This window comes from Hypanus sabinus, chromosome 27, assembly GCF_030144855.1.
Source record: "Hypanus sabinus isolate sHypSab1 chromosome 27, sHypSab1.hap1, whole genome shotgun sequence".
Classification (NCBI taxonomy): domain Eukaryota; kingdom Metazoa; phylum Chordata; class Chondrichthyes; order Myliobatiformes; family Dasyatidae; genus Hypanus; species Hypanus sabinus.
The window spans coordinates 43,134,069-43,195,016 of NC_082732.1; the positions used below are offsets into that span (position 1 = coordinate 43,134,069).

At 42.4% G+C, this 60,948-nt stretch overlaps 2 protein-coding genes across 9 annotated transcripts in view; one reads left to right on the forward strand and one right to left on the reverse strand.

Annotated features, from left to right (window-relative positions):
* ubxn10 (UBX domain protein 10) overlaps positions 1 to 12,105 on the forward strand; it is a 46,458-nt gene extending 34,353 nt beyond the window's left edge. For 4 of the 5 annotated variants that reach the window (XM_059952339.1, XM_059952336.1, XM_059952341.1 and 1 more), the window contains exon 2: positions 7,512 to 11,493. In XM_059952339.1, the coding sequence (XP_059808322.1) occupies positions 7,527 to 8,309 (783 nt within the window). In that variant the 5' untranslated portion in view covers positions 7,512 to 7,526 and the 3' untranslated portion in view covers positions 8,310 to 11,493. Of the gene's footprint in view, positions 1 to 7,511 lie in introns of all 5 variants that reach the window. The other variant, XM_059952338.1, reaches the window with a different exon arrangement.
* Positions 12,106 to 17,214: 5,109 nt separating this feature from the next.
* Positions 17,215 to 60,238, reverse strand: ddx19a (DEAD-box helicase 19a). Of its 4 annotated transcripts, none has more exons than XM_059952332.1 (12): positions 60,126 to 60,238; positions 56,964 to 57,015; positions 49,148 to 49,246; positions 46,928 to 47,063; positions 35,563 to 35,655; positions 34,902 to 35,004; positions 31,690 to 31,804; positions 29,679 to 29,856; positions 26,128 to 26,365; positions 25,333 to 25,495; positions 23,297 to 23,488; positions 17,215 to 19,221 (listed from the first exon to the last, which is right to left on the reverse strand). In XM_059952332.1, exons 1-12 carry the CDS (start codon positions 60,180 to 60,182, stop codon positions 19,160 to 19,162), a joined length of 1,488 nt encoding a protein of 495 aa, XP_059808315.1. In that variant the 5' UTR covers positions 60,183 to 60,238; the 3' UTR covers positions 17,215 to 19,159. The 4 variants fall into 4 exon arrangements, with proteins under 4 accessions (XP_059808315.1, XP_059808316.1, XP_059808317.1 ...); XM_059952333.1 differs by having other exon boundaries at positions 49,148 to 49,243; positions 60,126 to 60,237; XM_059952334.1 differs by lacking the exon at positions 60,126 to 60,238 and adding an exon at positions 60,007 to 60,110.
* Between the last annotated feature and the right edge of the window lie 710 nt (positions 60,239 to 60,948).

Consider the following 60,948-nt stretch of genomic DNA (forward strand, 5'->3'; position numbering starts at 1 on the left):
CCATCATATTTGATCTACCAAAATGAACTACCTCACATTTATCTGGGTTGAATTCCATCTGTCACTTCTCAGCTCTGTTTTGCATCCTATCGATGTCCCGCTGTAACCTCTGACAGCCCTCCACACTATCCTCAGGGATTCTACAGATATGTTAAGATTGAAAGGATTGCAAGGACAAAATTGGTCCTCTGGAAGATCAAAATGGAAATCCATCCATGGAGTCAAAAGACGTGGGGAGATCTCAAATTAATTTTTTGCATCTGTACTTAGGAGAGTCGCAGGTTCTATAGAAGTGAGGCAAAGTGGCTTCAACTTTATGGACCCTGTGCAGATTACAGAGGAGGAGGTGCTTGCTGTCTTCCTGCAAATTAGGGTGGATAAGTCCCCAGGGCTTGACAAGGTGTTCGCTCAGACCTTGTGGGAGGCAAGTGTAGAAACTGTCAGGACCCTAGAAGTGATATTTAAATCATCCCTAGCGAGTCATCCAGATGATTGGAGAATAGCCAATGTTATTTCACTGTTTAAGAAAGGACCCAAAAATAAACAGGCAATGAAAAAGCCAGGAAGCCTGACATCAGTTGTGGGAAAGTTATTGCAAAGTAATCTAAGGGACTGGATAGAAATAGAATTATTAGGGATAGTCAGCATGGCTTCATGGGTGCTAGGTTGTTTCTAACTAATCTTATAAAGTTTTTCGAGGAAGTTACCAGGAAAGTTGATGGAGGCAAAGCAGTGGATGTTGTATACATGGAATTTAGCAAGGTGCTTGACAAGGTTCTGCATGGGAGGTTGGTCAGAAAGTTGGAGCTTCAGGTACTCAGCATTCAAGGTGAAGTGGTAAATTGGATTAGATACTTGCTTTGTGGTAGTAGGTGGTTTCTCCTCTGACTGGAGGCCTGTGACTAGTGGAGTGCTGCAGGAATTGGTGCTGGATCCATTGTCATTTGTCATCTATATCAATGATCTGGATGCTAATGTATTTAATTATATCAGCAAATTTGCAGATGACACCAAGATTTCGGGTGGAGTGCACAGCGAGGAAGACCATCAGAGCTTGCAGTGGGATCTGGACCAGCTGGAAAAATAGGCTGAAAAATGGCAGATGGAATTTAATGAAGACAAGTGTGAGAAGTTGCACTTTGGTTGGGCCTATCAGAGTAGATCTTACATAGTGAATGGTGGGGAAATGAGGAGTGATGAAGATGAAAGGGATCTGGGAATACAATAGACAATAGGTGCAGAAGTAGACCATTCGGCCCTTCGAGCCTGCACCGCCATTTTGAGATCATGGCTGATCATCTACTATCAATACCCGGTTCCTGCCTTGTCCCCATATCCCTTGATTCCCCTATCCATAAGATACCTATCTAGCTCCTTCTTGAAAGCATCCAGAGAATTGGCCTCCACTACCTTCCGAGGCAGTGCATTCCAGACCCCCACAACTCTCTGGGAGAAGAAGTTTTTCCTTAACTCTGTTCTAAATGACCTACCCCTTATTCTCAAACCATGCCCTCTGGTACTGGACTCTCCCAGCATCTGGAACATATTTCCTGCATCTTGTCCAATCCCTTAATAATCTTATATGTTGCAATCAGATCCCCTCTCAATCTCCCTAATTCCAGCGTGTACAAGCCCAGTCTCTCTAACCTCTCTGCATAAAACAGTCCAGACATACCAGGAATTAACCTCGTGAATCTACGCTGCACTTCCTCTACAGCCAGGATGAACTTCCTTAACCCTGGAGACCAAAACTGTACACAATACTCCAGGTGTGGTCTCACCAGGGCTCTGTACAAATGCAAGAGGATTTCCTTGCTCTTGTACTCAATTCCCTTTGTAATAAAGGCCAACATTCCATTAGTCTTCTTCACTGCCTGCTGCACTTGCTCATTCACCTTCAGTGACTGATGAACAAGGACTCCTAGATCTCTTTGTGTTTTCTCCCTTACCTAACTACACCGTTCAGATAATAATCTGCCTTCCTGTTCTTACTCCCAAAGTGGATAACCTCACACTTATTCACATTAAACGTCATCTGTCCACTCACCCAGCCTATCCAAGTCACCCTGAATTCTCCTAACATCCTCATCACATGTCACACTGCCACCCAGCTTAGTATCATCAGTAAATTTGCTGATGTTATTCTCAATGCCTTCATCTAAATCGTTGATGTAAATCGTAAACAGCTGTGGTCTCAATACCGAGGCCTGTGGCACCCCACAAGTCACCATCTGCCATTCCGAGAAACACCCATTCACCGTTACCCTTGCTTCTATCTGCCAACCAGTTCTCTATTCATGTCAATGTCCTCCCCCCAATGCCATGAGCTTTGATTTTACCCACCAATCTCGTATGTGGGACCTTATCAAATGCCTTCTGAAAATCGAGGTACACTACATCCACTGGATCTCCCCCATCTAACTTGCTGGTTACATCCTCGAAAAACTCCAACAGATTAGACAAGCATGATCTACCCTTGGTAAATCCATGCTGGCTCGGCCCAATCCTATCACTGCTATCCAGATATGCCACTATTTCATCTTTAATAATGGACTCTTGCATCTTCCCCACCACCGATGTCAGGCTGACAGGTCGACAGTTCTCTGTTTTCTCCCTCCCTCCTTTCTTAAAAAGTGGGATAACATTAGCCATTCTCCAATCCTCAGGAACTGATCCTGAATCTAAGGAACATTGGAAAATGATTACCAATGCATCCGCAATTTCCAGAGCCACCTCCTTTAGTACCCTAGGATGCAGACCATCTGGACCTGGGGATTTGTCAGCCTTCAGTACCATCAGTCTACCATCACCGTTTCCCTCCTAATGTCAATCTGTTTCATTTCCTTTGTTACCCTATGTCCTTGGCCCATCCATACATCTGGGAGATTGTCTGTGTCTTCCTTAGTGAAGACAGATCTAAAGTACTTAATAAATTCTTCTGCCATTTCTCTGTTTCCCATAACAATTTCACCCAATTCATTCTTCAAGGGCCCAACATTGTTCTTAACTATCATCTTTCTCTTCACATACCTAAAAAAGCTTTTGCTATCCTCCTTTATATTCCTGGCTAGCTTGCGTTCGTACCTCATTTTTTCTCCCCATATTGCCTTTTTAGTTAAGTTCTGTTGTTCCTTAAAAACTTCCCAATCATCTGTCCTCCCACTCACCTTAGCTCTGTCATACTTCCTTTTTTTTAATGCTATGCAATCTCTGACTTCCATTGTCAACCACTGTGGCCCCTTTCCCCCCTTTGAATCCTTCCTTCTCCAGGGGATGAACTGATTTTGCACCTTGTGCATTATTCCCAAGAATACCTGCCATTGCTGTTCCACTGTCTTTACTGCTAGGCTATCCGTCCAGTCAATTTTGGCCAGCTCCTCCCTCATGGCTCCATAGTTTCCCCTGTTCAATTGCAACACTGACACCTCTGAGCTGCCCTTATCCTTCTCAAATTGCAGATAAAAACATCATATTATGATCACTACCTCCTAATGGCTCCTTTACTTCAAGATCGCTTATCAAATCCTGTTCATTACATAACACTAAATCCAGAATAGCCTTGTCCCTGGTTGGCTGTCGTACAAGCTGTTCCAAGAATGCATCCCGTAGGCACTACAAACTCCCTATCCTGGGGTCCAGCACCAACCTGATTCCTGATTCTCCCAGTTCACCTGCATGTTGAAATCCCCCATAACTATTGTGATATACCTTTGCCGCATGCCAATGTTAACTCCCTATTCAACTTGCACCCAATATCCATGTTACTGTTTGGTGGCCTGTAGACAACGCCCGTTAGGGTCCTTTTGCCCTTACTGTTCCTCAGTTCTATCCACACAGACTCTACTTCTCCTGACCCTATGTTCCCCCTTGCAAAGGACTGAATCTCATTCCTCACCACCAGGGCCACCAGGAATACAGGTGCATAATTCATTAAGAATGGCATCACTGGTAAATAAGGTCATAAAGAAAACTTTTACGACATTGCCTTTCATAAATCAAAGTATTGAGTACAGGAGATGGGATGTTATGTTGAGGTTGTATAAGACATTGGTGAGGCCCAATTTGGACTATTGTGTGTAGTTTTGGTCACTTATTTACAGGAAAGATGTGAAAAAAGGTTGTAAGAGTACAGATGAAATTTACAAGGATATTGCCAGGTCTGGCGGACCTGAATTATAAGGAAAGATTGAATAGGTTAGGACTTTATTCCTTGGAACGTAGAGAATTGAGGTGAGACTTGATAGAGGAATACAAAATTATGAGGGCTATAGATAGGGTAAATTCAGGCTTTTTCACTGAGGTTGGGAGGGACTACAACTAGAGGTTATGGGTTAAGGGTGAAAAGTTTAAGGGAAACATGAGGGGAAACTTGTTCGGTCAGGGTGGTGAGAGTGTGGAATATGAGTTGGATTTCAATGTTTAGGAGAAGTTTGGATAGGTACATGGATGGTAGGGGTATGGAAGGCTTTGGTTCCAGTACAGGTGGATGGGAGTAGGCAGTTTAAATGGTTTGACATGGACTAGATGGGCCAAATAGCCTATTTCTGTGCTGTACTTTTCTGTGACTCATTCTTCAGGTGTATTCTCTATTCTTTACTCTCGAGTGCTTTTTGTCCTTTTGTGTTAAATTATTGCTCTTAAGACTTGCACGTATATGCTGACTGCTGCCTTATCAGATCCGCTTCGCCTGTAATCTGCATCCATGGTTCAGCTCACAAAGATTGGTGCAGGGCCAAGATTTTGTTTTGTTGGAGCTAATTTGCCCTAACGCTTCAGCAGCACATCAAAAATATTTAACAAATGCCAATTAGAAGCCATCTGCAGAAACATTTTGGGTGTAATCCTTCATCTCGCCTCCCCCACAAGCAGTGCTGGAATGTTCTTTTGAAATGTTTATTTTACAGCAGGGGTGACACTGTCCATCATTGTTTAACACCGCAGGAACATTTTGCAGTGGAACAGCTCAATTGATTGCATTCTTAATATGTGTAGCAAATGTACTGTATCTGACATGTAGCAGAGGTAGTGTAGCAGTTAGCATAACTCTTTACAGCACCAACTGGGGTTCAATTCCTGCTGCTGGCTGTAAGGTTTGACCACACTTGTGATCAGCTCTGGTTGTCTCATTATGGGAAGGATGTAGAAGCTTTACAGGGAGATATTTACCAGGATGTTGCCTAGATGAGAGTGTGTGTCTTATGAGGAAAGGTTGAGAGAGCTCGGGCTTTTCTCTTTGGGGCAAAGAAGGAGTGAAGTGATAGCTTAATAGAGGTGTACAAGATATGAGGCATAGATAGTGCAATCACCCAGTGTCTTTGGCTATGACAGAAGTGGCTAATATGAGGGGAAGTAATTGTAAGATGATTGGAAGTAAGTATGGGGAGGCGTCAGAAATAGTTTTTTTACAGAGAGCAGTGAGTACGTGCAACACCCTGCCATGGCTGGGGGTAGAGGCAGATACATTAGGGATGTTTAAGAGACTAAGATAGGCACATGGATGACAGAAAAATGGAGGGTTCTGTGGGAGGAAAGGGTTAGATTGATCTTAGAGTAGGTTAAAGGGTCAGCACAACATTGTGGGCTGAAGGGCCTGTACTGTGCTGTAGTGTTCTATGTTCTAAAAGAATATTAACACTGGAAGGGTAGAACAATTAGAATGAGAACACAAAAGGATGTGTTCCTTTAGAACACAAGTTTCAAAGTATATATGCAGTATACATACCACACCCCCCACGCACATAAACAAATTGCGCAAATGGTGACAAGAACATCAAGTCCCCCCCCCCATGCAAAAAAAAATAGTGCGAACAGTGGCAAGGAAGAACGAGCAAAAACACAGAATATAAAAAGAATTGAAAGTCCAAGTGAACTACAGTCCAATCCATAAACCGCTGACCCCCAACTTTGGTACCATCCTCATCCTCTGACAGCATCGAGGGGGAGAGAGACCTTTCAAATGCAGTGGTTTTCCTTCAGGAGTAGCGAGTGAGAGGCTGGTAGACAGTGCTGAATGATCACCTTGCACATTTCAATCTTCCTCAATGCTTTAATCAGCAAGATGGACAAGAAATGGGAGCAACTGTTCTGCATTGTAAAGAAATATTAACATTGTGAAGTGAGGACAGTAGAGAATGAAAACAGAAAGGAATGTAAAGGGTGTTAAATGAAGGGCTGAAAGACATGGCGAAGCTGGTCAGATCCTGTTAAAGAGAGAGAAAGGCTGAGCCAATATCAAAGATGGACTGACTTCCAGTAACCTAGCAACTGGATGACCTAATTTAACATTTTATTTCCATGGTGATCCTGTCACTGTGTTATCAGAATTATTTTCCTGGACTGATCCATCCCTCATCCTCCTTCCCTGCCAGTTAAAACCAATCTGTTTTCCCCCATTCCCAATCTGATATCTGTCTTTCCCCAAATGTTGCCTTGCCCACCTAGAGCTTCCAGAATTTTCTGCTTTAAATTGAGTTTGGTGAGGATACGTTGGTGGAGGGGAGATGTTGTGGAGGTCAGAGCTTGGGTGTATGGGTAAGCAGGGAACCATTACTGCATTCTGACGATGTCAGCTTAACTTGGCTCCAGACCAATAATACTGTTGTCTCTCAATCCTCCTCCTGGGGCATAACCTGCCTTGTACACAAGTGCAACTTAACCTCTAGGTCATGCCCAATATCTAAGATCCCCTGTGGTTTATTAACCTTGTTAACCTGTCCTGCCATCTTTGAAATATTGTGTACCAATGTGCAATTTTGATAGGAATTCAAGCTTCAAGATAGGTTATTGTCATTTTTTAATGTAAAGGAGAATGAAATGATTGTTACTCTGGATCTGATGCAGCATAAAGAAAACACTATAAGAATAAAAAATGCAATAAATAAAAATATGATAAACAATGTAAAAGTTTTTGCAGACCTTTTAAAATTACTTCAATTAAAGCACATTACAGGGAGGTAGCTTTTGTATGCAGATGGTCTCTGGATTGACCTGCCAGAGGAAGTGATCCAGGCGGGTACAGTTGCAACACGTCAGAGACGTTGGATAGCTACGTAGAGAGACTTGGAGGCCTGTGGGGTGAAGATTGGCAACTGGGACTAGCAGGGAGGATGCTGTGGTCAGCATAGACCGGTTGGCCCCAAGGGCCTGTTTACGTGATGAGTGACTCTATGATATACTCCTCTTCCTGCAAGTTACTATCTCAGTTTGATTCGCTATGTCTTTTTGGAGAAGAAGCTCTGTAACAGCCAATCAAGCCCACACTGCCCATTTACACCCATCTGATCAATTAATCTATTAACCCCTACTTCTTTGGAAAGTGGGAAGAAACCAGAGCACCCGAAGTCCATGCAGTCACAGGCAGAACGTGCAGCCTCCTTACAGACAGCAGTGGGAATTGAACCTGGGTCGTTGGTGCTGTAATAGTATCACGCTAACTGCTATGCTATTAAGCTGCCCCCAAAGTTGCAGGTGTTGACGGAGTAGAATTAATTGAGTTTTCTGATTCTCTTTAGGTATGAAAGAGTGAAATGACTGCTACGGAGCCAACCAGCAGACCATCCTCTGGGTCCAAAAGCACTTCCTTTGATCTGCCTGTACACTCCATCACAGATCCCAACACCAACATCATGAATGTTCCAAGGCCTAAGTCTGCCAAAGGTCGGAGTCGCTCTAACTCAGCGTACGTTCACGGCACAGAGAATTGTTCCTATCCTGTTCCGATTCCAACTACCTTCAGTGATCGAAGCAGCTGTCCCTCATCCTCGCCCCCTGTCTTATATCCACACAGCAGGATCACTCGCATGACCAAAGAGGAAGTCCCAGAACTTCTCCATCCTGTACCTTCTCGGCCATCGTCATCCTTAAATCGGTACAGAGTTCTACCCTCCATTGGGACCAGCGTCATCAGAACAAAGACTCCAGACCATAACGTGGACTTAAGCATTGACATTGAAGAAAAATTAAGCTTACACGGGGAAAAGGAGCCATCACACTTTAAATCCAAAAATCTAACTTCCAAAGCACATTCCCTTGTCTTCCCACTGGACGAACCTTCAGAATCTGAGCCGAAATTGCGACTTGCTGTGAGGTACCCATCGGGCCAGAGATTTGAGCGTTGCTTCAGGCCTACAGATACACTACAGACTATCCTGTCTGTGGCGGATTGGAGGAGTGATGGTGACTATAAGAATTTTGTCGTTGAAACGATGGATGTGCCTAGGAAGAGCTTCAATGATTTGTCGAAGACACTGGAGGAATGTGGAATTCAGAATAAATCAGTTCTTTGTATCTTACATGATGATGATGATTAATGCATGTGTTAGTGACTTGTGTATCACTTTTCCTATTGAAAATTGTAAGAATGTCAAACCTACAGATTTTTCAAATTTGTTAATACTTCTTACCATAAATCCACATCAATGAGACAAACAGCATAACTTCAGTGGCAAACACAAGAGATTCTGCAGATGCTGGAAATCCAGAGCAATGTGCACAAAATGCTGGAGGAATTCGGCAGGTCATCTCTGGAGAGGAATAAGCAGTCAAAGATTCAGTCTGAGTCTCGTCATCAGGACTGGAAAGGAAGGGGGAAGATGTTAAAGTAACAAGGCGGGGGTGGAAAAGGAGTGTGACATTTAAATGGCATTTTCTTACATTCTAAAGCATAACTAACAGTGGAAAGGTGGACAAGTGAGGCAGTGATCTACATTTTCCATGGTCAAGTTAGGTGTTGTGGTGTGCAGTAGTTATATTTCTCTTCAGACCAGTGAAGAGATCCCAAACAGAAGAACTTGTGGATAATTTACAAATGCAAAAGTTGATCTAGAAAATAAAAGGGAAGTTTAGTATGCACTCAGTGGTCACTTTATTAGGTACACCTGTACATTAATGCAAATATTTAGTCAGCCAATGATGAGGCAACAACTCAAAACATGCAGATATGGTCAAGAGGTTCAGTTGTTCAGACTAAACATCAGATTGTGGAAGAAATGTGATCACAGTGACTTTGACTGTGGAGTGATTGTTCGTGGTAGACAATGGTTTTAGTATCTCTGAAATTGCTGATCTCTTTGGATTTTCATGTTAAACGGTCTCTGGAGTTTACAGAGAATAGTGCAAAAAAGAAAAAAAAACCCATCTAGTTCTGTGTGCGAAATGCCTTGTTAATGAGAGAGGTCTGCGGAGAATGGCCAGACTGGTTCAAGCTGACAAGAAGGCTACAATAATTCAAAGCAACATGCAAAATGCTGGAGGAGCTCAGCAAGCCAGGTAACATCTATGGAAATGAATAAACAGTCGATGTTTCAGCCCAAGACCCTTCACCAGGACTGGAAAGGAAGGGGGAGCAAGTCAGACTAAGAAGTGAGGTTGTAGGTGACAGGTGAAACTGGGAGGCTAAATTAACTGAGAATAAATTGAGAAGGTGGTATACATAGTGTGTTGTAGTCATCAGTAATCTGTAGCAACTTTGCGTACAGAGTTTGCATAAGTAGATACACAACTTGGATATGACATAGGAGCCATCCCAACCTGAATCATAGCAAAGCCAGATCTTCAAAGTCTTCCTAGCATAAAATAAGCCTTTTTGCTGTGGAGCCAGTGGTCAGTGAGGACGTGTGGTCCCAGTCCCAGTCCCTGTCACTCATGTGCATTCTTTCTGTCCCCAAAGTAGACCCACCAATTGCAAAGGCATTTCCCACCGAGAGTCACCACCAGTGGTGAGAAATCCCACTAAAAAGTCAAATTTATCATCAATTCCTTGCAGGCATTTACAGAAAGTTAAAGAAATACAATAAAATTTATGAAAACTATGAAGTCTGACAAACAAGCAATGTGCAGAAGAAGACAAATTATGTAAATAAATAATACTGAGGACATGAGTTATACAGTCCTTGAAAATGAATCTGTAGGTTGTGGAATCTGTTCAGAGTTGAGGTGAGTGAAGTTCTGCACTGGTTCAAGAGCCTGATCATTGTAGGATAATAATTGCTCCTAAACCTAGTGATGTGTGACCTGAGGCTCCTGTTTCTCTTTCCTGATGGTGGTAGTGAGAAGAGAGCGTGTCCTGGATGGTGGGGTCCTTGATGATGGGTGCAGCTTTCTTGTGGCTGCATTCCTTGTAGATGTGCTCAGTGGTGGGGAGGGTTTTGCATGTGATGGGCTGGACTGTTATCTGTTACTTTCTGAAGACTTTTCCATTCTGGCCTATCTATTGAACATCTTCTGTGCAATAGAATGTAGAGCTGGGACTCACGATCCCAGCACATGCAGTGCATTGCATATTGGTCTCGCATAGCTCTAATAGAAGCCCCTTGCAGCATTATTTCAGCTCATTGTTTTACTTACACAACAGATTCTAACCAATTTCTTCTGTTGATGCACCTGCTGGATATTTCAAATTCTTTTGAACAAAACAGAAGGTTGTATTAGCAGCAGCAGCAGCAATTTAAACCAGAAATTCTGGGCATGCAACTTCTAAAAGAAATTGGTTTTGGCCCAGATTTAAATGACAAAAGATCTTCCCTTGAGTGTGGTGCTGCCTGATCACATCATTGGTGAAACTGTGTACAGAATAAGTACAAGGTGTAATAAAACTCTGTGATCTTGTTGAAAACAATCAAATGTTGGAAGGTTGAGATATAGTGGATGTGTCTAGGACCAGAGGGCACAGTTTCAGAACAGAGGGACATCCATTTAGAACTGAGATGAAGAGGAATTTCTTTAGTCAGAGGTTGAATCAGTGGAATTCATTGCCACTGATAGCTGGGGTGGCAAAGTGTTTGGGTATATTTAAAGTGGAGGTTGATACACTCTTGATTAGTCAGGGTGTCAAAGGTTACAGGGAGAAGGCTGGAGAAAGGAGTTGAGAAGGATAATAAATCAGCAATGATTGAATGGCAGAGCAGACTCGATAACCTCAATGGCCTTATTCTGTCCCCTTATGAAAGGGGAAAGGGGCCATTTGATCTGTAAGACAGACTAACTTTTCCTGCATTTCAACCTCCTTACAGGAAAAGCAAAGGATAAACAGGGAAAGAGTTAAATGTGCGGAGCACCGTGGTTCCTAGTTTTAAGTTTCCTTTGACATTGCCCATGGACAAGTGAGCATTTCATGCTTTTAATCTACATTTAGGAGTGACTTTAATTTTTTTAATGATTTTTATGAAATTTTAATATATTTTGTTTAAAATGTTATGACATTTCTGATCTACTTGTTGTTTAATACCAACCTTCTTATACAATGACATTTTCTCTGTTGTCTTCTGTTTACATTACTGGTTACCAAGCACAGAATACATCAAATAACCTGAACAACCCTGATATGAACATTATGTTGATTCACTGGAGTTTCTGTTCAACCCCATGACAGGTTTTTAAATCCTTCACAAGATATTTGCTTTTCAAATGGAATTTTAATATTCATTTCAAGTGGAAAGAGCCAAACTGTAATAAATATTGAATGTCTTTCGGCTGAATTCACTCTATTGTCACTTTTGTGAAGCCATTTCTGCATTTTTTTCTACAGGAAAAATAGCACAGAGGTAGCAATCCGCATTGGTTCTGTGTTTTATTAATGTCGCAACAAGGTGCTGAGTAATAGAAGCACAGAAGAAGATGCTGCAAGGTAAACTCCTATAATGCAGTGACCAGAACGACTCCAAAAGGGAGGCCGCGGTAGCGTAGTGGTTTAATGACACTGTTACAGCTCGCAACATTCCAGAGTTAAGAGTTCAATTCCAGCATCCTCTGCAAGCACATTTGTTCATTTCTTCTCATGACTGTGTAGGTTATCTCCGGGAACTGCAGTTTCCTCCCACAGTCCAAAGATGTACCTGTTAGTAGGTTAATTGGTCATTGTAAACTGTCTTGTGATCAGGCAGGGGTTAAATAGGAGTGTTACTGGTGGCATGACATGAAGTACCTATTCTGCACCGAATCGCTAAATAAAGATGTTTTTCTCAGCCCATTGAATCTCCACTAGCTCTGAGCAATCTAGCCAGTTAGTCATAGCACTGCATAATTGAATTGAATTGACTTTGTAATTGACTTACATCCTTCACATACATGTAAAAATCTTTACGTTACATCTCCATCTGAATGTGCAATCATAGTAATTTATAATAAATATAACGGTCATTGTCATATAGAGTACACCAAGTCAGAGTGAGTTCATTAGTCTGATGGCCTGGTGGAAGAAGCTGTCCCGGAGCCTGTTGGTCCTGGCTTTTATGCTGCAGTACCGCTTCCCAGATGGTAGCAGCTGGAATAGATTGTGGTTGGTATGACTTAAGTCCCCCTGATCCTGCAGGCCCTTTTTACACACTTGTCCTTGTAAAGGTCCTGAATCATGGGAAGTTCACAACTACAGATGCGCTGGGCTGTCCGCACCACTCTGCAGAGTCCTGCAATCGAGGGAAGTACAATTCCCATAGCAGGCAGTGATGCAGCCAGTTAGGACGTTCTCAATTGCACCCCTGTAGAAAGTTCTTAGGATTTGGGGACCCATTCCAAACTTCCTCAACTGTCTGAGGTTAAAGAGGCCCTTCAGCCCATCTAGTCCATGCCAATTCCATTTAAACAGCCTATTCCTATCGACCTGCACTGGAACCAAAACCTTCTATACCCAACCACCAATGTACCTATCCAGACTTTGGTTAGATGTTGAAATTGAGCTCACATGCACCACTTGTGCTGGCAGCTCCCACAACCTTCTGAGTGAATAAGTTTCCTCCTATATTCCCCCTAAACTTTTCACCTTTAACCCATGACCTCGGGTTGTAGTCCCACCCAATCTCAATGAAAGAAAGCCTGCTTGCATATATTCTTTCTAAACCTCTCATAATTTTGTATACCTCTATCAAATCAGCTCTCAATTTAATATACTTTAAGGAATAAAGTCCTAACCTATTCAATCTTTCCTTTTAACTCAGATCCTCCAGACCCGGCAACATCCTTGTAAATTTTCTCTGTACTCTTAGAACCTTGTTTACATCTTTCCTTCAGGTAGGTGACCAAAACTGCACACAATACTCCAAATTAGGCCTCACCAGCAGATGGATTTTCACCATCTGCAGAACCTTGAGTTTAGCTCTGCTCTCTGAAATACAAGAGATTCTGCAGATGCTGGAAATTCAGAGCACCACACATAAAATGCTGGAGGAATTCAGCAGGGCAGGCAGCATCTATGGAAATGAATTTAAGCCAGAACTGTTCCGTCAGATCCTGATGAAGGGTCTCAGCCCAAAATGTCAACTGTTTATTCCCCTCCAGGAAAGGTACAGTTAGGTCCAGACATCAAGGGAGCAGAGGTTTGAGAGGAATTGATTGAATGTAGGATATACACAAGAGATTTGGCATCTATGGAGGGGAACAGACAATTGACATTTCAGGTTGAAACCTTTCATCTGAAAGTTTAAACGTACTAATCCTAGTTGCCAACTCCAGTAAAATTCACCCCATAGTAACTTCAACAATGGTACTGTGAAATTGATACCTTCAAAACAGAATAAATAAACTGAATCACTAGAAGTATCAAGTGCAAAATAGAAACATAGAAAATAGGTGCAGGAGTAGGCCATTCGGCCCTTCAAGCCTGCACCGCCATTCAGTATGATCATAGCTCATCATCCAACTCAGAACCTTGTACCTTCTTTCTCTCCATACCCCCGATCCCTTTAGCCACAAGGGCCAAATCTAACTTCCTCTTAAATACAGCCAATGAACCGGCCTCAACTGTTTCCTGTGGCAGAGAATTCCACAGATCCAAGTTTTTCCTCATCTCAGTCCTAAAAGGCTTCCCCTTTATCCTTAAACTGTGACCCCTCGTTCTGGACTTCCCCAACATCAGAAACAATCTTCCTGCATCTAGCTTGTCCAATCCCTGTAGAATTTTATACACTTCAATAAGATCCCCCCTCAATCTTCTAAATTCCAGAGTATAAGCCTAGTTGATCCAGTCTTTCTTCATATGAAAGTCCTGCCATCCCAGGAATCAATCTGGTGAACCTTCTCTGTACTCCCTCTATGGCAAGGATGTCTTTCCTCAGATTAGGGGACCAAAACTGCACACAATATTCTAGGTGTGGTCTCACCAAGGCCTTGTACAACTGCAGTAGAACCTCCCTGCTCCTGTACTCAAATCCTTTTGCTATGAATGCCAACATAGCATTTGCCTTTTTCACCGCCTTCTGTACCTGCATGCCCACCTTCAATGACTGGTGTACAATGACACCCAGGTCTCGTTGCATCTCCCCTTTTCCTAATCGACCACCGTTCAGATAATAATCTGTTTTCCTGTTCTTGCAACCAAAGTGGATAACCTCACATTTATCCACATTAAATTGCATCTGCCATGAATTTGCCCACTCACCTAACCTATCAAGTCACCCTGCATTCTCTTCGCATCCTCCTCACAGACAACACCGCCGCCCAGCTTCGTGTCATCCGCAAACTTAGAGATGCTGCATTTAATTCCCTCATCTAAATCATTTATATATCGTAAACAACTGGGGTCCCAGCACTGAGCCTTGCGGTACCCCACTAGTCACTGCCTGCCATTCTGAAAAGGTCCCTTTTACTCCCACTGTTTGCTTCCTGTCTGCCAACCAATTCTCTATCCACATCAATACCATATGCTTTAAGTTTGCACACTAATCTTCTGTGTGGGACCTTGTCAAGAGCCTTTTGAAAATCTAAATATACCACATCCACTGGCTCTCCCCTATCCACTCTACTACTTACATCTTCAAAAAATTCTAAGATTCGTCAGACATGATTTTCCCTTCACAAATCCAAGCTGACTTTGTCCGATGATTTCACCTCTTTGCAAATGTGCTGTTACCACATTTTTGATAACCGACTCTAGCATTTTCCCCACCACCGATGTCAGACTAACCGGTCCGTAATTCCCCAATTTCTCTCTCCCTCCTTTTTTTTTAAAAAAAAGTGGTGTTACATTAGCCACCCTCCAATCCTCAGGAACTAATCCAGAATCTAAGGAGTTTTGAAAAATTATCACTAATGCATCCACTATTTCTTGGGCTACTTCCTTAAGCACTCTGGGATGCAGACCATCCTGATACAATGAATTCTTGCAGCTCACTTTTTAATATTTAGATACAGGTAGAAAAGGCCCTTCTGGCACAACAAACCATTGCGGCCAGCAACATACACATTTAAAACAAGCGTAATCACAGGATTTACCATGACTAATTAACCTACTAACTATATGTCTCTGGACTGTGGGAGGAAACCCACGTGGTTAAAGAAGTTTATTCTATGAGCCCTATCTGAAATTTGTTTGAGTCATAGAGGTAATGAGATGGTCATTAATCTTACCTTCGCATGAATGGAAGTGCGACTGTTGTGGAGACGCTGGGGTAGAGATGTTAGGACTGCATTGTAAGTAGCTGATAGGTGGTGTCATTCCCCACTCCCTCTGTTCAGGGATGGGTTTTCCACTTTGACGAATATGGCTTCTTTAACCCTTTTTTCAAGCCACCTGTCCTCCCTCTCCAAAATGTGCACAGTATCATCAAAGGAGTATCCCTTGGCCTTTAGGTGCAATGAACTGCGCAGATCTGTGTATCGGGGAGACACAGCAACTTCACCAATGGATGGCCCACAAAGGAGGGCTAACCCCTCAGGTCAAGACTCAGCTGAATACCTACACTTAAAGGACTGCTTGATAAACAATGACTGGGAACCTTCATTGACATACCACATAAAACATACCATAAATACAAAGTTCTGCAGGTGCTGGAAATCAGTAGTAATACACACAAATGCTGGAGGAACTCAGCAGGTCAGGCAGTATCCGTGGAAATAAACAGTCGACATTTCGGCTGAAACCCTTCCTCAGGACTGGAAAGGAAGGGGGAAAGTGATAAGTAAATTCAAAGGGGTGGGAAAGATAAAGGCTAGAGAAGAAGGAATCTGACAGGAGAAGAGAGTGGACTATGGGAGAAAGGGAAAGAGAGGCACCTGGGGGAAGGTGATCACAGGTGAGAAGAGGCAAGGGGCCAGAGTGGGAAATATAATCACCCATCTATCCTTACCATGACATAATGTGTACATATAAAATGAAGCAATCTTTAGGATACAACCACAGAATTAGGCCATTTGGCCAATTGAGTCTGCTCCACCATTTCATCATGGCCGATCATCTTCCCTCTCAGCCTGTATCTCCTGCCTTCTCCCTATATCCCTTCATGCCCTGACTAATGAAAAATCTATCAACCTCTGCCTTAAATATACCCAATGACTCGGCCTCCACAGACGCCTATGGGAATGAATTCCACAGATTCACCACTCTCTGGCTAAAGAAATTCCTCCTTATCTTTGTTCTAAATGGACGTCCCTCTATTCCAAGGCTGTGTTCTCTGGTCTTTCCCACCACAGGAAACAACCCATCCATATCCACTCTGTCAAGGCCTTTCATAGATTTTAATGAGGTCACCCCTCATTCTTCTGAATTGCAGTTACATCCTTGTTTTTATATTCTAGTCCTCTTGAAATGAATGCTAACATTGCATTTTCCTTCCTCACCACTGACTCATCCTACAAATTCACCTTTAGGGAATCCTGCCCAAGTAGCGCCTCTACTTCCTCAAAACTAACTGCCCCTCCACCTATCCTCCTATCATCTGCAAACTGCAGATTCAAAAAGTAGTGACCAGTGAAATAAAATATAGAAGAGTTGATGTACTTATTCTTTATTCCAATTAGTACATAATATGGAAATCAGAAGCAGCATCTGCCATCTCCATTGTTGTGGCTGCTAAATGATCTATTACAATTTGTAAAATTATAGGCATTTCACTCGCAATTTATCCTCAACACTCATTCATTTCTGCAGTTAAATATTTCCAATTACAATCCAAATAAAAATGCACTGTGTACAAATGCATACACCCTATAGTACAAAATTCAACACACAGAAATTGAAGCTGCACACCCAATTTAAGATAAAGCTTTTTTATACACGTGGAGAGGGCATTTTGTCAAATTCTCCTAAAACTTTAGGTACAACCTCAAATTATCTTTAATTTTTACTCGGTAAAAGTTTAATTTATTTCTGTATTTAAACAGAATTTCACAGCCAATGTTTTTGCATAAGATTGTATTTTGTGTTTTGTCTTTTATTTTCTATAGCTTCATCCTCGCTCTCCCCACTTCTATTAAACAGATTTGAATCAATTCTAGTGAGAGGAGTGATTGTTAAATACTTCCCCCCCCCCCCCCTTCACTACAGAGTTGCAACTCACCAGTTGAGAACATTACTTGTGGAATACAAGAAAGAAGTCATCCAGAAGCTAGCCGTATATTGCAAATAATTGATTGCCAAACCACAATTCCCCTTTAATTCAAATTGCTATGCTGATTAAGGTAATTGTCCCTTAACACTGCACGAGCCTCTATTTCACCATAGCTATGGTCTATGCCGCTAGCCACAGTATATGAAGCTTCCACACGGGACAAGCACGAGAAATCACCCAATCTCTGCTTGACAGATTTTGGGTAGTAAAGATGCACACTTCCCAATTCATGTTAAAAAACTGATGTCCATATTAGTAAAATTATTTAAAAATAGTTGCAGTGTACAAATGCTTTGACTTTGACATTTATTAAATGGATTACTGTATCTGGTATAAATGGGGAAAAATAACAATGGCAGGAATCTTAAACACAAGAGATTCAGCAGATGCACACACACAAAATGCTGGAGGAACTCAGCAGGTCAGGCAGCATCGACAGGAGTCATGAAAGGTCTTGGGCTGAAACAATGATTGTTTGTTCCTCTCCATAGATGTTGCCTGACCTGCTGAGTACCTGAGCAGGAATCTGACTTGCTAGCGGCATACAGTGATTTCTCCAGCTGCCACTGATACAGGAACATACAGTGCATGGCAAATATAGTCTCAATTATCAGCTTTACATAAGCACAATATGGGGAACAATTATACCTACCATGAAGGCAAGGATCTACAAAAGCTATTCCCAGCCTAAAAACTCAGAACAGCTTCTGGTTTATATTCTACACAAGCATCAAGTGAAACCACTCAAGAAATGACTACAAGGCAATTCATCTGCGCAGATACTTATAGGAGTTGAGATTCCAAGCCATTATGCAGAATGTTTATTGAGTGCAGCTAATCGTAAAACTATTAACTCGAGCAAGTCACTTCACATGCCGCTCTAGTCTACTTATTCATACAGCAGCTTTATGTTTAAATTCATCAATTAAAAATTACATCTGCCCAATACTGCTTCTTACCTAAAAAGTCTGGAAATTTTGGCCAAGATTGAAATCAGATGCCTGTGTCCTATAAAAACACTACATTTTCTATAACCACTTTGGAAGCTCTTATATTAAGCAACTAACGTCCCTATTTGGTTAAAGTACTCGGTTAAGTATTAGAGGGTCTTTTTGATTCACTAGAGCTGAATAGCAAGTTACTTGAGAGGTGCTGGGTAAACTGTTTATCTCAGTCTGTAGAAATGGCCAAGAGTTAATACAGCAAACTAGGTATCTTTAAATACAAAGGGAGTAACAGATCATTGCTGTATCCAGGAGGAAACTAGCTGTGACTAAATTACCTGTCAGTAATAAATTAAGAAAACAAACTGATAACCATCTCAACTACCATAGTTGGTGAGAATAAATTACATTTTGTAATTAATTTGCTAAATGATGAAGTTATTAAATTTGTCTAAGATAACAGTGTGTTTCAATTTATTTCAGTAACCTTCACTTCCAAACAGAATTAAATCTATAACTGTAACCCACTGCATTAAAAATGAACGATATCTAAATGGAAAAGGTCTTCCTTACTTCACATTTACATCTCTCACCTTTTTTGTTGTTGTTTGGCATTTCAAATATTCCTTTTAAGGCTAACTAAGACAAACTATATAATGTTGAATGATGTCATGTAAACACTTTCCTGGCATTTTTTTATTTTTCACTCCATTGAAGGAAAAATACAAGATTTTACAGTCCCAATGCAAATTTTTAAATGAGGTAAATTGAATATAATTTGATTCTGTCGGTTTATTCTCAAACTTGGCTGCAGAAGAAACCAAACTGGTATCTAGTCCAAAAGTCCAATTGCATCTGGGTGCATGTTGTCACAGGGTTGAGAAGGCGAAGCCAGCCTATTCAGTTAGTAATCTTCTCAATCTCATCAAGGTCATCGGTGTCAAGTTTCTCAATTTTCTTGTCTGGAAGAGAATCATATAGTGGTTACAACACTGAAGATTGCTAATGGCTCCAGCTTAAAGTTTTTATCTATCAATCTATCAGCAACCACTATCTATCATCATCAACCACCTATCACCAAACATCAATCTAACTATTAACTTAAGAGTTACAGCGTGGAATAGGCCTTCCGGCCGCACCCACTGGCAGCCCACCTGCTAAACCTCAGTCTAAGTTCAGGACAATTTACAATGACCAATTAACCTACTAACCGGTTCATCTTCGGATTGTCGGAGGAAACGAGCACCCAGAGGAAACTGACGTGGTCATCGGAAGAACGTATAAACTCTGGAAAGCCCTGAGCTGTAATAATATCATGCTAACTGCTACATTGCTGTGGCATTTCAACAATCTTGTGAAATTCTGTTTACAGTTGATATTTTCAATCATTATTTTGTGCGTGTTCATGAGGAAAGGGTGAGCACGTTCTCAGTCCTTCCCTCCCTGCCAAGACAAGGCAAGGTGAATTAGATGTCAATGTCATAAACTCCAGAGGCTCTGTCAGCACTGGAAATCCAGAGCAACACACACAAAATGCTGGAGGAACTCAGCAGGTCAGGCAGCATCTATGGAGATGAATGAACAATTGACACTTTGAGTCAAGCCCCTTTATCAGGATTCAATGTACAATGGCAATCAGTTCATAAGTTCATCACCCTCTGGCTAAAGAAATTTCTCCTCATCTCTGTTCTAAATAGAGACCTTTGAGGTTGTGTCCTCTGATCCACTACAGGAAGCATCTTCTCTACACCGGTTCTGACTAAGCCTTTCAATATTTGATAAGCTTCAATGAAATTACATGCCCCCCCATTCCTCTAAACCCCAGTGAATACAGGCTCAGAGCCATCAAATGCTCTGCGAATGATGACCCTTTCATTCCTGGTTTCATCCTCATACACCTCCGCTGGTCCCTCTCCAATGCCAGCACAACTTTTCTTAGATAAAATTACTTACAAAACTCCAACTTGGCAAGACAGGTAAATTGGTTATAGCCCAGCTCTCTGCTTGCTTAATACTGAACATAATCTACTCTGTCAATATACAATAAAACCCTTCTTTGTATTTAACCATATGATAGAATGTGTTTATAAACAAAAAGTTTCAATTCTGATTTATTCTGCAATCCGCAGAGTGAAGAATTAAAAACAGACCAAAGCTGCAGCCAAAATTCAATGCAGGTAATTAAAATCAATCTTGGGTCATAGATTCATTGTGTCATGTAGTACAGAAAGACCCTTGGGTCCAAATGTTCCATGGTATCTATAGCATCCACACTGCTAGTCCCAGTTGCCCCTGATCAGCCACAAACCAAAATTAACATTCAATAACCAAAAAAGGACACTTCCAAAAGATATGCCTCAAGAAGGCGGCATCCATCATTAAGGACCCTCGACACCAGGACATTTGTAACAGGATCATTACAAATAAAACTTCAGTGACATAATGTGACGTTGACTGGTTTTAAGCTACAAAGTGTTATTCTGGCTTGACAGTCTTGCTATAAAGCCACCTAGCCCAAGTGTTAAGGAGAAAGACTTTGAGTTAATCACAACTTGCCCTTTTCTTCTAACCATAAAACAAGTTCAAAGTAAATTAATTATCACAGGATGTATATTTCACTATATACTACAATGAGATTCATTTTCTTGCAGGCATTCACAGTAGACCAAAGAAGTACATTAAATCAATTAAAAACTATACACAAAGACTGACAATCAACATGCAAAAGCCAAACTGTGCAAATAAAAAGCATAGACTGGAATCTTGATTCCAGTTTGCAAAGGGGAATATTAGCTTTCACTTCATAATTTAATGCACATTTGAAACCTTTCTAGTTCACGTCTATTAGCATTTCTTGTAAAATTTAAATAGCTAAACTTAAATTTAAAATTTACAGTAAATACATCATGCAGATGCAATCTAAATGGTGAATCCAATTTTTGTAAAATGTGATTGATATCCCTGTAATAACTGGTGGAGAATTTTAATATAGAACACAGAAAACACGACAGGCTCTTTCACCCACAATTCCTGTGCTGAAATTAAACTAAATCTCTTCTACTTGCATATGATCCACATTGCCCCCAATTCCTGCACATTCATCAAGCTCAACTTTATTGCCATTCAGCCATACTCATGTATACTGCCAAATGAAACAACTTTCATCCGAATCAAGGTACACATAACTCACACACAGTTCAAAGTAATATTACCACAAATTAACGAGTAGCTAAAAAGCACACAAGCTAAAAGATAAACAGTAAAATATTATTCAAACAACAGAAGATCTGCAGATGCTAAAAATCAAAGTGGAAAATGGAAGGAATTCAGCAGGCCAGGCAGTATCTCTGGAAAAGAGTGAACAGTCAACATTTCAGACTGAGACCTTTCATCAGGACTGGAGAAGCCAGAGTAAGAAGGGCTGGAGGAATCTGATAGGTGAGGACAGAAGGCCATGGAAGAAAGGAATGAGGGACGAGCACCAGAAGGAAGTGATGGCAGGTACTGAGATAAGGTGAGAGAGGGATCTAGGACTAGGAAATGGTGGGAGGAGGGCAATTACTAGAAGTTCAAGAAATCAATGTTCATGCCATCAGGTTGGAGGCTACCCAGAAGGAAAAGGTATAATGCTACTGGTGCTTCCTACCTGATGAGACCTGACTGATGGCAGGGAGTTCAGTAGCATCATGGCATTGGGTAAGAAACTGTTTCCCCATCCTAGCAGTTCTTGTCCTAAATCTGCAGTATCTCCTGCCTGATGGTTGGGGGGGGGGTTCAAGGAGATTGTTGGACAGATGAGAGGGATCATTGATGATGCTGAGGGCCCTACGTGCATTGTCCTCCTGCTGGGCAGAAGAGAGTTTTCCTCACAATCATTTGTAGGGTACTAAGGTCAGACATGTGTCTAATAGCCTGTTAGATGCCAACATTACACCTGCTTCCACCACTATCCCTGGTAGCACGTTCAGCCACCTGTTACTCTATAAAAATACTTGTTCCACACATCACTAAACTTTCCCCCCTCACCTTAAGTGCATCTCTTCAGATACTTGCCATTTCAAACTTGAAAAAAGTAAGATTCAGATGGTCTACCTTCCACACAATCAAGAAGTTAACCAATACCTTTCTGAGAAGGCTGAAGAGAACCGGACTATGCACACCTGCATTCACATCCTTCTACAGATGCGCAGTAGAGAACCTCCCAACAAACTGCCCATCATTTCACTGGCACCAGCCCACCTGACGTCAAAGACATACATATAGGCAGAAAGGTGCTGGAAAAAGGCCAGTACATTGTGAATAATCCAGCCACCTGCTCATGGACTGCCTGTCCCACTCCCATCAGAGAAGAGGCTACACAGCATCCATGCTGGACCACCAGACTCAAAAAGTTACTTTCACAAGCAGTAAGGTTGATCAACACCTCCACCCACTAACTCCCCACTCTGCACCAGCCTCATCACCAGTGCTTTACCATTTCCTGCCTGTCACCTTATGTACAGACACTCCTGTGCTTAGCTTCACTTTATGGCATACAGTGCAGTGCAAAAGTCTTAAGACACAGATACACAGCTAGTGTCTCAAATCTTTGCACAGTACAGCATTTGTCAATACGGAGTGGAGGGCAAGTTTGTAAATCTGGCAGGAACGAAGTATGTTGGGAATGCTGAGGGTAGGGTGTGGGACAGGTGGCAGAGGAGTCCCGGGGCAGGGAGTGGTGCAGATACCTATGTCTGCCTGCTTATATGTATATATATTTGATGTACAGACACTCCTGTCCTAGCATCACTTTATGGACATATATGTATAGAAGCTATTTAGGTACTTACAGTATATTTACTGTGCGCTTTTTTTATTATTGTGTTCCTTATCTTACTGTGCTTTTCTAGTGCTGTATTGGATCCAAAGTAACAGTTACTTTGTTCTCCTTTACACTTGTGTTCAGGAAATGATTTTAATCCATCTTGAACCTTACACTCTATGCCATGACTAATGAAGGCAAGCATTGTTTACTGAAAAGATGACTAGGAGACATACTGAAATGTTCCTGGATCCGGTTCAGGATGTTCATGCTGTATTTACTATCCACCATATTGATAGCCAAGCCACGTTTGCCGAAACGGCCTGTCCGTCCAATCCGGTGAAGGTACGTCTCGCAGTCTGGGTTCCCGTCCTTATCCACCGGGAGATCAAAGTTGATGACGACAGAGACCTGCTCAACATCAATACCTGGTGTGAAATTGGGGGAGGGGGGAGGAGTAAACAGAATAGTTAACAATTTCATAATCAGAGATTGACTGAAATATTTTATAAAATGTGAGCAAAGTTTTCTTTATTTTATTTATTGAGATAGAGAGCAGAAAAGACTCTTATTACAACTAAGCTGCAGTGCGCCCCAAAGATGATGGTGGCAGTGCAGAAGAAACAAAGCCCTCCTGTTCAGTTCTGTCCCCTCATTATGAGGAGGACGTGGGAGCTTTAAAGAGGGTGCAGAGATTTACCAGGGTGCTGTCTGGATAGACAGCATGTCTTATGAGGATAGGCTGAGCGAGCCAGGGCTTTTGCCTTTAGAGCAGAGGAGCAGGAGAGGTAACTTGTTATCCAAGATGATACGAGACATTGATGGAGTGGACAGCCAGAGACCTTTTCCTAGAACAGAAATGGCTAATACAAGAGTGGATCATTTTAAGGTGACTTGAGTTTAGTATAAGAGGGATGTCAGTGGTAGGTCTTTTATGATGGGTGTGTTGAACACCTGACAAGAGTGGTGGTAGAGGCAGATACATTAGGGGCACTTAGGAAACTCTTAGATAAGCACAACAAAAACTTGAGGGCTGTGTGGGAGGGAAGGATTAGACTGGTCATCAAGAGGGTTAAAAAGTTGTTGCAACATAGTGGGCCGAAGGCTTTGTGTTCTAAACATTTGCTGAGAACTCACACAGAAGCTGTTGGTATGTGCGCAGAGTCCTGCTGTGTTTAGGGACACTGTGAGAGATAAGAGAATCCTAGGATTCAAAGGCAGATCTTATAGTTCTGAGACCCACTCTGCCTTGTAATTGCAGGAGGTGCATGCTTGTGGCTGACATAGGTGTTAGTGGTGTTGATAATGAGGAAAGTTGTCTACAGCCACAACAAAGTATAGATCAGATGGAAGCTGGGCAGCACAATAGTGTATTGGTTAGCACAATGCTTTACAGTATCAGTGACCCAGGTTCTCTCCCCATGACCACGTGGGTTTCCTCCAACAGTCCAAAGACATACCAGTTGGTGGGTTAATTGGTCATTGTAAACTGTCCCATGATTAGGCTGGGGTTAAACTGGGGGCTGCTGTGCAGTGCGGTTTGTTAGGCTGGAAGGGCCTGTTCCGTGTAGTATCTATAAAGATCTTAAGACATAGGAGCAGAATTAGGCCATTCAGTCCATATACTGTGCTATGCCATTCCATCACAGCTGATTTATTATCCCTTTCAACCCCTTCTTCCCGTAATCCTCTGACACCCTGACTAATCCACAAACCCACCAACCTCCACTTTAAATATACCCAATGACTTGGCTTCCACTATGAATTCCATAAATTCATCACCCTCTGGCTAACAAAATTCCACTTAATCTCTGTTAAATCGATGGCCCTCGCTAGACTGCCCCCCCCATAGGAAATATCCTCTCCACAGCCACTGTATCTGTGGAATTCATTGGCACAAGCAGCTGTGGAGGCCAAGTCATTGGGTATATTTAAAGCAGAGGTTAATAAGTTATTGATCAGTCAGGGTGTCAAAGGTTACGAGGAGAAGGCAGGAGAATGGGACTGAGAAGGCCAATAAATAAGCCATGATGGAATGGCAGAGCAGACCTAACAGGCCAAACAGCCGATCTGTGCTCCTATGTCTTATGGTCTACCTAGGCTTTGGGCTGTAAATTCTGAAGCTTTGGCAGACAGAATTTACTCCACAAGTGCAAAGTGATGAAACATGGCAACTCAAATAAGCAGATGTACAGGGGCAGGTATGAACCAGAAATTCGTACTAAAATCCCACAGCACACCACAGCTTGCCGGGATGGGTCCGGTGTGTTACCTCGTGCACAGACGTTCGTTGTGACCAGGACTTTCTCTTTGCCATCCCGGAAGCGCTGGATCACAGCAGCTCGTTGTTCCACCATCATCTCGCCACTTAGCAGCGCCACCTGGTGCCCTTCCTTGGACAGCTCTGCTGCCAGCCAGCCGGCCGTCCTGCGAGTCTGCAGGTCAAACAGCAGATCAGAGAGCTCAGGAAACTAACAAAGAAATGCTGATGGCTTTCACTAAAATGTCTCTGCAGGGACAAGATTGGCAATGCCTAGAGAGAGGAGAAAGTGACTGAGGTTCTGGCAACTCCACCAATGAGCAGGATTTAATGCAGAATTTAAAGACAGGCCCTTCAGATCATCATGTCTGTCAAACGCGATGCCAAATTAATCCCTTCAGCTTGCAGTTGGTCCATATCTCTCCATTTCCTATACAATCATGTGTCTGTCTAACAGCCTTTATAAACATCATGCTTCTATTTGCTTCCGGCACATTCCAGGCAACCCCCACTCTCTGTGCAAAATACACGCCCCACACATCTCCCATAAACTTCTCCCTTCTCAAATTAAATGCATGTCTGCTGGTATCTGGCATTTCTACTTTAACAAAAAAAAATTCTACCTACCCTGTCTTTGCCCCGCAACTTCTATCAGGACTCCCCTCGGCCTTGATGCTCCAGAGAAAATAACACAAGTTTGTCCAGCCTGTCCTTATGGTTCATCCCCTCTAATTCAGGCAGCATCCTAAAGCCTCTACCCACTTCCTGCAATGGGGCACACAGTACTCCAATTTAGCATTTACTCACATGGCAAAAGATCATGGCCTGGGCGATGGTTATTGCTCCATAGATATTACACAGAGCCTGGTATTTCTCTTCCTTGCTGTTACACATGACATAATACTGCTTAATTGTATCCAAGGTCTCTTCCTCTCGCTTCAAAGCAATGATATTAGGATCAGGAACGACCTTCTGGGCAAACTTCCATACGGAATCTTCAAAGGTAGCCGAGAACAGCAGCATCTGACAATTGGCAGGCAGCGTCCTGTGAGTGGAAGACGAGGAGTTACTGATCCAGCTAAGAACAACCCTTCTCTATTTGCATCTGTCACATGTGACATGTTCAGTCTGGATCAGGGATCTCGACTTGAAACATTGCCTGGCCATCTCCATTCACAGATGCTGTCTGACACACTGAGTTCCTCCAGCGTTTTCTAACTATGGGCAGCATCTGCAGTCTCAAGTGTTTTTTTTGTATTTGCACAGCAGGTTGCTTTTTGTCCGTTGGTTGTATGTCTGTCTTGTAGAGTCAAGGGTCATGGAAAAGTACAGCACAGAAACCAGCTCTTCAGCCCATCTAGCCCATGCTGAATCATTTAAACTGCCTTCTCCCAGCAGCCTGCACCAGGACCCTATCCCTCCATATCCCTAACATCCAGGTACCTATCCAAACTTATATTAAATGTTGAAATCACCGGCAGCTTGTTCCACATTCTCATGAACCTGAGTGAAAAGTTCCTCCTCATGTTCCCCTTAAACTTTCCACCCTTCACCCTTAACCCATGACCTCTGGTTTTCTATCGTGATTTGGTCCCATCCAACCTCAGTGGAAAAAACTTGCTTGCATTTACCCATCTAGACACGTCATGATTTTATGTAAGTCTATCAAGTCTCCTTTCAATCTTCTGCATTCCAAGGAATAAAGTCCTAATGTATTAATCAAGTCCCAGCAATGTACTTGCAAATTTTCTAATGTATGAAGGCCAATGTGTCAAAATCTCAATAGATTCTGCAGATGTTGGAAATCAGTAGATCAGGCAGCACATATGGAGGGCAATAAGGTGACTGAGGCAATTTAAATCCTGCTTCAATGATAATAATTCTGCAACGTAAACTATTTTTTTTGCCTCCGATGAGCTTATTTAGAGAGGTCATGCATATAGTCCCTGTAAGCAAGTATTCAAAACTCAGATTCAGAAGTGAGTGTCTTATGAGCAAGCTAGTGCTTTTCTCTTTGGAGAAGAGGAGGATGAAAGGTGATTTCGTAAAGGACATAGACTGAGTAGATAGTCATAGTTTCTCCCAGGACAGAAAGGCCTAATACAAGGGGACATAATTTTAAGGTCTTTGGAGGAAAGAATAGTAGGGATGTCAGAGGTAGGTTTTCTCCACAGAGAGGGGAGAGTGCATGGAACATACTTCCCAGGGTGGTTGTAGCGGCAGATAGGCACACTAATGATAGAAAAATGGATTATGTTTGAGGGAAGGGTTAGATTGATTTTGGAGTAGGTTAAAGGGTTGGAACAACATTGCAGGCCGATGGGCTGGGCTGTGCTGTACTACTCTATGTTCAAGGCCGCTAAAGCAATGCAGTGCACAGTGGAAAGCCCATCTATTTCAAGGTTCGACGTGTTGTGCATTCAGAGATGCTCTTCTGCACATCACTGTTGTAACGTGTGGTTATCTAAGTTAGTCACCTTCCTGTCAGCTTGAACCAGTCTGGCCATTCTCCTCTAACCTCTCTCATTAACAAGGTGCTTTCACCTACAGAACTAGATGCTTTTTGTTTTTGCACCATTCTCTGTAAACACTAGAGACTGTTGTGAGTAAAAATCCCAGGTGATCAGCAGTTTCTGAAATACTTAAACCACCCCATCTGGCACCAACAATCACTCCATGGTTAAAGTCACTTATATCGCACTTCTTCCCCATTCTCAAACAAGAGAAAATCTGAAGATGCTGGAAACCCAAAGCAATCACACAAAATGCTGGCAGAACTCAGGCAGCGTCTATGGAAAGCAGTGAACAGTTAACATTTCCGGCACTGACCTTCATCAGGACTGGGAAGAAACACAAGAAGGTGGGGTGAGGGGAGGAAGTAGTAAAAGGGGACGGTGGTAAATGTAACCGGGAGAGCAGCAAGGGGTGCAGTACAGGGCTGCGAAGTTGACTGGCAAAAAAGGTAATGGCTGGAGAAGGGAGAATCTGATAGGAGACGGAGCGGGCAGAAGACCATGGAAGAAAAGGATGGGGGAGGAGCACCAGAGGGAGATGATTCCCCATTCTGATCTTTGGTCTCAACAACTGAAAGCCTTGACCACGTCTGCATGCTTTTATGCATTGAGCTGCTGCCATGTGACTGGCTGATTAGATATTTGCATTAATGAGCAGGTGTATAGGTGCAACTAATAAGGTGGCCACTGAGTGTATTTTGGATCACAGAATACTACAGCACAGTACAGGCCTTTTAACCCACAATGACCTTTAACCTACTCTAAGGTCACTCTGAACTTCCCTCCTGCATAGCGCTCCATATTTCTATCTAAGAGTCTCTTAATGTCCCTAATGTATCTGCATTTACCATCACCCCTGGCAGGGCATTCCTCACACCCAGCACTCTGTGGAAAAAGAACTTCCTCTGACATCCCCCCTATACTTTGCTCCTTTGCTCCAAATACCTTAATGGTATTGGGGGGGGGGGGGCATGGTGGAGCTATGTCTCTATCAAAGGAGGTGTACGGCGCTCCTTCCCTCCGCTAGCTAGCAGGTCACCCTTGGGCAAGGTGCAACACATGCTTAGTTCCCGACCAGGGCCACGTGGAGCCATGGTGGATAGTCGTATGAGCAGCCGGTTATGTGACAACTGATGCCAGGCAGACAGTCTCTGAAGCATATTGATAATGGCTGGTGTCCCCCGTCTTGTGAAGACACTGCCCAGAAGGCGGCAATGGCAAACCACTTCCAGAGAAAAATTTACCAAGAACAATCATCATCAAAGACCATGATCGACCACACCATACGATATGGCACATAATGATCGTGATGGAATAAGTTAGTCCATTCCTGGGAAAAGTCATTGGCTGTCCATTCCATCTATAGCTCTTATTTAGAGAGCCAAGGACATTTCAATGGAGTTTGCAAAACAGCAAGTTTCAAGGAAGTATGGGAAATATTAGCTTGTCAGTCAGATACCAAACTATCAGAATTTCCATGGTAGGGTAGCTGTTAGAGCAACACTATTACAGCTCGGGGCACCGGAATTCAATTTCAACGTTATTTCGAAGATTTCTGTGCGTTCTCTCTGAGTAATGAGTGAGTTTTCTCCACGGTGCTCCAGTTTCCCCATACAGTCTAAAGATGTACCAGTTAGTAGATTAATCGGTCACTGTAAATTGCCCTGTGATGAAGCTAGAGTTAAATTGGGGGTTGTTGGGTGGTGTGGCTTGAAGAGGCAGAGGGCCTGTTGCTTGTGTATCTGTAAATGAAATAAATACATAAACAGCACAGGGCATTATTAAAATGTTACGGAATCTAATGCTTGTTTTTCTGGAACACAGTTCAGTAATGAGTGAACCTACTTCTGAATTCGAATGCTCTGGTCCTGGTGTCCTTGAGTAGCAATCATGACATCAGCTTCATCCAAGACAAAAACTTTTATTTTCTTGGTATCTATGAACTTCAGCTTTATGCACCAGTCCATGACGGTCCCGGGTGTTCCTATAACAATTTGTTCCGGAATCTTCTGGCCTTTCTCAACTAGAAACACAAAATGTATTCAGTACCAAACCTAATGCATGTAAATTCATAAAGGAACAATTGTTCATGTTCTTAACAATTTATATTTGGACAGTAACACATTTATCAAATCATACTCATCATTATGTGCCATATCATATGATGTGGCCGATCATGGTCTTTGACCATGATTGTTTTTGTCAAATTTTTCTACAGAGTGGTTTGCCATTGCCTTCTTCTGGGCAGTGTCTTTACAAGACGGGTGACCCCAGCCATTACCAATACTCTTCAGAGATTGTCTGCCTGGCATCAGTGGTTGCATAACCAGGGCTTGTGATATGCACCAGCTGCTCCCACGGCTCAGGTGACCTTGATCGGGGGTGGGGGTATGGCTAAGCAGGTGCGACACCTTGCCCAAGGGTGACCCACAGGCTAGCGGAGGAAGGAGCGCCGTATCCCTCCTTTGTAGAAACATATCTTCACCCCGCCACCCTAAAACTATATTGCGTCTGCTGTTCAGAAGGAAATCTCAACACTTCTCAGGAACTTAAATACTTATAACACATTTATTTTCAATCTCTTGGCTTGAAATACTATAGAACTGTACAGCTTAAGCAAATAGAGAGATACTGTAGTGTTAAGTTAGCACAGTCAGGCTACACCTGGAATAGCGCAAGGTATTATTGTCCTTATTTGGGGAAGGCTATATCTGCCTTGTATATGATCCAGTGGTTCTTTTAGTGGTTTGCCCTATGTGGTTTAGTGGTTTCTTCAGTAAAACTTGTACTCTAGTGGTTTAGTCCATAAGTCATAGGAGCAGAATTAGGTCATTCAGCCCATCAAGTCTGCTCTGCCATTCCATTATATTTTACCATTCAACCCCATTCTCCTCCCTGTAACCTGACACTTTTACTAATCGAGAACCTATCAATCTTCACTTTGAATAAAGCCAATGACTTGGCCTCCATAGCTAGCTGTGGCAATGAATTCCAAAGATTCACCACTCTCTGGCTAAAGAAATTCCTCCTCATCCCTATTCTAATGGAATGTCCTTCTATTCTGAGAATGTACCTTCTGGTTCTAGACTCTTCCACTGTAAGAAATATCGTCTCCACATTCACTCTATCTAAGCAAAGTTATCCTTTAAAAAAGGTTTTTTCTATATGGTTTAGTGAATATAGAGTAATAGGATACTACAGCACAGAAACAGGTCATTCCACCCATCTATTAATCTGCCTAGTCCCATCGACCTTCATCCAATCCATAGCCCTCCATACCCTCCCATCCATGCACCTACCCAAACTTTGCTTAAATGTTGAAATCAAACCACATCTACTGGCAGTTCGTTCCACTCTCACCACCCTCTGAGGGATAAGTTCCTCTTAAACATTTCACCTTTCACCCTTAACCCATGACCTCTAGTTGTAGTCTCAACCAAACTCAGTGGGAAAAGCCTGCTTGCATTTACCCTCATAATTCTGCATACCTCTAACAAATCTCCCTCATTCTCCTACACTCTAGGGAACAAAGTCCTAGCCTATTCAACTTTTCCCTATAACTCGGGTACTAAAGTCCTGGCAACATTGTTGTACATTCTCTCTGTACTCTTTCAATCTGACTGATATCTTTCCGGTAGGTAGTTGACCAGAACTGCACACACAGTACTCCGAATCAGGTCTCACCACAATCCCTACTCCTGTACTCAATACTCTGATTTATGAAGGTTTTCAAGTAAAAGTTGACCTTTAGTGCCAGAGATATTTCTTGAAATTTGATTAGAAGGGCAGCCAGTCATTCTTTTGGCTTCATAAACCCCCACTTTAAAATCAGAAAACATCCTACCATGCTACTCACGTCTATTTCCTCGCACAGCGTATGCCAACTTGATATCAGGACAGAACTTTCCCATCTGCTCAATCACTTGTCCGGTCTGTAAGGCCAGCTCATATGTTGGAGAGAGGCATAAACACTGGGGTGGGGGGGTAAAAAAATCAACACCTCATCAAGGGCTGTAACATAGAGAAACAGTAATGAACCTTGCATCTTGAATTGGACAGTCACAGCAGCACAGCCTCCTGGGCCCACACCATTAGCACAATACTTTCAATCCCATCGCTGTCTGTAAGGAGTTTATACGTTTGTTTGTCCCGTCAGTGAGTGGGTTTCCTCCTCATGCTAAGACACAAGGATTCGGAACAGGAAATTTTGGACGTGTAATGTTGGTACCAGCAGTGTGGCAACACTTGCGGGCTGTCTCCAGCATGTCCTCGGAATGCGTTGTCGTGGACAAAAACTAAGCATTTCGCTGGACAGGTGACAGATAAAGCTAATTTATCTTAATTTTATTGTCAGCGCTTAAACAGAAATTAAACCAGTTAAGACAAAGACGTGTACCAGACAATGGACCAAAGAGAAGGAAGCTTAATAAGAATTCCTCATACATGAAGAAAACTGAAGAGACACACTTGCCACTGAGCTCAGGACATCACCATAAAACGTAGGAGCAGCAAAATTAGGCCATTTAGCCCATCAAGTATGCTCCGCCATTTTTCCTTTCAAACCCATTCTCCTGCCTTCTCCCGTCACCCTTACCAATCAAGAACCTATCAACCTCCACTTTAAATGACTACAGCCACCTGTGGCAAAGAATTCCACAGATTCGCCATCCTCTGGCTAAAAACAATCCTCATTTCTGTTCCTAAGGGAGTCTGTGCCCTCTGGTCATAGACTCTCCCACTATAGGAAACCTCATTTCTACATCCACTATATCTAAGCTCTTGAATTTTCAGTAGGTTTCAATGAGATCCCCCCCCCCCATTCCTCTAAAACCCAGAGCGATAAAATGCTCTTTGTACATTAACCCTTTCGCTCCTGGAATTATTCTCCTCTCTGGACCCTCTCTAATGCCAGCACACCCTGTCTTAGATATGGGGCCCAGAACTACTCACAATACTCCAAATGTGATCTGACCAATGCCTCATAAAGCACTATATCTTTTCTTTTATTTTTTAGTCCTCTAGAAATTGCACTGTCCTTCCTCACTTCTGACTCAACCTAGAAGTTCATTTTCAGGAAATCCTGCACGAGAACTTCCTCTGAACTGTGAATTTGCTCCCCATTTAGAAAATTATTTCCACCTTCATTCCATCAACCAAAGTAAATTCAAGGCTACATGGCTGCTCAAAGTGACATACAAGTACCTGGATAATAAATTTATTTTGATTTTGTGTTTATCAATGCTCACAACAAAACAGACAGAATCCAGGAAAAACCAAACAAACTACTTAATAGTAAAGAAAAAGTTTTGAATATGATCAGCACCGTTTATGATTTCAGGATATTGTGTCAAACAAAGAGCTTCACAACAAATTCATGTAAAGCAAGCTCCCACAAAGAGCAGTTTGCTCAGATTCAGGTTCAAGGGTATTTATCACATGTGCAGTGAAATGTGTCATTTGCATTAACAACCAACACGCTGTGCTGGGGGCGGCCCACAAGTGCCACCACACACTCCAGCACCAACACAATATGTCCACAATGCTCAGCTGAACACAGAAAACAACAACAAAAAAACAGTACTGGTTGTGTATTTAATATTTCAATAATATTTGATTATTCTTAGTATTGTGTGCGTGTGTTCGCGCACATACATACATACTTTGACTAAACACTATGTAAGTAACTCATTGAGGTTTATAAGTATTAATACTTGAATTGCAGATGTCATCACACTACCATGTAATATGTGTGGGCCTCACTTAAAGTAAGCACAAAATTAGACCCGTATTCCCAGAATCCTTTCAATTAGTTTAATGTTTCAAAATTACAAAACGTAAGAGTCCTGAGAAAGGGCCTCAACGCAAAACATCAGATGTTGGAAATCCGCAGCAACACATACAAAATGCTGGAGAAACTCAGCAGGTCAGGCAGCATCAATGAAGAGGGATAAACAGTTGACGTTTCAGGCCAAGATCCCCTCATCAGGACAAGAACAGATAAGAATAGTTACAAATAAGGCTTCAAGTAACCACAGGCTGATGGTTGAGCAGAAATATCATAGTCAGCATGGATGAGATGGGTCAAAGAGCCTGTTCCCTGCAGTTTGTCTGTACAACTAGATCCAAGATAATTTAATGTCATTTCCAGTGCACAAGTGTAACAGAGAATGAAATAATTGTTACTCCATATCTGATGCAGCACAAAAAAATAAAGAACACAATAATAATAAAAAAACAATAAATATAAATCTGTAAAATAGCTTATATGCATAGATTATTTGTATACCAATAAAATGATGTGTCTGTACATAAGGTGACTCTGACAGGAAAGTATAAAGTAGTGGTGGCTATGGCTTGAAAAGGAAGGAGTTAAATGGCTGCCTCCTGTTCACAGGTTGTTAATCACAGGTTGCCTAGGTGCCAGTTTACATTTATGTCTCATTGGCATCAGTCCACATGGGAAGAAAACGTAACAGCTCTTCCCACTGTGGAACTAATCTGACAGACAAGGTGACACGGTAGTGTAGCAGTAAGTGCAACGCTTTCCAGCAGCTGCCTGTAAGATCTGAGTTTATATCTTCTCCCCATGACGGACGGGTTTCCTCTGAGTGCTCTGGTTCCCTCCCACAAAGACATACGGTTAGGGTTTGTGAATTTGGGCAAACTATGTTGGCACCAGAAGTGTGGCAACACTTGCAAGCTGCCCAGCCCCATCTTCGTTGATTTGATACAAATCGACACATTTCACTAAATGTTTTGACGTACATGTGATAAATAAAGCTAACCCGTGAAAACAGAGCAAACAAAACTAGGTTCTCCCATTACACATAAAGAAATGTGGATGACTGAAGTGTAAAGTACAGTGGTGCTAGAAAGTTTGTGAACCCTGTAGAATGTTCTCTAGCTCTGCATAAGTATGACCTAAAATGTGATCAGATCTTCATGCAAGTCCTAAAACTAGGTAAAGAGAACCCAATTAAATAAATAACACAATAAAACATTATGTTGGCAGCCTATGCCCAGTAGGGGTGATGGGCTTAATACAGGACAAATATTGCACTGTTGTACCTGTGGATGTCTTTGTGTAAGATCCACGCGACTGAGCATAGCCAGGACAAAGGCCGCTGTCTTCCCAGTACCCGACTGAGACTGCGCAATCAGATTCTGTGGGCTGCAGAGAGAACGTGAACACAAGGAGTTGATATCACAAAGAAATCAGGAGGTTGCCTGCATTAGAGGGCATGTGTAGTAACGAGAGGTTGGACAAACTTGGGTTTTCTCTGGAGTAGCAGAGGCTGAGGGGAGATCTAATAGACATTTATAAGATTATGAGAGACATAGACAGAGTATCTTTTTCCCAGGGTTGAAATGTCTAATACCAGAGGTCATGCATTTAAAGTGAGGGGAGTAATTTCAAAGGAGATGGAGGGGGCGTTTTTTTTTTAAACAGAGTGTGGCGAGTGCCTGAAATGCACTGCCTGGGATGGTGATAGAGTCCGACAAATTAGAGATTTTTAATGTATGTTTACGTAGGCATTGAATATGAGAGAAATGGAAGAATATGGACATTGTGTAAGTAGAAGGGATGTTGCTGGCCATTTGATTACTAATTTAATTGGTCTCTTTCTGTGCTATACTGTTCTATATACATCAGGTAAAATAAGTAATCGTATTTTAAATGATCAGCTGCACATTATAACACGATTTAACATTAGTGGAATAAACATACGGCTCTGCAAGCATCATGGGTAATGCTGTCTCCTGGATCTTTGAAGGTCTGTTAAATCCCATTCCATATACACCTTGCAGAAGTTCCTTCTTCCTATAATGAGAGAAAACAAAAACAGACCATAAGACACAGGAGCAAAATTAGGCCATTCCATCACGACTAACTAATTATCCATCCACGTTCTCCTGCCTTCTCCCTGTAACCTTTGATGCCCTGACTAATCAATAATCTATCAACCTATTCTTTAAATATATCCAATGACTTGGCCTCCAGAGCCATCTGTGGTAATCGATTCCACAGATTCATCATCCACTGGCTAAAGAAATTCCTCCTCATCTTTGTTCTAGATGAACATCCCTCAATTCTGAGGCCGTGCCCTCTGGTCCTAGGCTCAGCCACTATAAGAAACAGTTGGTCCACATCCACTCTATCAAGGCCTTTCAATATTTGACACATTTCAATAAGATCCGCATTTGTTCTTCCAGACTCAGAGCCATCAAATGCTCCTCATACATTAAACCTTTCATTTCCAAGATCACTCTCCTGAACCTCCTCTGGACCTTCTCAAAATGCCAGCATTTCTCTGTGGCCCAAAACTGCTCACAATCACCCATGTGGTCAAACCAATACCTAATCAAGCCTCAGCAAAACATCCTAGTCAACTCTAAAATATCCTCACAAAAATTTTTTCTATTACTCACTTTCTCTTTTAATTAAACTAGCTGCTATTCCTGGTGCCCGCTGGAAAACGAATCTCAGCGTTGTATATGGTGACATACACTCAGTGGCAACTTTATTAGCTACATACTCTACCTAATAGACACATGGCCACTGAGTGGATATTCATGGTCTGCTGCTGTAGCCCACATACTTCAAGGTTTGAATGTTGTGCATTCAGAGTTGCTTTTCTACACACCATTTTAATGTTGCTTTCATGTCAGCTGGAACCAGTCTGGCCATTCTCCTCCGACCTCTCTCATTAACAAAGTGTTTTCATTCACTCACTGTAAACTCTAGAGACTTGTGTATGAAAATCCCAGATCAGCAGTTTCTGAGATACTCAAACCACGTCATCTGGAACCAACAAACATCCCATCGTCAGTCACTAAAATCACATTACTTCCCCATTCTGATGTTTGGTGTCAACAACAACTGAACCTCTTAACTATGTCTGCATGCTTTCATGCAATAAGTGGCTGATTAGATATTTGCAATAACAAGCAGGTACACAGGTGTGTACCTAATAATGTAGCCACTGAGTGCATACATACTTTGATAGCAAAATTACTTTGAACTCAATTTTCCTTCCTTTGTGGAAATATTACTCTCACCTCATCTCTCTGCACTCCCAATCTACAGGGTAGACATGCTGGATTATCCCCACGCTGTTATTGCAAGCTGATCAGGGAACAGTGCACAGACAATTCTGTAATTTATTTCCAATTTACAGATTTAATCAGGTTGACTATCAAGCGTGCACACTGGTTATTATTCAAGATATCACACAAGACAGTTTTCCTAAAAAATGTGGAAACATCTTCAAAGTTCCTTCTGTGGCAAAAATGCAATGTCTCACCATGCTGAAATTAATTTGCTAATTATAAACCTACTCTGTGAGATTATTACACAATAAATACACCAACATGTCAAGTTAAATGTCAGAGCCACCTAATTTAATGAAGAGCTTTCTCATGGCTCGTCACTTTTTATTTGTGTTTATTTATTTATTGACTGATTGACCATAGAACCTTCTTCCAGCTGACTTCAGACTCTCAACACATGCCTTCTGGCAAACTCTAGCTGAGATTTCATGTGAGTTTTTTCCAACAGTGGCTTTCTCTTTGCCACTCTCCAATAAAGTGTGACTTGTGAAGCACCCGGGCAACAGTTGTTTGCGCAGTCTCTCCCATCTCAGCCACAGAAGCTTGTAACTCCTCCAGAGATGTCATAGGGTGGCCTCCCTCACTCGCCCCCTTCTTGCATGGTCACAGTTTTTGAGGGCAGCCTGCTCTAGGCAGATTTACAGCTGTGTCATATTCTTTCCATTTCTTGATGATTGACTTAACTGTACACCAAGGGATATTCAGTGACTTGGAAATTTTCTTGTATCCATCTCCTGACTTGTGCTTTTCAATAACCTTTTTGTGGAGTTGCTTGAAGTGTGCTTTTGTCTTTGTGGTGTAGTTTTTGCCAGGATACTGACTCACCAGCAGTTGGACCTTCCAGATATAGGTGTATTTTTACTACAATCAATTCAAACACGGGTCTCCAAAACCAGATCTCCATTTAACTAATTATGTGACTTCTAAAACCAACTGGCTGCACCAGTGATGATTTGGTGAGTCATATTAAAAGGGATGAATGCTTATGCAATCAATTATTTTGTGTTCCATATTTGTAATTAATTTACTTTGTAGAGATCTGTTTTCACTTTGCTGTTGACCAGAGTCAAAAAAGCCAAATTAAATTCACTGTGATTCAATGTTGTCAAACAATAAAACATGAAAACTTCCAAAGGGGGGGGGGGGGGGCGCAGAATAATTTTTATAGGCATTGTATATAACAGGGTGTCTAAGACTTTTGCACAGTACTATATTTGTCAACTTGGAGCAGAGAGTGAGTTTTTAAATCTGTCAGGAGCAAAGGATGTTGGGAACCGAGTAAGGGGAGCCAAGGGCTAGGGTTGGCGCGAGTGCACACACACCCAACCCTGAAACACTAGGCAAAGCAATTTGTTTCCAAATCAATACAGAATGTCTCTCTGGTGCTTCCTACTCCCTCCCCGTCCTTCCCCTTTTCCCAACCATGATTCCCCTCTCCCCGCCTCCTTCCCACTCTCAGTCCACAATAGAAACCCATATCAGAAATATGAAATTTGTTTTTGTTGCAGCAGCAGTACAGTGCAATACATAAAATTACTACAGTACTGTGCAAAAGCTATAGATATATGCACCCAAGCCTTTTGCACAGTACATATAAACTATCTTAACTATTTACATTTACTGATTTTTCTCAAAGTTCAAAGTAAAATTTATCAGAGCACAAACATGCCACCACATACAACTGAGATTCTTCTTCTGTGGGCATACTTAGCAAATCTATAGAACAGTAACTGTAAACAGGATCAAATGCAAATGCAGATACAAATAAATAGCAATAAATAACAAGCATGAAATAACAAAATAAAAGAGTCCTTAAATGAGTGTAATTGTCCTCTTTTGTTCAAGAGACTAATGGTTAAGGGATAGTAACTGTTCTTGAGCCTGGTGTTGAGAGTCCTGAAGCTCCTGTACCTTCTTCCTGATGGCACCAGTGAGAAAAGAGCATTGCCTGGGTGGTGAGGATCTTTGATGATGGATGGATGCTGCTTTTCTTTGGCAACATTTCATGTAGATGTGCTCAATGGTTGGGAGGGTTTTACCCATGATATACTGGGCCATAACCACTACCTTTTGTAGGATTATCCACCCAAAGGCATTGGTGATGCCATACCAGGCCGTAATGCAGCCAGTCAGCACACTTTCCACCACACATCGAGAGAAGCTTTCCAAGATTTTTGATTTCATGCCTAATCAAGGAGGTAGATGCGCTGTTGTGCTTTCTTCACAATTATATTTATATGATGGGTCCAGGACAAGTCCTCTGAGATAGTGACACTGAGGAATTTAAAGTTACTGACCCTCTCTACCACTGATGATTACTGGCTCAAGGACTTCTGGTTTCTGTCTCCTGACGTCTACGATCAGTTCCTTGGTCTTACTGACATTGAATGAGAGGTTGTTGTTATTACACCACTCAGCCAAATTTTCAATCTCCCTCCTGCATGCTGATTCATCACCTCATCTGATACAGCCCACAACAGTGGTGTCATCAGCAAACTTGTAGATGGTGTGAGAGCTGTACTTAGCCACACAGTCATAGCTGTAAAGCGAGTAGAGCAGGGGGCCAAGTAAACATCGCTGCGGTGCTCCTGTACTGATGAGGATTGTGGAGGAGATGTTTTTACCAATCCAAACTGACTGGGGTCTACAAGTGAGGAAATACAGAATCCAATTGCACAAGAGGGTTTTGAGTCCTAGGTTTTGAAGTTTACTGATTAGCTTTGAGGGGTTGATGATGTTAAATGCCGAGCTGTAATTGATAAAGAGCATCCTAATGTATGCATCATTGCTGTTCAGATGTTGCAGGGTTGTGAGAAAACAACAAGATAGTATCTGCTATAGACCTGTTGCTTCAGTAAGCAAATTGGAGCAGATCCAAGTCGCCACTCAGACAGGAGCTGATATGCTTCAACACCGGCCTTTCAAAACACTTCATCACCGTGGATGTAGGTGCCCAAGACAATAATCATTTAGACAGGTTACCATGCTCTCCTTGGGCACCAGTACGACTGGAACCTGCTTGAAGCTGGTGGGTACCACGCAGTGTCGGAGTGAGAGATTAAAGGTATCTGTGAACACACCAGCCAGTGTGTCGGCACATGGGGGTGCACTATGGTTCCGCCCTGTTCCGGTGATCAAAGCGAGCACAGAAGGCATTGAGCTCATCTGGAAGCAAAACTCCACTGTCCCTTATGTCAGAAGATTTAACTTTTGTAGGAGGTTATGGCATTCAAACCCTACCACAACTGTCGAGCATCCCTCATTGGTTCCAGTCAAATCCAGAGTCCCCATTTTGCCCGTGAGATGGCTTTCCAGAAATCACACCTGCACCTCTTGAACATTTTTGATCTCCAAACTTGAATGTCTCTGATCTGGTTCTCAGCAGATTTCAGATTTCCTTGTTCATCCAGGGCTTGTGATTGGGGAAATCCCTGAACGATTTTGTGGGGACACACTCATCCACAGCTATTTCAATAGTCTGTAACAACCCTGGTGCAGAAGTTTTGAACACAGCCTAGTCCACTGACTCAAGGCAATCCTGTAACTGTTCCTCTGGCTCCCGCAACCACCTCTCTGAAGTCTTGTTCTTTAAGCTCTGTCTGTATGCAGGTAGCAGATGTACGGCCAGATGTACCGACTTGCCAAAATGCGATCTCAGGAAGGAACGAAAGGCATTACCTGTAGTGTAGCAGTGGTCCAGTGTGTTGGGACCTCTGGTGCAAAAGGTTACCTGCTGGTGATAACTGTGCAGGGTTTTCTTCAAACAGGCCTGGTTAAAGTCATCAACTAAAATTTAAAATGTATCAGGCTGAGCTGTTTCTTGTTTACAGACAACATAGTGCAGTTTTGCGAATATTTACTTATAACCAGTTGCTGGTGGTATGTAAACTGCAGTAATTATTATTGTGTTATATATCTTATTGTGTATTTTGTGCAATATCAGATCAGAGTAACAACTCATTTGTTCTCCTTTACACTTATGTACAGGAAATGACATTTAACAATCCCATTTTACAAACTCTTATATCTTACACTGTGCTACTGTCACAAAACAAATTTCCTGGCGTATGGAATGAAGGAAACACAACTACACTGTTATCACACCCAGGAGAGAAATGATGGTCAACAGAAATGCCTTAGCCCAACGATCATGTAACTGCGATATTTCAAAATAGTCACAAAAGTGATGACTCATTCAAGACTGTTTATGTCTTTGATGGAGGCTGGACTGCTGCCAGTGACGCAATGGGCAGTTTTGACTACCCGTTGTCGAGCCTGCCTGTCTGCCGTTATGTTAAGGTGAGAAGACAAATGTAAGAAAAGTGCTGATTCAAGAATGAGGCAATGATGAGTAATACTCTGAAAACAGGGCCAGATTAATAACAGATCAAAGACAGTAAAAAAGCTTTTATTTGCCACGTGTGCATCAAAACACAGTGAAATAAATTGTTTGCGTCAACGACCGACACAGTCTGATGATGTGCTGGGGGCAGCCTGCAGGTAACTCCGGGTTTCCGTAGCATGTCAACAACTTACTAAACCTAACCTGTACATTTTTTAGAACATGGGAGGAAACCAAAACACTGAGAGGAAACGGGGACAACGTACAAACCCCTTACAGACAACAGCAGGAATTGCTGGTGACATTAAGCATTGTGCTAACGGCAATGTTACCGCACCACTTTTATCTTTGGAGAGTGGACAGTACGGTGTTAATTACACTTAAAGGATTAGATTAAGTTAGGGGTTCCCAACCTGGGTTCCACGGATCCCTTGGAATTGGGTCCAGGGTGTAAAGGTCGGAAATCCTGGTTTATGTGTTTGTGTTTGGTCCTGCACTGAAACTCTGCCAGCTTTCTCTTGTCCCCTGGAAAGAGGGAGGAAGCATTTTTAAAGACCATGAAGCTGAAGCAAAGCAGGTTACTTGTTGGACACTGGCCAATGTTACACTGATGCGATAAAATCCAGGAGATGCCCCATTAAGGCACCTGGATATGTAGCTAGAGGCAGAGTCTATGCTGGCAAGTGAAACTGACGGACTTGGTCTACGGCACCATGGAAGCATGGCGGCTCACATAACACTATTACTGCTCAGGGCAGAGTTTAAACATCAATTCTGACATCACCTGTAATGAGTCTGTACGACCTTCCCGCAACTGCGTGGGTGTTCCCCGGTTCCCTCCTAAAGTCCAAGACACACTGGTTAGCAAGTTAATTGGTCATTGCAAATTGTTCCGTGATTAGGCTGGGGTGAAATCGGGAGTTACTGGGCGACGCAGCTCGAAGGGCCTATTCCATGCTGCGTCTCTAAATTAAAAAAATAAAATTTCCTATATTCATTGGTGAAATTTAAGGTTTGACCAATAATGGATTGGGATGGTATGATAACATAATGGTTAGTGAAATGCTATTACAGCACCAGCAACCCAGGGAACTGGGTATATGTCACCCCCCACCCCACACCCCGCTAATGCGAGACACTGCATGAGCTCCACAGCACCATCAGTGACTTTCAAATCAAACCCCTGCATGGGATTGCAGGTGTTTTTAACCTCGCAAACCTAAAGACAACCCTGCCTAAATTCCACCAGCAGGTTGATTTTGCTACCAGAGGTGAAAATACACCTGACCTGCTTTACACAGACATACCAGCTGTCTATAAAGCAGTCCCTCGACCCCACATCGTCTCAGATCACTTATCTGTGAAGTTAATTCCAGCAAACAGGTCTGAGCAGTTCTAAAGGTGGTGAAAACCTGGCCCAAGGGTGCATTCTCTGCACTGTAGCACTGCTCCGATAAATACAAACTTAAGAATGTTCAGGAAGGTTGTTACTAATGGCAAGCATGTTAACATCAAGGAATATGTGGATTCTGCACAGTTCACTGTTAATTAAAGAATTCATTCCAAAGGACATTTTCTATAGAGCTGTGATCTACCTGCTTCTCATTTTAATCAAATGCATGCATGTATACAGGTAAATGAAACAACCTTCAAGGACCAAGGTGTAAAACATATATCACATACACAATAATAATAACAGATAATAAATATATTCTGCAGATTTATGTTTACAGAGAGCATATACTATACAACATTTAACTAAATATACAACACAATAATGGTACTGGGACTATATTAAATAATGTGTATTGGGTAATAGCAGTGTGTTCAGATGTCTCCTAGCCTTTGGCAAGAAGCTGTTATCCAGCCTAACACGCCTTGTTTGTATCCTGTGGTTCCTTCTGCCTAATGGTTGTAAGTCAAAGAGATTGTAGGACAGATTGGAGGGGTCCTTGATGATGTGGAACATGCCATGAATGCAGACCTTCTGTAGTCTGCCCTAAATGGTGCAGTGGGGAGGGGGAAGCGGAGGGAAGAAGGATCCTTGATGATTCGTTCAGCAGGCCTCACAACTGAATACAGGGTCTTGTGGTCCAATTCCCATATCAGAGTTTGATATGCTCTTGATGGTGTTCCAGAAGAATGTGCTAAGAATGGGGGTGGGGAGTTTCCCTCACCTCAATCTCCTCAGGAAGTGGAGGAACTACTGTGCCTTCTTGACCACAGAGCTGGTACAGAGGGACCAGGTGAGATCACCTGTGATGTATACTCCAAGAAATTCAGTGTTCCTGACTCTCTTCATGGAGAAGCCGTTGATGTACAGTAGGGAGGAGCCAGCTACACCTTCCTGAACAGAATCAATTTCAACATCAGATTCCACCCTACCCCCATCTTTAATCTGCTGCTTTTTCCCTTCTTTACAGTGGGGATAATCTCCTCTACCGATTAAATGCTCCCTATAGCATCCATCTTAAATAACCTCTGAAAACCAAGATTAGTCACTTCGGGCAGATGGGGCTTGTCAGCTGTGGTTGGCAGTTCATCTAGGAGCAGGAAAACTCTAATCTCAGATTTCCGTTGCCTTGCGGCTATAATCACTCATGGGGAAGGGTCCCAAAGTAAATCCTGAGGAAAGATCAGGAGCTGGAGTGCCTACAGAGTTCAATACTGACTGTAAACATACACGTTGCTGCTGGTGTCTCTGCATTCCTTTGGATTCAACAGCTGCATGGAGAGGGTGAGCCTGCTTCTAGGGAACAATTTGCTCTTCATATCGTACTGTCCTGGCTTTCATATAGTCAGCTAGAATGCAACAACCATGGCTAACCAGTGGAGGCCTCATTCCCTGCACATCACATCCAGCAGAGTTGTACTTCTAACTGGGCCATACAAACCAATAAACTAGGAGTTTACAGGTGTAACTCTGCCAGTTTGAAAAATTCTTTTGCAACAATTTGGAACCATCCAAGTTGTTTTGTAAGATGACTGTGTTTTTATGATTAGAGGAGCAAAGTGCACTGGTTTACAAGAGGCTTGTATCAAACCATTCATTAGAGTTCCACAGCTCTCTCACAGGCTGCATCTTTCACTATGAATGGCTGATGAAGCATCTTCAATTACATCAGAATCAGGTTTATCATATGTCATGAAATTTGTTTTGTGCATTAGTACAGTGCAGTGCATAAAATATACTATAAATTACAATAAGAAATAAAAACATTATACAAGCAGTGCAAAAAGAGAGGAAAAATACTAAAGTAATGTTCATGGGTTTACTTCACAATCAGTAATCCGATGGCAGAGGGGAAGCTGTTCAAAAAAATTTGAGTGTGGGTCTTCAAGCTTCTGTACTTCCTCCTTGATGGTAGAAATAAGAAGAAGGCCCCTAATGATGATGCCTTTTTGAAGCATTGCTTTTCGAAGATGTCCTTGATGCTGGCGAGGCTAGTGCCCATGATGGAGCTTGCTGAGTTTACAACCCTCTGCAGCTTTTCCCAATCCTGCAGAGTGGATCACCACACTGTGATACAACCAGTTAGAATGCAAATGTAGACATTTGCTGGAATCTTTGATGACCCTACCAAATCTCCTCAAACTCCTAATGAAATATAGCATGCCTTCTTCATAAATGCATCGATATGTTGGGCCCAGGACAGTTCTTCAAAAACGTTGACACCAGGAACTTGAAACTGCTCAGCCATTCCACTGCTGACCCCTTGATGAGGAAAGGTGTGTCTTCCCTTGACCTCCATTTCCCGAAATCCTCAATCAATTATTTGGTCTTACATACACTGAGTGCAAGGCTGTTGTGGCAACACCACTCAACAGGTCCTGTATATCTCCTTGTCACCATCTGAAATTCTGCTGACAATGTTTTAAGTGAGAGTTCTTCTTAGCTGTAGATTAAATGTGACAAAGTGTGGGACTCTGGGACTAAAATCAACCAGAAGCACCAGGCACAAAAACCTTGAAAGCATAAAAGCATACAGTCATGGTCAAGACGTTCATTTATTGTTCAGACCAAACATCAGAATGGAGAAGCAATGTGATCTAAGTGATTTTGACAGTGGAATGATTGTTGGCTCGAGACAGGATGGTTTGAGTATCTCAGGAACTGATCTCCTGGGATTTTAGAAACATAGAAAACCTACAGCACAATACAGGCCCTTCGGCCCACAATGCTGTGCCGAACATGAACTTACATTAGAAATTACCTAGGGTTACCCATAGCTCTCTATTTTTCTAAGCTCCATGTACCTATCCAGGAGTCTCTTAAAAGACCCTACTGTATCTGCCTCCACCACCGTCGCCAGCAGCCCATTGCACGCACTCACCTCTCTCTGAGTAAAAAACTTACCCGATATCTCCTCTGTACCTACTTCCAAACACCTTAAAACTGGGCCCTGAAGTTCATGTCAACAACTTCCATAGTTTCTGCACTCTAATATCCCTAGAGCTGTGGCAAAATCTTACTTTAAGTTAATTTATGTGAAGTGGGTATCACTAGCCAGACCAACATGTAATGCTTGTCTCTTTGCTGTCATGCATAATTCTCAGAAGTTTACAGAGAATGTTGCAAAAAACAAAATGAAACATCCAGTGAGTAGCAGACCGGCAGGAAAAAATTGCTTGTTAATGAGAGAGGTGAGAGGAGAATGGGGAGACTGGTTCCAGCTTACAGGAAGGCAACAATAACTCAAATGACAACGTGTTACAACAGTGATTTGCAGAATAGCACCTCTGAACGCATGACACATCAAACCTTGAGTGGTTGGGCTACAGCAACAGAAGACCATGAACATACGCTCAGCAGTTACTTGTACATTGCGTTTTTTTAGGATTGTTTTTATTTATATAGTACTATGCAAAAGTCACAGGCACATATACATAGCCAGGGTGCCTTAGACTTTCATACAGTACTGCAGATATTATGTATTGCACTGTAAACTAATTTCATGACATATGTGAATGCTGATGAACCTGATTCTGATCTGGGTCTCTATTGTGGACTGAGAGTGGGAAGCGGACAGGGAGAGAGGAATCATGGGTAGGGAAAGGGGAGCGAGAGGGAAGCACCAGAGAGACATTCTGTAATGATCAATAACCAATTGTTTGGAATCAAATGACCTTGCCTGGTGTCTCAGGGCTGGATGTGTCTGCACCCACACCACCCCTGCCCCTGGCACTCCTGCTCTTCCACCTGTCCCACACCCCTCCCACAATGCTCCACCCTCGTCATTCCTGGCATCCTTTGCTCCTGCCAGATTTACAAACTTGCACTCTACTCCACATTGATAAGCACAATACTGTGTAAAAGTTGGAGGCACACTATCTATATACATGTGCCTACGATGTTTGTGCAGTATTGCATTTATTGTACTTCTTTATGCTGCATCGGATCCGGACTAACAATCATTTCATTCTCCTTTACACTTACGTACTGAAAAATGACTATGAACGATCATGAATATTGAATAAATTGTGTCGAATTTCAATCAGTGTGGTGAAAAAACAAACCACCTCAGCAAACATTAAAAGGAGGCACAGTAAGTAGTTGTTTGGCTACACAAAGCTCAATCAAATATATGCTTTATCTCATTGACAGCAATGACAGGAACAGTAGCATAGAGGTAAAACTTACAAATGGAGCTCTTCAAATGACTTCACTGAGTAGAGTGGAGAATTTGGGTCTCTCTGCAGCACTTCCACCTGGTGTGACGACTGAACCAAGTTACTACGAATGAGTTTATTCAACAAGGACTGGGCAGCCTTGTCCTCTGCAAAAGCAGAAGTTAAAATAGTCACCAGATAGGAAACAGAGCACTACTTCAATAATACTCCCTTTAAAAGAAATGCTAAAAAATTGAAAAGTAGCTTTATTTATCAGACATACATCAAAAAATACAGTGAAATGCATCATCTGCGTCAATGACCAACACAACTTGCTAACACTTACATCTTTGGAACATGGATGGATACAGGAGCACCCAGAGAAAACCCATCTGATTACGGGGAGAATGTATACACATTTCTTACAAACAGCTTTCAAACCTAATCTACTGATCACTAGGTGATGGCCACAAGTCTGGCTGTGAGAGGAGGAGGGGTGCGCATGGGGCTAGGAATCCCCATCCCATAAAAACACAGAGCCACAGAAACGGCAACAAAAGCTCCAAAGACCTCATGCCTAGGAGAGGAAGATGGGCTACACCTGGAGACAACGTGAAAGACTGGCCCAGCACAGAGGACAGTTGTGAGCTGCTGTCGGTGGTCTATGTTCCAGCAGGGGTAATAGGCTTAAGAAGTTCACCTGATCACTAGTGCAAATGTCTTAGGCACTTATTTAAGACTTTGGCACAGAACTATAGCAATTTCATGTATTGCACTGTACTGCTGTCGCAAAACAAAAAATTGTGACATACGTGAATGCTGATGAACCTGATTCTGATATGGGTCTCTATTGTGGACTGAGAGTGGGAAGGGAACAGGGAGAGGGGAGGGAACAAGAAGCACCAGAGAGACATTCAGTAATGATCAATAAACCAATTAGAAACATAGAAACCCTACAGCACAATACAGGCACTATGGCCCACAAAGCTGTGCCAAACATGCCCTTACCACTGAAATTACCTAGGGTTACCCATAGCCCTCTATTTTTCTGAGCTCCATGTACCTGTCTAGGAGTCTCTTAAAAGACCCTATCGTATCCACCTCCACCACTGTCACCAGCAGCCCATTCCACGCACTCACCACTCTCTGCATAAAAAATTTACCCTTGACATCTCCTCTGTACCTACTTCCAGCACCTCAAAGCTGTGCCCTCTTGTGCTTGCCATTTCAGCCCTGGGAAAAAGCCCCTTACTATCCACACGATCAATGCCTCTCATCATCTTATACACCTCTATCAGGTCACCTCTCATCCTCTGTCACTCTAAGGAGAAAAGGCCGCGTTCACTCAACCTTTTCTCATATGGCACGCTCCCCAATCCAGGCAACGTCTTTGTAAATCTCCTCTGCACCCTTTCTATGGTTTCCACATCCTTCCTGTAGTAAGGTGACCAGAACTGAGCACAGTACTTCAGGTGGGGTCTGACCAGGGTCCTATTTAGCTGTAATACCTGTTGGCTCTTAAACTCAATCCCACGGTTGATGAAGGCCAATGCACCATATGCTTTCTTAACCACAGAGTCAACCTGCACAGCAGCTCTGAATGTCCTATGGACTCGGACCCCAAGATCCCTCTGATCCTCCACACTGCCAAGAGTCTTACTATATTATATTATATATATATATATATTACTATATATCTTACTATACTATATTCTGCCATCATATTTGACCTTCCAAAATGAACCACCTCACACTAGTTTAAACTCTCAATAGCCTTAGCAAATCTCCCTGCCAGGATTCAAGTGCAACCCATCCTTTTTGTACATTGTTAATTCCAATTATTTGCAATCAAATTAGTTTGCCTGGTGCGTCAGGGCTGGATGTGTCTATACAGGCCTCACACCCATCCCTGGCACTCCTTATCTACCACATACCCCACACCCCTCCAGCAGTGTTCTATCCTTGCATCCCTAACATCCTTTGTTCCAGTCAGATTAACAAACTTGCTCTCCGCTCCACATTGACAAATACAGTACTGTGCAAAAGTCTTGACCATTCCAGATATATAATAATGTGCCCAAGACTGTTGCACAGGACTGTACTAAATGCTGGAGGTTGGTCTGGACGATGAACAAGATGAATCACAATACTGCACTTAAAAACCAAACAGCATGTGTCTCTTTTCACTCACCTGTCAGAACATTTGGTTTAAACGTACTTAGATTAGTATAAAATGTAAAATTTAAAATACCTCTGTCATCTTCTTCCGGCTTGGCATTCTCACTGTCACCACTTTTGTCTGGTTTATTGGCTTTGTCCACTTTATCCGAACGATCTTGCTTTACGACTGCTAAAATAGAATTATTGAATAAAATGAAAGCAAAACCTTCCCAGAACATAAACATAATTCAATTATTGTGCATGGCTGATTCCATGGCATTCTGACAATCTTAGTGCATTGATTGAGGACAAGAAGGGGAAGTTGGTCGAGCACAAAGCAGTGTGGGTCAGCAGTGGAAAGGGTGATAAGTTTCAAATTCCTGGATGTCAACATCTCAGAGGACCTACCCTGGGCCCAACACACTGATGCAATCACAAAGTAGGCATGCCTGTGGCTACATTTCATTCAGTGTTTAAGGAGAATTGGTACAAGATCATAAGATACAGGAGCAGAATCAGGCCATTTGGCCCATCAAGTCTGCTCTACCACTTCATCATGGCTGATCCAATTTTCCAGTCAGTCCCAATCTTCTGCCTTCTACCCATATCCCTTCATGCCTTGACCGATCAAGAATCTATCAACCTCTGCCTTAAATATACATAAAGATTTAGCCTGCCCAGCTGCCTGTGGCAAGAATTTCCACAGATTTACCTCTCCCTGGCTAAAGAAATTCTTCCTCATCTCCATTCTAAAAAGATGCACTTTTCTTCTGAGGCTGTGTCCTCTGGTCTTAGACTCTTCCACCGCAGAAAACATCCTCTCCACATCTGCTTTATCAAGACCTTTCACCAATCGATAGGTTTCGTGAGGTCACCCCTCACTCTTTTGAATTCTAGTGAATACAGGCCCAGAGCCATCAAATACTCTTCATATGACAAGCCATTTAATCCTGAAATCATTTTCGTGAACTTTTTAAACTCTCTCGAATTTCTGCACATCCCTTCTGCAATAAGGGGTCCAAAACTGCTCACAGTACTCCATGAGGCCTCACCAGTGCTTTATAAAGTCTCAACATTACTACCTTGCTTTTATATTCTAGTTCTCTTGAAATGGATGCTGACATCACATTTGCCTTCCTCACCAGTCTCAACCTGCAAATTAACCTTTAGGGAATCCTGCACAAGGACTCCCAAGTCCCTTTGTGCCTCAGTTTTTAGTATTTTCTCACCATTTGGAAAATAGTCACCTTTTCATTTCTTCTACCAAAGTGCATGGTCATACACTTCCCTATGCTGTATTCCATCTGCCACTCCTAAACTGCTGAAGTCATTCTGCAGCCTCTCTACTTCCTCAAAAGTACCTGCCCCTCCACCTACCTTCATATCATCTGCAAAGTTTACAAGAAAGCCATCAATTCCATCATCCAAATCACGGACATACAACATAAAAATAATCAGTCACACCAGAGACCCCTGTGGAACACCACTAGTTACTTTCTTTTTCTTTTTCAATCTTTTTATTGAATTTCATATATATAAAAAAAAACATAATATAATAATGAATAGGTTATAAATGCATAAGACTTGAAATTAAATTAATAGTAGGATAACAATATCCTATTAAAATATCAACAGAAAAGCATAGTACATTATCAATCAAGTCTATAGTACTTATATGAAAAAAATAAAAATAATCGTCAAAAGAAAAAGAAAAAATAATAAAAAAACAGGCAATATATATATATATATATATATAAAGAAAAAAAAAGTACTAAACTAAACTAACATGGGCAATACTAACAGTTTATTTGTATATGATAGTGCCAAAAACTCCGGTTAAGTAGTATAAGTAGAGAGAAGGTCTGGAAGAGGCCAAATTAATTCATATGAAAATGTCGAATGAACGGTCCCCAAGTTTCTTCAAATTTAATTGATGAGTCAAAAATAGTGCTTCTAATTTTTTCCAAGCTCAGATAAGAAATAGTTTGAGAGAACCACTGAGACGTGGTAGGAGGATTTACTTCTTTCCAATTTTGTAATATAGACCTTCTAGCCATTAATGTTATAACCACTAATTACTGACAGCCAACCTGAAAAGGCTCCCTTTATCCCCATTCTTCGCTTTCTGCCCATCAACCACTGCTTTATCCATGCTAGAGTCTTTGGTATGTCATGGAAGTCTCTTGGAAATTGCTTCAGATGTATGATGGACAGCATTCTGATTGGTTGCATTGCCGCCTGGTATGGAGGGGCCAATGCGAGGATGGAAAAATGCTGCAGAGTGCTGTAAACACAGCCAGATCCATCATGGGCTCCGGCCTCTCTAGCATTGGGGACATTTTCAAAAAGCAGTATGTCAAGGAGGAGAATTCATCATTAAGGCCCCTCACCATCCGGTACCTGCCCTCTTCCCAATGCTGCCATCAGGAGGGAAGTACAAGAGCCTGAGGACACACACTCAATGATTTAGAAACAGTTTCTTCCCCTCTACTACTAGATTTCTATATGGTCCATGAACCTACCCCACTATTCTTCTTTCACACTAATTATTTATCTAAATTTTTGTCTTGCACTCTACTGCTGCCACAAAACAATAAACTTAATGTCGGTGAAAATAAATCTGACCCTGGTTCCAGTGTCGAGTTTGTTAAAGATCACAGAAGGGTAATGAAGGTTTCATAATTAGAGGTAATTTGGCATCCACAATTTAAAAAAAGTAAAAAACATTGTCAACATGCTCGCTGCCCCAGTCGTAGGGATACCCCATGAGCCTCGGCATCCAACACATCATTCTCCACAATTTCTGATCTCCAAAGGGATTCTACCACCACACATATTTACCTCCCACTTTCCACAGGGATTGCTCCCTCTATGGTTCCCCATCCTTTCGTCTCTCTCTCTCTCCAGGCATGCACTCCTGCAAGTGCTACACCACCCATTCATCTCGTCCCTCATCTCCATTCAGGCCCCAAACTGTCCTTCCAGGTGAGGCAACGCTTCACCTGTGAATCTGCTGGGGTCGTCTATTATGTCCGGCATTCCCGATGCAGCCTCCTCTACATTGGTGAGACCCGTAGCTTCATAGAGCGCCTCCACTCCATCTGCCAAAAGTGGCCCAACTTCCCAGTGGCCAAAAATTTTAATTCCAATTCCCATTCTTGCTTGGACATGTCAGTCCTCCTCTTGTGCCACAATGAGGCCACCTTCAGAGTGGAGGAGCACCACTTTATATTCTGTCTGGGTAGCTTCAACTTGATGGCATAAATTTCTCCTTCTGGCAAAAACATTTTTCTCTGCCCCTTCCCTCCTGTTCTCTTCCACGCTCTGGCCTCTTACCTCTTCTCACCTGCCTATCAACTCCCCCTGGGGCCCCTCCTCCTTCCCTTTCTTTTATGGTCCACTCTCCTCTCCTATCGGATTCCTTCCTCTCCAGCCCTTTACCTTTCCCACCCACCTGGCCTCACTTGTCCCCTACTAAATAGCCCTCTTTCCCCTCCCACCAACTTCTTATTCTGGCATCTTCCCCCTTCCTTTCCAAAACTGAAGAAGGGTGTCAGCCCAAAACATCAACTGTTTACTCTTTTCCATAGACTTGCTGAGTTCCTCCAGAATTCTGTGTGTGTTGATCAGGACACTACAGTTCTCAGATAGAGGAGATTCATGCCATCTGATATTTACATGTAACAGGGGTATAGATTTAAGTCTGACCAAGTATCTATCCAACATCCTGTTTTAGAGAAATTATATTCAACAGTTATGATACGCTACTGTAATGTTCTTTTTGTTTAACAATAACTTTTTTCCATTGTAAGCTTTGTAATGAAGTAACTCCACCATGGACAGTCCCAAGCCCGGCTAAGAAAGGAAGAGGGTTGGGCATGGAGGCTAGCAACTCCATCCCTTCAAAACCCAATGCTAGAGAAAGGCCAACAGAAACTCCAAAGACCTCATCCCTGGGAAAGGAAGGATCTTTGCCTAGAAGACATATGAAGTCATGTGGTGAAGGTGGAAGCTATAGGGCCAATCAACTTTTGGCCCAGGACAGAGGATTCTGGTCAGCTACTGTCGGTGGCCTATGCCCCAGTAGGGGTAATGGGCTTATTAGCTGACTGAATTTGTAAAGAGAAAGTTGCAACTCATTGGTTAAACGATAATGTCCTTGTTATATCTTTAGTGCCCATCTGGGCCCCTCTGTCTGTAAGTTCAACTGCTCTGGAATTTCCCCACCATGAAAAGCATCTGGAAGAGAGGCTGCCTTAAGAAGACAGCATATTATCATAAAGGACTTCTACATTCTGGGCCATGCTCCCTCCTCGGTGCTACCATTGGGCAGAAGATATAGAAGCCAGAAGTCCCATAGCACCAGGTTCAATAAGTTACTTTACTGGGTCTTGAACCAACCTTCACACTCGCAGAGCAATGGAAGACTAGTTATTGTCAGATTGCAACAATTTCTAATTACAATACACCGCAAACAACTTGAGAACTTTTAAGTAGTTAAACTCAGAAATTTGGCTGTGATACATTTAGTTCATTAGCTACACCTGTATACCTGCTTATTAATACAAATATCTAATCATGTGGCAGCAACTCAATGCATAAAAGCATAGTCAAGAGGTTCAGTTGTTAGACCAAACATCAGAATAAGGAAGAAAATGTGATCTAAGTGACTTTGACCATGGAATGATTGTTGGTGCCAAACAGGGTGGTTTGAGTATCTCAGAAACTGCTGATCTCCTGGGGTTTCCACACACAACAGACTCTAATGTTTACAGAGAATGGGGTGAAAAACAAAAAATATCCAGTGAGTGGCAATTCTGTGGGCAAAAGTGCCTTGTTAATGAGAGAGGTCAGAGGAGAATGGCCAGACTGGCACAAGCTGACAGGAAGGTGACAGTAACTCAAATAACCACACGTTACAACAGTGATGTGCAGAAGAGCATCTCTGAATGCACAACACATCGAACCTTGAAGTGGATGAGCTACAGCAGCAGAAGATCCCGCACAAACACTCCATGGCCACTTTATTAGGTACAGGAAGTGCAGTACATAAAAGTGACCACTGAGTGTATAAATCGTGGACACATTGGTAATCATTTTCCAATGTTCTATAGACTCAGGATCAGTTCCTGCTGATTGGAGGGTGGCTAATGTTGTCCCACTTTTCAAGAAAGGAGGGAGAGAGAAAACAGGGAATTATAGACCGGTTAGCTTGACGTCAGTAGTGGGAAAGATGCTGGAGTCAATTATAAAAAAGGAAATTACGACACATTTGGAAAGCAGTAGAAGGATCAGTCCGAGTCAGCATGGATTTACGAAGGGAAAATCATGCTTGACTAATCTTCTGGAGTTTTTTGAGAATGTAACTATGAAAATGGACAAGGGGGAGCCAGTGGATGTAGTGTACCTGAACTTTCAGAAAGCTTTTGATAAAGTCCCACATAGGAGATTAGTGGGCAGAATTAGGGCACATGGTATTGGGGGCAGAGTACTGACATGGATTGAAAATTGGCTGGCTGACAGGAAACAAAGGGTAGCCATTAACGGGTCCCTTTTGGAATGGCAACCTATGACCAATGGGGTACCGCAAGGTTCGCTGCTGGGACCGCAGCTGGTTTACAATATACATTAATGATTTAGATGAAGGGATTAAAAGTAACATTAGCAAATTTGCCCATGACACAAAGCTGGGTGGCAGTGTGAAATGTCAGGAGGATGTTATGAGAACACAGGGTGACTTGGACAGGCTAGGTGAGTGGGCAAATGTATGGCAGATGCAGTTTAATGTGGTTAAATGTGAGGTTATCCACTTTGGTGGCAAGAACAGGAAGGCAGATTACTATCTAAATGGAGTCAAGTTAGGAAAAGGGGAAGTACAACGAGATCTAGGTGTTCTTGTATATAAGTCAACGAAAGCAAGCAGGCAGGTACAGCAGGCAGTGAAAAGAGCCAATGGCATGCTGGCTTTTTATAACAAGAGGAATTGAGTATAGGAGTAAAGAGGTCTTTCTGCAGCTGCACAGGGCCCAGGTGAGACCCCACCTGGAGTATTGTGTGCAGTTTTAGTCTCCAAATTTGAGGGAGGACATTCCCGCTATTGAGGGAGTGCAGCGTAGGTTCACAAGGTTAATTCACGGAATGGCAGGACTGTCACATGTTGAAAGATTGGAGTAACTGGGCTTGTATACACTGGAATTTAGGATGAGGGGGGATATGATTGAAACATATAAGATTATTAAGGGATTGGACACGCTAGAGGTAGGAAGCATGTTCCTGCTGATGGGTGAGTCCAGAACTAAAGGCCACAGTTTAAGAATAAGGGGTAGGCCATTTAGAACAGAGATGTGGAAAAACTTTTTCACCCAGAGAGTGGTGGATATGTGGAATGCTCTGCTCCAGAAGGCAGTGGAGGCCAAGTCTCTGGATGCTTTCAAGAGAGAGTTAGATAGAGCTCTTATAGATAGCGGGGTCAAGGGATATGGGGAAAGGGCAGGAACAGGGTACTGATTGTGTATGATCAGCCAAGATCACAGTGAATGGTGGTGCTGGCTAGAAGGGCTGAATGACCTACTCCTGCACCTACTGTCTATTGTCTATTGAGTGTATAAATTCAATTATTTCTCATGTGATCAGTTGAAATACACAAAAATAGGCTACATTAATTGTTGTATTTAAACTTGTAACAGATTTGATCTAATAATATTGGAGAACGCTTTGGCTCACCATTCTCCTGCTGCCTCTGTGTGCTTAGAAAATCTTAAAAAGTCATGGATACGGCCCAGTCCATCGGAGGTAAAGACTCCCCCACCACCCAGCACATTTACAAGGAGCACTGTCATGGGAAGCAGCATCCATCATCCAGGTCATGCTCCCTTCTCGCCACTACCACCAGAAAGGGTAGTAACTTTTCCTGAGCCTGCTGCTCTGGGACTTGAGGTACAAGGGCCACATCACCGGGTTCAGGAAAAGTTATTAACCCTCAACCACTGGGTAACTTCACTCACCCCAACATGGAAATGTTGCCACAACCTAGCAATTCACTTTTAAGGACTCTGTAACTCGTGTTCTAATAATTATGGCTTATTTATTTATTATTATTATTATTATTTTTCTCCCTTTTCCTATTTGCACAGTTTGTTGTCTTTTGCACATTGGTTGTTTGTCTGCCCCTGTCATGTGTAGTTTTTCACTGATTTTATTGTGTTTATTTCTATTAACTGTGAACATCCACAAGAGAATGAATCTCACTGTTGTACATGGCAATGCTCCCTCTTATTGTTTTTAAACAGCTGTGCGGACCAACCATTGCTCTGAGCAGAAAATACATACACACCCTGAAAACTACACAACAATTTAATTTTTTTCCATAATAGGCACATCAAGCAAACACAAAGCACAACCCACAAGGAAACACGGTCCAGCAATCAAAGCAACTTACAAGCACGATGACAAAAAAAGTTTTGTCTAGATGGTGTTGGCGTTCAGCAGGCTGGCAGCTTATTAACAATGAGCTACCAACTTCCATTCTGTGTTTACTGTTTCAATATGTAACAGTGTTGTAACTTGAAACACTGACAATGTAAATACATCAAAGCTCTAAAATGTCTCAAAGTAAAGGTTGTGGGATGTTTATTATTTAGAAAATTTATGGATTATATTCATGAACACATCATTAATCACAGGGCATTTTGTAATTATATTAACAGATTTCAAAATTATATTAGCATAATTTCAAAATTATTTTAAGATTATTTAAAAGAAAACTCCAGCTGCGCAGCAACAAGGGCTATGAGCATTTCGGTTACTGCTCGACTGCACACCCACGCAGCTTAGAGGGAACATAGTGACATACAAAGATGATAATTCAAAACTTTGAACTTTGAAAAATGCCAAGAGCTGATTCTCACCTTCTTTTGGCTCAGCATTTGAACTTTCTTCTTTCAGTTTCAGGTTGCTCAGCTGCGATTAAAAGAAAAGGTGCTTTGTTTAGAAAATAGGAATGGCAAGCACCCTGAACGTGTAACCGGGAAAGAGCAAGAGGATCAGAGACTGAACAGGATACTCTTTTACTTTACAATCCATAAAAGCAATTCAGATTCAAACTTTTGCCACAGACATCCACCTTTAGAAACTTCCACCAACTGGACATCTCAGCAAACTTCTGATCAGGTCCTTGGTATATCCCCCTCCAGTTTTTCTACTGAACAACTGACTCTCTATCAAGCATTTTGTCATAAAGTTTGAGGCAGTTAGAATAAGGTATTGTTGCAGATGTAAGGGAAAATAAATGGACAATTTAGGGAAAATAATCAGGAGGTAATATTGAGACAAAGGAGACACCTTTTCTTCATTGACAACGGTGCTGGTTTCAATTTTAAAAAAGGGGTATCAAAACAGCAGCAGGCACAAGAAAAACAAGCCATGGAAAGCATGATCATATAATTGTTTAATTATGCTCTCAGCAACCTCAAAAGCAACACAAATGATCAAGTTCTTGTATTTACAGTAGTGCTGCCACAAGGAAGAAACATCCATCAAAGACCCCAACATCCAGACCACGCCCTTTTCTTACAAACACCATCGGGAAGGAGGTACAGAAACCTCAGGTCCCACACAGTTATCACCCCTCAACTATCAGGCTCTTGAACTAGAGGAGATAACTTCATTCACCTCAACTCTGAAATGATTCTATGATCTACGCATTCAAGGACTCTTTACTAGTCATGTTCTGAGTATTTTTTATTTCTACAGTTTGTCTTCTTTTACATATTGGTTGTCTGTCAGTCTTTGTTTTCTTTCAAAACTCTGTTTTTTTTTGCCCTGTAAGTGCCCATAAGAAAGTGAATCTCAAGGTAGTGTCTGGTGACATATACAGAACTTTGAGAATAAGTTTACTTTGAATTGTGAATTCATATAACACCATAACAGTGGAGGAACTTGAATTTGGTTAATTCTGGAATTTACTACTCAGAACAGTAACGATGAACTCAAAACTGTCAAGATGGCTTCAAAAATCAGTCTGGTTTACTAAAGGTCTTTATAAAACAAAATCTGCCATGATTGCTTTCTGAACAATCCCAGCTAATCAACACAGTTGACTTTTCACTTCCATCTCAAATGCCAGTTGGTTCCATTCGAGATGGAACCTGCAAAGATGTCCAGATTATTTAGAAATGTCTTTTCAAATTAATCTTAATTTGTATAACATTTCCATTTATGTCTTTTTGTCCACCTGCATTGTACTTTCCCTGCAACTTTATATTGTGCAGCAAAGTTTTTTCATCTTTGCACTACCGGGAATGTGGAAGTAGTACAAATCCATTTTGTTTGGATGTCACACAAGCAAAAGCTTTTACTCTATCTCAGTACATATCACTGTAATACACCAATTCTCAATTTTACATGTTCTGAGAAAACACCTGAAAGTATCTGATGGAACTTGGCAGGTCAGGCAGCATCTAGAGTGCAATAAACAATTGACATTTTGGGTTGAGACCCCTTAACAGGGCAGAAGCCAGAATAAGGAGGTGGGGGAGGGGAAGGAGTACCATTTAGCAGATGATATGTGAGACCAAGTGAGAGGGAAAGTGGGTGTATAGGGGAGGGGAGATGGAAGTAAGAAGCAGGGAGGTGATAGGTGAAAAGGTAAAGGGCTGAAGGAGGAGTCTGAATGGAGAGGAAAATATACTATGGGAGAAAGGGAAAATCAACTGGCATCAGAGGAAGGTGATGAGCAGATGAGGAGAGGTAAGAGGGGAACTAGAGTGGGGAATGTTAAAAGAGAGAAGGGAGGGGGGAGAAATTACCAGAATCTACAGAAATCAATATTCAGGTTGCCAGGTTGGAGACTATCCAGACAGAATACGAGGTGTTGTTCCTGCAACCTGAGAGTGGCCTCATTGTGGCACCAGAGGGCATGGAACTTCAGTTTGTTCATTTCCATTGATGCTGTCTGACCTACTGAGTTCCTCCAGCACTTTGCACGTGCATTGCTCTGGATTTGCAGAATCTGCACCACCTCTAGTGTTTACAAAAATATCTGATGGCATTTGAAATATTCCTGGTGTAGCCAATGTGAGGAATGTGGTGCCCAACGTTTGCAGCAATTATCTGCACCCTTTATTCAACAGTGGTGCAGAATCTTTTATTTACACACAGGGTTAATCTGACAACTGATATACAGTAGCTCAGTACTGTCTGAATGTCTAGACTGGGAGCTCAAACAAGTAGTGGGGGAATAAATGCATCTAACCCAGACATGGGATTCCCCAGCCCAGGCCAACACAAAAAGCTGGAGATATTCAGCATCTGTAGACAGAGACAGAGCTAATCTTTGTAAAGATTATCTAAAGTATTGACTAGCTCTCTTTTTCCACAGACGCAGCCTGACCTAATGAGTGTTTCTAACATTTCTGTATCTGTGGACAGAATCAACACCGGAGAATTAAAAGGATTTTTAAAAAAAATCGTGTCTGAGAGAGAATCCCAACCCCACCACAGTAGTGCAGGAATATAATTGTAGATCAAAATAAATCCAAGTGAGGACAGGAACTCAAACACTTTGGGGGGAAACCATGCCCCCACCACTATCTGAACCCCCTCCTTATTTGTTCCTTATCCCCACATTCCCTTCTCTTATCTCACTACTACATCTCATCCCCACCATCCTCAAAACACCCTCCGATCCCACTGGAGCTGCCTCCCTCCCCACCCACTTCTGCCCCAAGAACCATACTTCTCGTCTTCCAACAAACCCTCTCAAAAGCCTCCCCAACTCCAACCCCTTCCCAGTCCTCCTCCTCAATCCCAAACCCTTTTAGCCTCCTTCAAATCCTCCCCACTCCATTTATAGCATCATTCCAGCCCCTCCTCTCCTTCTATCGTACTTCCCACCTAATCCTCTTCTTTCCCCCAAACCTCAACCTCGCCCCTCTCCTCTCCCGCGGTTACCATAGTCCCGGTCCCGGTCTCTTCGCCGGGTCGTATCCGGATTCCCTTCCGCCGCCGACCCGACCTCTCGTTCAGCGCCCCGCCACCGCCCTCCAGACCGCTCCCCAGGCCGTACCCACCGACTCGGCTGCCGATTCCTGCAGATCGACCGCCCGCGCCCACGACTCAGCCGCCATCGCTCGCCAGGCCCGAACCGGAAAGGCGGGGGAGCGAAGCAGGCGGTGGACACCAGTCAAAGCGCATGCGTCGCGTCTAGTCCTACCTTCTGCATCACCGTGCTGTCGCCGTAACGCCAACCTTTAGTTCCGTGATGCATGGCTGAACCCCAAATCAGCAAAAGAAAACCAGGTTCAGCTTGTCTCCTGTTAACAGAGGTTAAGAGAAGATGACACTTTGCACTGACATTGTGGCTGATTAGATGAGCAGATCACCTCCAGTTGCTTAGTCAACGAGTAGTGCAGCACAGAAACAGAACCTTCAGCCCAAATTGTCCAATCTGAACAAAATATCCACCTTTCATATGTTTGGCCCATATCTCAACATTCCTTTCCTACTCATGTGCTGTACATGTTCAAATGCTTTATAAATGCTGTGATTATTTTCTGTACTTTCTAGATACTGTTGGAAGGGATACACTTGAAATCTAGTAACTCCCTCTCAAATACCAGAACATCCTTTCATAGATAAGGAGCCAAATCTGCTCAGTGCTCCAAAGTGCAGTCTGAACAATGCTTTACAAAGCCTTAGCATTATATCCTTGTTTTTATATCCTATTCATCTTAAAATGAATGCTAACATCGCATTTCCTTCCCTTTCCACCGACTCAACTTCAAGTTCACCCTAAGGGAATCCTGCACAAATCCTCCCAAGTCCCCTTACACCTTTGATTTCTGAATGTTCTCCTTTATTCACCTTTAAGCACTCTACTACTGTGGTGAACTA

Excerpts from the sequence above, each read along its gene's own strand:
- ddx19a (XM_059952332.1), bottom strand. The coding sequence starts at position 60,182 with ATGGCGGCTGAGTCGTGGGCGCGGGCGGTCGATCTGCAGGAATCGGCA. Across the intron at positions 29,857-31,689 it reads CGCTGTGCGAGGAAATAGAC|TTGAGAAAGGCCAGAAGATT; the intron begins GTGAGTAGCATG and ends TTGTGTTTCTAG. Across the intron at positions 25,496-26,127 it reads AGGCCATGATCTTTTGCCAT|ACTCGCAGGACGGCCGGCTG; the intron begins GTGAGTAAATGC and ends TTTGACCTGCAG.